At 38.3% G+C, this 69,649-nt stretch overlaps 6 protein-coding genes, 2 long non-coding RNA genes, 4 other non-coding genes and 1 pseudogene across 15 annotated transcripts in view; 6 read left to right on the forward strand and 7 right to left on the reverse strand.

Moving 5' to 3' along the window:
* LOC18791026 (nucleobase-ascorbate transporter 6) lies at window positions 409-5,048 on the forward strand. Its single transcript, XM_007221740.2, has 15 exons — window positions 409-781; window positions 1,072-1,215; window positions 1,568-1,665; window positions 1,793-1,969; window positions 2,063-2,163; window positions 2,504-2,579; window positions 2,692-2,751; window positions 2,883-3,067; window positions 3,346-3,442; window positions 3,580-3,666; window positions 3,853-3,911; window positions 4,021-4,112; window positions 4,189-4,266; window positions 4,357-4,517; window positions 4,625-5,048. The coding sequence occupies exons 2-15, from the start codon at window positions 1,104-1,106 to the stop codon at window positions 4,841-4,843; spliced, it is 1,602 nt and encodes a 533-aa protein (XP_007221802.1). The 5' UTR covers window positions 409-781; window positions 1,072-1,103; the 3' UTR covers window positions 4,844-5,048.
* Window positions 9,353-10,782, forward strand: LOC18788331. The gene is made up of 3 exons (XM_007223473.2): window positions 9,353-9,921; window positions 10,019-10,170; window positions 10,362-10,782. The coding sequence occupies exons 1-3, from the start codon at window positions 9,642-9,644 to the stop codon at window positions 10,482-10,484; spliced, it is 555 nt and encodes a 184-aa protein (XP_007223535.1). The 5' UTR covers window positions 9,353-9,641; the 3' UTR covers window positions 10,485-10,782.
* On the reverse strand, window positions 10,720-12,769 carry LOC18789968 (protein PLASTID REDOX INSENSITIVE 2). The gene is made up of 3 exons (XM_007223907.2): window positions 12,399-12,769; window positions 12,189-12,287; window positions 10,720-11,087 (listed from the first exon to the last, which is right to left on the reverse strand). Exons 1-3 carry the CDS (start codon window positions 12,627-12,629, stop codon window positions 10,893-10,895), a joined length of 525 nt encoding a protein of 174 aa, XP_007223969.2. The 5' UTR covers window positions 12,630-12,769; the 3' UTR covers window positions 10,720-10,892.
* On the reverse strand, window positions 16,061-17,689 carry LOC18790378 (annotated as a pseudogene).
* LOC18793298 (cyclin-D1-1) lies at window positions 22,905-26,737 on the reverse strand. Its single transcript, XM_007222478.2, has 6 exons — window positions 25,804-26,737; window positions 25,437-25,523; window positions 24,847-24,945; window positions 24,546-24,747; window positions 24,269-24,399; window positions 22,905-24,186 (listed from the first exon to the last, which is right to left on the reverse strand). The coding sequence occupies exons 1-6, from the start codon at window positions 26,053-26,055 to the stop codon at window positions 23,947-23,949; spliced, it is 1,011 nt and encodes a 336-aa protein (XP_007222540.1). The 5' UTR covers window positions 26,056-26,737; the 3' UTR covers window positions 22,905-23,946.
* Window positions 31,556-31,629, reverse strand: TRNAV-AAC. The gene has a single exon. It is a non-coding gene; the product is annotated as a tRNA-Val (tRNA).
* Window positions 31,732-31,805, reverse strand: TRNAV-AAC. Its single transcript has one exon. It is a non-coding gene; the product is annotated as a tRNA-Val (tRNA).
* TRNAV-AAC lies at window positions 31,910-31,983 on the reverse strand. The gene has a single exon. It is a non-coding gene; the product is annotated as a tRNA-Val (tRNA).
* Window positions 38,081-39,356, forward strand: LOC109946694. Of its 2 annotated transcripts, none has more exons than XR_002269786.1 (3): window positions 38,081-38,174; window positions 38,315-38,764; window positions 38,886-39,356. It is a non-coding gene; the product is annotated as an uncharacterized LOC109946694 (long non-coding RNA). The 2 variants fall into 2 exon arrangements; XR_002269787.1 differs by having other exon boundaries at window positions 38,402-38,764.
* On the forward strand, window positions 52,847-54,421 carry LOC109946664. 3 transcript variants are annotated; one of them, XR_002269759.1, is made up of 3 exons: window positions 52,847-52,932; window positions 53,160-53,522; window positions 53,644-54,421. It is a non-coding gene; the product is annotated as an uncharacterized LOC109946664 (long non-coding RNA). The 3 variants fall into 3 exon arrangements; XR_002269758.1 differs by having other exon boundaries at window positions 52,878-52,932; window positions 53,073-53,522; XR_002269760.1 differs by lacking the exon at window positions 52,847-52,932 and having other exon boundaries at window positions 52,968-53,238; window positions 53,397-53,522.
* Window positions 62,910-62,983, reverse strand: TRNAV-AAC. Its single transcript has one exon. It is a non-coding gene; the product is annotated as a tRNA-Val (tRNA).
* On the forward strand, window positions 63,021-65,289 carry LOC18793535. The gene is made up of 4 exons (XM_007222655.2): window positions 63,021-63,702; window positions 63,798-64,005; window positions 64,319-64,978; window positions 65,069-65,289. Exons 1-4 carry the CDS (start codon window positions 63,117-63,119, stop codon window positions 65,154-65,156), a joined length of 1,542 nt encoding a protein of 513 aa, XP_007222717.2. The 5' UTR covers window positions 63,021-63,116; the 3' UTR covers window positions 65,157-65,289.
* The window catches only part of LOC18789198, a 6,606-nt gene continuing 2,952 nt past the window's right edge, over window positions 65,996-69,649 (forward strand). Inside the window, exons 1-8 of the mRNA XM_020555669.1 lie at window positions 65,996-66,673; window positions 66,764-66,922; window positions 67,400-67,483; window positions 67,844-67,933; window positions 68,171-68,263; window positions 68,341-68,484; window positions 68,897-69,004; window positions 69,157-69,208. Coding sequence (XP_020411258.1) covers window positions 66,326-66,673; window positions 66,764-66,922; window positions 67,400-67,483; window positions 67,844-67,933; window positions 68,171-68,263; window positions 68,341-68,484; window positions 68,897-69,004; window positions 69,157-69,208 — 1,078 coding nt within the window. The 5' untranslated portion in view covers window positions 65,996-66,325. The remainder of the gene's footprint in view (window positions 66,674-66,763; window positions 66,923-67,399; window positions 67,484-67,843; window positions 67,934-68,170; window positions 68,264-68,340; window positions 68,485-68,896; window positions 69,005-69,156; window positions 69,209-69,649) is intronic.

The raw sequence follows: 69,649 nt of genomic DNA on the forward strand, positions 1-69,649 counted from the left end.
AGACAGACAGCTCAGTGCCCAAGTGTCATGCAAAGCTCTGAATCAAAAAGATCACTGAGACAAAACGGAGATACATTGTGTATACGGTTTGACACCATACTTGAAAAGAAAGGGACTGATTGCTTCATCAGTCTTAGGAGCCCTGCAAACAAGGTATGAAAATGGCCTCTTCTCTGCAATTTTTAATATTGTAGTCTCTGCTCTCTGCAAAAAAGAGGCTTCTTTTACTTGCTAAATAAATAAATGACAAAAGAAAAGAGACTTCTTTTACTTCCAAAGAGCTTCAAAGTTTACACCTTTGAATTTTTTTTACTATTAACGAAACTGTAGTTGGTCATAATAAGATTAGTAAAGGTGGTGGCGGTGGAGCTGCTTTTATACAAAGCTTCATCCTTACGTGATTGAGGAAAAGCAGGACGACCCACATTGCAAAAATTAAAGATATGCATTTGATAATGATAAAGATATGGAGTAGGAGATTCCTTTGGGTCAGAGAGGTGTTTTGGTTTAATTTCTTTCTCGCTTTAGGAGGGGAAGGGTCTCAGTTTCTTTCCTCCTTTTGCTTTTTCTCCACATCTTCACACTCACTTTACGTTCCTTGGGCTCCAAGTGGGTTTTGGGTTGTAAATCTTTCTATATGCCACATTTTCATTACAATGCACACTCACCCCTGACCCTGAGTTTTAGCTTGAGCAAACTTTTCGAGACCAGAGTAAGAGAGTTTTCTCACTGCAAGAGCTTGCCTTCTGAAGTTGCTACCTTAGCTTCTTCAAAATCAAAAGTAAGAATCTTTGCTGTCATCCTTGTTTTTTGATTTCCTTTCTTTGTAAATTATCAATCTTTGTAGGTGATTTATTTGAGTGGGACTCTGGGATTCAAGCTGGTCGTTTGGGTGTTAGATTAGGATGGTGGCAGAGTTGTTTGTTGAGGATTGAGACCTCTTGTTTTTATTACACTTATTTTTATTTCTTTTTCTTTTGGGTGCTTTGAGTATATGGGTATTATCAGGAAGTTCGGTTATTATGCTGAGTAAATAAAACGATAGTTAACTGAACTCTGGATGTCTTACAGAGAGAAGGAGAAGAAGAAAACAGGAAAGGAAAATGGCAGGAGGCGGACATGCACCACCGCCAAAACAGGAGGAGCTACAGCCTCATCCAGTCAAAGATCAGCTACCAAACGTTTCCTACTGCATTACCAGTCCTCCTCCTTGGCGTGAGTGCATAATTCCCTTTCCTCGCTGTTCGCATTTTCACTGCTATACCATATAAAGATTTACACTGCAATTCGGAGTCGTTTGGTTCAGACTTGTGTAACCGATTTGACCACCTTCATTACTTTTTGTTTTGTTGATACGTTGTTATGCCAATAGTGATGTTAGTCCTTGTTGAGTTTTAAAACCCCAGTTAGTTACTATTATTTTTTCTAATCTGTGGAAACTTTAAATCTTTCCAAATGACAAATGAAACTATTTCACCTTCCTCGGTATTTATCTATTTTCACTTACATCAGCATTTGTTTCTCAATGTGATTTTGTGTGTAAGTGTGAAATTTTTTCTCTATGCAGCTGAAGCTATCCTACTTGGCTTCCAACATTACTTGGTGATGCTTGGCACAACAGTTCTCATTCCTACCTTTCTCGTTCCCCAGATGGGAGGAGGACATGTAAGTCTTTACAAGTATAGTAGCAAGCAATTAACAATTCTTGATCATCTTCTCTCTGATATGCTGATCTTTTCACAAGTTATATGACTCTTTTGCTATCTTAGTAAGTTTTCCACCATCCTTTTAGGGGGAGAAAGCAAAAATGATTCAGACTATCCTGTTTGTTGCTGGATTAAACACCTTGCTTCAAACATTCTTTGGGACTCGTTTACCAGCAGTGATTGGAGCATCTTATACCTATGTGCCAACAACCATTTCAATCATCTTGGCTGGTCGATATAGTGATGTTTTGAACCCCGAGGAGGTTGTTTAATTGTAATCTCACTTACGTTTTCGGTTACTATTATCTTTAATGTAAACATAACAGTGTCTGTCATGTTCTACAATGGGTATGCAGAAATTCGAGAAGATAATGCGCGGAACCCAGGGTGCACTTATTGTTGCATCAACTCTGCAGATTGTTGTTGGCTTCAGTGGTCTTTGGCGCAATGTGGCGAGGTTTGTTAAAACTCTGCCATATGATTAGACTTAATAAATTCTTTTCAGTTGCATTCTGGTATTTTGGCCTGGTTAAGCTTTTCTTTATGAGGTTTTTAATACATGTTTTGGTTAGCACCTGGCATTTATTGGGTCTTTTTGAAGTTTTCACTGCAAATGCCAACCTACTCTATAATTAAATTTTGTCTCCCAGAAGCATTCAAAATTATATGCATTGGGACTTAAATGGTTTCCAACTGAAAGTTCATGCTGAGTTGGAACTTTCATTTGTGTTTTAAAATATGTTAAGCCTCATGAACCTATGTTGTTGGTTAACCATGATTTCTTTTTGCTTGTCCAGGTTCATAAGTCCACTTTCTGCTGTTCCTTTGGTTGCTTTGTCAGGCTTTGGGCTGTATGAGTTTGGTTTTCCTGTGGTATGTGTATACACGTTCGTTTGTTGAGATGAGATTGCCTAATAAATTGTTCCTTCCCACCCCACCCTTCTTTTATTTTACTAGGTTATTAACTTTGTCTTTGGATGTGTAGTTTGCAAAATGTGTGGAGATTGGGCTACCACAACTCATCATTCTACTGATATTTTCACAGGTAATCTTCAATCATTTGATATTTTGCTCCTTCCTTGGTACGGCATTCACAACAGTATTAAACAATATCAACTGTATCCCCTCAGTTGAAACATTTGTATGGAAGTGTGTTAATCTAATGAATTTCTCCAGTACATACCTCATTTGATGCGCAGTGAGACGCTCTTCTTTGATCGCTTTGCGGTTTTATTTTCGGTGGCGATTGTGTGGGTTTATGCTCATCTGCTCACTGTGGGTGGGGCCTATAAGAACACAGGACCCACAACTCAATTGACCTGTCGAACTGATCGTGCTGGCATTATAGGTGCTGCTCCATGGTAATTCTCTTGTGGTGCTTCCTTCTTATAGGGTTATGATAATTCATATATTCATTTTAGTGTACTAAATACCAGCAACTCTAGAAGGAATGCTCTCATGTGGTGTTAGATGTTAGTCTCAATTGTCTTCTATTCAAATAAGAATGACATGACAGAGAGGCGAGTTAGTTTGGTCCATACTGCTTCTCATTGTTTAACACTTCACTGGATAAGAGATCAATATCCTGTTAAAATATGAAGCTCCCACTTTGGATGCTAATTGTTTAACACTTTATCAGGATAAGAGTTCCATATCCTTTTCAATGGGGAGCTCCCACTTTTGATGCTGGAGAAGCTTTTGCAATGATGGCTGCTTCATTTGTTGCTCTTGTGGAGGTTTGCGTACTCCTCTTGTTCTCATTCTTAAGTTTTTATAACTTAATGCAGTATCTGTTTTGGATTCTATTAAATATATGGCAGATCAAATTGATGTTTGATTTAATTATTCTAATGCAAGTTTTATGGTTGAACAGTCCACTGGCGGCTTTATTGCTGTGTCAAGGTATGCAAGTGCAACTCCGCTGCCACCTTCTATTTTAAGCCGTGGTGTTGGTTGGCAGGTAATTACATATGATTGCATCTTTTATACTTTTCCCTTATGTGGATCAATTTCAAGTCCCTATGAACAATCTTCTACAGACAAACTGAAAGCAAAAACACATTTTCAAGCCTAAAACAGAAAAGACTTCAGTTTATTCTTTATAAACCTAGCTTAACATTATTTATTCTTTGTATTCTGATTCTAGGGAGTTGGCATTCTTTTTTGTGGTATATTCGGCACTGGGAGTGGCTCATCAGTATCTGTGTAAGATTCTTTTGCAGCTAACGTATATCTAGAAATAACATTTCAAGTTATTATATTACTACCTATTTTCACCAATTGGCCTGATAACCATTCTTGAATTTATCTCCAGTGAAAATGCTGGTTTGTTAGCATTAACACGGGTTGGCAGCCGAAGAGTTGTTCAGATTTCAGCCAGTTTCATGATATTCTTTTCCATACTCGGTAAGTGATTTATGTTAGGATTTTTGTTGTGATCTGTCGTCTTATAGGTGTGCTTAAACAAAACATGGATTTTCAGGAAAATTTGGAGCTGTCTTTGCCTCAATTCCTGCACCAATCATTGCAGCATTGTATTGCTTTTTCTTCGCTTATGTTGGTATGTTGTCAACTGATGAGTCAGGTTTTGATTATAAACCTCAGTTGAAGGTCAATTAATGCATTTCTCCATAATTGTGTGCACGAGCAGGTTCAGCAGGTCTTACCTTGCTTCAGTATTGCAATCTGAACAGTTTTAGGACGAAATTTATTTTAGGCTTCTCTATTTACATGGGCTTGTCAATACCACAATACTTCAATGAATACACCCTTGTTAAAGGCTACGGCCCGGTGCACACTGGGGCAAGATGGGTATTCCTATGCTCTTTTAAACTTCTTAACACTATTATATTTTCTTGTTTCAGTCCCATGTCTCATGCAAGAGACTTAATCACTCATTTTTCCTTATGTTTTTGCAGTTCAATGATATGGTGAATGTTCCCTTCTCATCGGAAGCATTTGTTGCTGGTTTCCTGGGCCTATTCCTGGACATCACGCTGCATCGCAATGACAATGCAACGAGGAAAGATCGCGGCATGCATTGGTGGGATAGATTCCGATCATTTAAGACGGATACAAGAAGTGAGGAATTCTATTCCCTGCCTTTCAACCTCAACAAGTTCTTCCCCTCGGTGTGATTGTCAAATTGGGGTGCTTCAGTGAACAGAGTCAAATGGTCACACAGTATCTCAAAAATGTGTGCATCACACTAGTGAACATGAATGTTTTGTTTCCTCCTAATCTTTTTATTAACTCCAAGGAAGAACACAATAGTACTTTAAACGAAAAATCTTTGTTCTAGCAAGTCCCCTTTCTCCAAATACCAACTGGGAGTTTTGCTTTCCTGCATTTGCATGTGACTGGATTGTGCATGAGAAACTTCATTTGTTGCGCCGCATGGCTCCTACCACCTTCCAATTAGGACCTCACAGACACTTCAGATTAGCAACAACTAAAATTTGAAAACGACAAGCCGTCCTGGATTGGTTCCATTTCCACCTTTATTTTGGGAAAGTTAGGCAGCAAATAAGGTAAAGGGACACACCACAGCAAATAAGGATGAGAGGCCTTCAGCATTGCAGCATTGGCCATACCAACAACCCCTCTCTTCTGTAACCTCTTTGATCACTTTCTTTTATTATCTCCAACAGCTCTCTCATGAGCCAGCGACGGTGTGTGGTTTTTGACCGCAATTTTTTTGCCACGTTTCTCAATCAAGTGTAAGAACTAAGAAAACCCAGCTGTATCTTGGGCTCTAAGCTTTCTAGAAAAAGCTCAGCTGGGTACAGACAGAGGCCCATTTTGCAAAAGCAAAAGAAAATAGGTTTTGGCCCCCTAATTGCTCTATTTACTTAAAAAGCATAGATTAGAAGAAAAAAGAAAACACCACCAAGATTTATTAGGTAGAACAGATTCCTATTAAGGCAAGGAATTAACCTATTATGTTGTTAATGTGTCTCTAAAAACCAAGGCAGGCCAATTTTGATGTGATTTAACGAAGAATCATAGGGGTGACATGGTGACCACCACAAATGCTCGTGTCCATTTCAGATTTCTTCAAGGCCATGGACGGATTAGGGTATCTTTCTGCCTAATCAATAATTCAACTCTCAAGTCCCATTTGTTCTGTCTGATGCGCAGATTATGCCAAGGAACCATTGCAATCATAAATCATAAAAGTTTTATAAAGTGTTAAATAACTTTTATCATGCATGAATTTGCCGGTAAACATCAAAGAAAGATGTATACAGCAAGACTGTTCCTGATAAGTCAGAAAACATAAATTTGTTTAGAGACAAATTATCTAATGTTCTCTGACAGAGAAAATAAAGTAAACATTTTGATAGTTTTTTTTTTTTTTTTTTGGGGGGGGCCTAAACAATCATCACTGTTCAATCTTTTCTTCTGTTGAATATGAAGTTCTATAATCTGTTAATAATTAGGACATATTATTACCTCGAGCTGATCAACCATTGTTGTTGACCCATTATGATTTTAGAAAGTTGTCAAAATGATAATACAAAATCATATCCTGAGTGTGGTTCTAACATATCAAAAGAAAAAGGCTTAATCTCTGAAGAAAAGAGATTTCCTTTTAACTTAAGATATTAGTGAAGATCCTGGTGCCTAATTAACATTAGTGCTACATCTTTGATGGTGTTTTGATATGTATGACCACCTTTATAACAAAAATCTCATCCTCAGTGCTAAAGATTGATGATCTCAAGTTCGAATAAGAAGAAAAAGGCCGTGACTTGTAGACAAGAGGTCTTAGGTTCGAAATCCCATGACATCTTAATTGTATGTGTGTGTGAGAAATTCTCCTCCCCTTTAGTTTAAACTATCGCTTGTAAGCAAAAAAAAAATTCATGATCTTTTGTTGTTAAAAGTTATTTCCACTATGAATTAAATAAAACCCTTATTTTAGAAAGAAAAAAAAAAGGGGTTCTTCCACTAACTGTAGTGCAATGGAGATGCCGCAATGTCTAGTTAAGAACCATTAGATGCTTTATTTGAAATAAAGAATATACGATTATTGATTATGATATCATGCTTTTCAATAATGTGTTCTTGAAGAGTACCCTTGGGAAACAATGACAAAGAAGCACTAAAATTTGGTTTTATGAGGGAGAAGATTAGCATAAAAAGAAGCATCTTCTAAGGTTTTATATATACATGTTGGCTTGGCTGGCACTTCTCAAAGCAGGGCAAATTACAATAACCTCCCTCTGAATCTAAACTGTAGTAAAAAATTACAAACAGAATAACAGGCTAGTTTAGCCTAAAAGATCAAATTTCAAGTCTAGTTTACTGTAAAATTTTGTTACCATTTACCGTACGAGGAAAAATGCAGTGTGACCAGCCAACTTTTTTGACCTCTAAATTGAAGGGCTCCCCAGTAAGAAAAAGACCTCACAGTTGTCCTAAAAATCTCAACTGTCCTTGTATAACACTCACATGGTTCCCCATGTGAACTTTATATGCCTCACTTACAAGTCACGCAGAGTTTATTATATTCCAACATGTCCTAAAATACCATTAAGCTAGTTCTGTACCAATTGTACTGAAACCTAAATTCGAAGTAGATCTTCAAGACTAATGCATGAACATCATTAACAGCAAATGACATCAGTAACAGTTTCCTCTTGTTTCCTAAATTTTATTTTTGCTCTTATGTCGTCGGGATCTTCGACAATGATTCATTCCATTGTTTAAAGAAAAGAAGAAAATAAAATTTTAAACTGAGAATGGATAGTTTGTGTTTAGTATCATGGGGTTGGGGGGGAAGAATGTGGAGAAAGACACATTGAAAACCATGTGTCCAAAACAAGAAGAAAAGAACAATAAGAACAACCCCACTAATTAAACAAGACCCTTTCAGAGAGTCAATTGGTTGTTGGCAAAGGTTTTAATTAGATTTCAAGAATGTTTAAAAGGCCAGAGGAAGCAAGGAACAGACATTCAAGACCTAATCTTGCCGCCCCCACAGGCTGCAATCTATGAACAATTATTATTATTATTATTATTATTATTATTATTATTATTATCTGAAATTGAATCCCCATCCACTTCTTATATTTAAAGCTGTCCTAATATTAATAAAAGTGATAGGCTTATAATAATTTTATTAAATATTAATGACTGTCACAACCAATGCCATAAGGGCCGTTTGGTGTATATAAAATTATTGGGTGTTTGAACAAGAAATAGTCCATTCTCATTAAATATGTGAGCCAGAAAATCTGCAACACCTCACATGGCTTACACACACTGACATTAACCATGGGATGTTTACATGTTTAGATGGTGTTTAATTAAACTCAGATATATATATATATATATATAATTAGTTTAAGTTAAACCAGATTTACAGTAGTCAAAGATTGTCAGCAAGATTTCCACCTCTCTCTTAACTTGGTCAGGCTTTTGCTCATTATCCAATGATAAATATTTTTTTAAGGATAGAACAGAAAATTTTAACATTTTCATTCTTCATTTGGTCAATTTTTATGTTCACCTTGTCTAAAATCTGGGGTTCGAAAATCGACTGTGTGACCAGAGATGTTGAAGAGTCAGCAGGGTTTGCTCCCAAAAATTTATACAAGATTGATTCTGGCGGTCCACTTCAGTGATTTTCTCACTTTTTTCCTTTTTTGGGGGGTAAGATGTGATATTCTCATCCTCAGTCCTTAAAAAAAAAAATTTATATATAAGTGGATTAAAACGATTGTTTTTGTTGAATGTGCTTGTCCACATCTTAAATTCTCTCTTTTTTTTTTTTTTAAAGAATAGTGAAACCTAAACTTATTGATAAGGATGGCAACTAGCCGGTTCGACAAAAATTTAATATCATTAATGACATGATGAAACAAATACACAGATAATTAGATTGAAAGCACCGAAATATCGTAGTTAAATACTTTGAGATATCCTTGGATCCTACTCAAATTGCATTGCATTGGACTCTGAAGCTTGTACGAAAAGTTGTGCATGGAGTGTTAAATATTCCACACAAAGAAAAGACATATTAGTGGGTTGCTTTGCTTTAGATGCATATTAGCTTCCCATCTCCAATGAGTAGTACTATCTATACTATACTCATAGATAAATTCAAAAACTAGAGAATATGAACTGGCGAATGCGTATAAAGCTGAAGTTCCGACTGTATCCTATATTCACATTTGGAACTTGTCTTTTTCTCACCACTTTCTCATCAACCAAACAGTACAAAAAGCTAGAGCCTAGCAAAGGAACCAAAGTGTGTGTGATGAGATGAGGGGGTAGGATGTCGTTGTCCATGGTGTCTGATCAACGCAAAAGAATCTTCACCACACGTACACACGCACGCTCGCTGTGCCCGTCTTGCCGTTTTGGTCAGAAATAGTTGGTCACATAATTTAATCATTTTTACATTAATTAGGAACTTCGATTTTTCCCAAGTCTGAAAACCTTGACCCCGTCGACAGCGCCGAGCATGTCCGTCCAAATCACTATCATCTGACATCTCTCCACGTGGCACCAAATCCCATGCCGGTGATTGTCAATGTGTCATATATAAATACATTACTAATAATAATCCTTGTTATCCTTGCTTAATCTCACAGTCATTAGTACTCGTGCTAATCTAAAAAAGTATTGGGAATTTTATTTTGGACATGATGTTTTAATGTCAATTTGGTTTAAATTGATGCACGTAGCATGAGTTAGTTGGGGAAGGACGGCCTTTGCTTGAATTTTTAGACACTTTTAAGCTTAACCCATTTTTACTTAAATCATTGGGTGTGGGGTTTGGGCTGAGACGAGCTGTATAGAAAGTGACTTCTGCTTCTTCCACCTCTCCTATTCATTCTTCTTCTTCCTTATCTCTACCTTCGTCGTCGTCTTCTTCTTCTTCTTCTTCATCTTTCATTGGTTTCTAGAGAGAGAGACAGAGAGATGGGAAACTGTCAGGCTATTGATGCTGCAGCTCTGGTGGTACAGCATCCAAGTGGGAAGATAGAGAGGATGTATTGGCCTATCAGTGCAAGCGAGGTGATGAGATTGAACCCTGGTCACTATGTTTCTTTGATCATTCCATTGCCGGTTTCTGATCAACATCAGGAAGAGGTAGAGAGCCAGGAGCACAACAAGACTGTGCGTTTCACTCGTGTTAAGCTTCTTAGACCCAACGAAACTCTTGCTCTTGGCCATGCCTATCGGCTGGTCACAACTCAAGGTATACTTCTGTTTTGTGTGTAAATATATTTTAGAGTATGAGGCTGTTGGGTTTGAAGAGTCTTTAATTGATGTTTGGTTTTTGTTTGTGGTTGTAGAGGTTGTAAAGGTGCTGAGGGCAAAGAAGTACGCAAAAACAAAGAAGCAGCAGCTGGAAACACTTGAGAAGTTGCAAGCAGGGCAAGAGAAACAGAGTTCAGGTTGTGATGAGGCAGAAGAAGGGAAGTCTGAGAAGGAGAATATCAACCATGTATGTCGTTTCATTTCATCAAGCAATTGTCATCTTAGTTTGTTTTTTGTGCTTTCTTTTTGGTCATCTTCATCTGTGATGAGAAATTGAACAAGAGCAATCACCCAAAACAACCCTTTTAATCTTTGTTTCTGAAACTACTGGTTATAAGTCAGAAATACTAATGCTTTCACCATGTCAAAAAATTTCAGGCAACAAAACACGAAAGGCACCGACCCAGGACAGCGAATGCTGCTGCCGCAACTGCTGCTGCTGCACTGAGGTCAAAGTCTTGGCGCCCCTCATTGCAGAGCATCTCTGAGGGTGTGAGCTGACCAATGGTTCAACGTTTCAGTAGCAAAATGCAGAGTAGGCAGTAGAGTGAATGTAAAATGGACTGGCTCCTTCAGTTTCATCATATCCAGGTGCACGCAATCCTGGAGCGTGGAAAAATAGATTGAAAACCCAAAATTCATGGAGTTTGGGAACCAAATTTTCTAATCCAATGTCAACCACAACAGAGCCCCAATTCGACCCATGTTCAAAGCAATAAGACATCATCATCATGTATAGCAACACAAAAACCACTGAATCTGACATTGTATTAGAAGTGCGAGTTTTGGGTCTTTACAACTTTTTGTGTTTGATATATATATATATATATATATATATAAATAATCTGGAGAAATACAACACCAAATGAAAAATTCAGACTTGTGTGGATTGTAAATGAAGAAACAACATTAGTTTGGTGATTTTGAGTTCCAAATTTCCCAGTCTTGATCTAAATAGCTTTGAGCCCATAACAGAGATGCCCTTGCAGCCAAAGGTGCTCCTGGTAATTCCTTCTCCTTGAGAGCAACCAGCATATCAGTGAAAGGCTCCACCAATAATGTCCCAGGTCCTCCATACTCCTTGAGCAAGAACTCACTGAATATCTGGTTTGATTAAACCAACATGTTAAATGAGTTGATTCTGAATAGTTCAAATAGTTATGCAGATCTAACTTTAGCTTCATGCACCGCATATAGGTCGTAATAAGTCAAAACATTGCCAGCGTGAAGGTAAACGTGCACAGAAAGTTAGAACAATTTGATGGAAGCTGTCTGGAAAATAGTACAATGGAGTCGGGTCAGATATTTGTCTAGGGGCTCAATTATTGTACGGTTTACAGGTCAGGGCAAACTCAAACCTCACCACAGAAAAGAAAGGAAACAAATCTTTGCTGATTCAAATAAGGGTGGCTCGCACCAAAAAAGTTGCACCCTAAGACCCCAATTATTAATTCTTTCAATGACTTTATAACCTCAATCTTAATCTTTATAATATAAATGGAAAAAAGAAATTAAAACTTTGAAAAAGGAAGCAAACATGGGCTTAACTAAGTTGGTTAGAGTCGGTGTGCTCTCCACTGTGCACCCAAGTTTGAATCTCCCTCCCCGTAGTTTAGTTAAAAAATTGAAAAGGAAATTCTCATATCCCTTTACCCCTCCGGTGTGCTTGAACTTGGAATTAAAAAGTGAGGAAGGTCTAGATCAACATTTTGGGTGCCAATAGAATCAATCACCCTTCCGAAAGAAATCACAGATTCAAACCTGGAGGTTTAGTGTTTAAGCAAATTGTCCTTTCACATAGTATTTTTAAACCTGATTTTTCCAGGGTTGGCAAATAAATGAGTCCGAAATAAAATCCAACACACAGAGATACCATGAATGAATGCTAGGACCACATGTCACATTGGCAACCAATTCTGAGCCACCACAAGTTTAGAATAATAAATGTAAACCAAACAACCGACTTGCACCAGCTCTTTATTATGGTACCTTCTTCTTAGGCAGAACTTGAATGTTCTCATTACCTTGGGAAGTTGGAAAATAAACAAAAATGTCTACAAGCCCAAGCCCATTACTTTTGATGGGGCAGCTTGTAATCTGTTCATTCTTCATAATTCTTATATCTCTGAACTTGTGAAAACACAGAGCATCATTTTCTAATTTTGTCATCTTCACCATTTATAGGAAGAAAGGAGAGAAACATACCTGTGAACAAACATCTATGACGCTATGGAGGTCATCCCCAAAAGTCTCCTTGTCCTTCAACAGCTTCCTGGAAAGCTCAGCCCTGAACTTCTGGGCCTCCTGCAACCACAAGGCCACAACAAACAAGTCAAGCTAATTACACAAACATGCACTCAATTTCAGACTTTTTTTTTTTTTTTTTGAAGTGTACTAATTTTGAAAGGTACTTACAGATTCTGCAAATTGGGGGATTGGGTCAGGGTACACGTACTTCTGGGGTGTCTTCGTGGCTCTTAATGGCTTTGCGGTGGTGTTTTTGAATATGGGTTTTGAGGAAATTGTTGGGAAATGTTGAAGATGAATGGTTGACATTGGTGTTTTGGAGGGACCGAGTGCTAGGCTCGAAATGAGAGCGCCACAGGACCTGTAGAGCGCCATCGAGGGTCTAGGATAAGATTGCATACGCTCTCTGTGGAAAATCAGAATCCTAACGAAATTCAACGACAGCAGTAATATCGTTTCAATTGGGCGAGTTCAGTATCTAAGGGCCGTCGAGTGAGCCAACTATTTGATTGGGCCTCAAGCCGATCCTCTGTAATTTGCCTTTCTTTTGTTTTTGGGGAGCGCGTAAAAGTTCTGAAATTTTTTCAAAAGAAAATAACGTTGAAAAATTAAAGTGAGTTTTAGTTTTAAAACACAATATAGTTTACTAATTTGAAAGATATGAATATAATTTCATTTAATTAGTATAAGGTCAAAGACCAAAATGTAGTATCTAATTTTACAAAAATACCATTAAAAAATATCAAAATTACACACAATGACACTCTTTCTAAAGCAAGCATACTATGTCACATGTCCATATCCAGCCAACCGCCGCCAGCCACCTCCGTCGGGCAAGGGACCAACTTTGTTGCCCTTTATTCACCTTTAAACAAAAAAACAAAAAAATAGATTTTGTGTCATTGAATGGACTCAAACCTTAACCCTCAAAGTAGAAAGGCTCACCCACAAACCACTACACCAAACTTGATTTTGTAATATTTATTCAGTTATGCAATATTTATATAGACAATCAACGGTTTTTTAAATTAAAAAAATATTCATTTCAACACATATTCACACAAGAATTGCAAATAAAAACATAAACTACAACAAAAATACAATGTAGATATCAATTATGTTATAAAAACAAAAAAACAAAAAAAACAAAAAAAAACGAAAACGAAAACAGCTACAAAAGCAAAAATTAATTTTATAGAAGCAAAATGGAGGAACCAAGATGAAAGTACTAAAATGGAAACTGCGATGTAGATGCGGAAACTGCAATGCATAAACGGAAACCGCAATACAAAAATGGAACTTGCAATGCTGAGTTTGGGCAAAAATGCTCATTTCTAGAGTTAAACAAAACAAAACTATATTTTTGTTTTATTCAAGACATGTTGGTAAAATACTCTGTTTCTGGCAATGCAGTTTCCAAAAGTCCAATTTTGAGTTCCCTTGCTCTTGGGTAGTTCTACTCTTCTCTTACCCACCCAATTCCTCATATGGGTAGCTCATACTCTTCAAATTGGTGAGGTTGAAGGCCAAGGAGAGAGAAAAAATCCAATTGTAATTAAATGAAAAGTGTAATGCAGTTTTCAAAATTGCAATGCAGCTTCCGAAAGTCCAATTTTGAGTTCCCTGGCTCTTGGATAGTTCTACTCTTCTCTTGCCCACCCAATTCCTCATCTGGGTAGCCTCTACTCTTCAAATTTGTGAGGTTGAAGGCCAAGGAAAAAGCAAAAATTCAATTGTAATTACCAAAACTGCAATGCAAAGTCTGTATAAAATTTCACTGAACTAAAGCTTAAATGGCATTGCAAATATCATATGATAGTGATGGCATCAACCATTTCCAAATCAAGACAAATGCATAGTAAGTGAGCTTTATAATAAGAAGTTGCAGCTAAATAAGATCATTGCCTGACATACATGCGTACATATATTGAATCACAAACTCTCACACACCAAAGAACCCTAAGATTAAAGTCATCCTTTCACTTTAGAATTTTTAAAATTAAATTAAATTAAATTTCGGGATAGGATGTTACAACATACATGAATTCGATGGTCCAACAAAAGTATTTATGATTACAATTCATATTAGACAATTTTTTATTCTTCCCTTATGAAAGAAATGCTACAGCAATAGGAAGCAGCTCCATAACTAAGAAATAAGTCAATAGTTACCTACATACTATAAGAGTACAGACTAATGAATAAAAAGGATTTTGAAAAGCAAAATACCTCTTTGGCAATACCCCATACTTTTTCCATATATAGAACTCAAGGTGTAATGAATTTGCAGCTGCAACGGCAAGATCATATCCAAATAACTACAAACAAACACAAAAAACCTAATTTATTAACAAAAAGAAATATACAGTAACAAAAGGAAAACTAATTTATTAAGCTGCACTAGAGGTTATAGAGATGTAAAACAAGCCTCTTTCAAGCTATTCTATGCTAAAATTAGCTTATTACACAAATAATGTGGTGGCTTCTTTTAACTCTTATAACACAGCATTTCACCCCACACTAATGACAAGGCTCGCCTAACGGATCTATTGTTAGATCCATATAGCCTTAATAAATCAATAGATACATAAACTGAACTTCGCGTGAGAAGAATCTGATCTAGAAAATTGAAATAACGGATCTATTGTTAGATCCATATAGGTTGGCCTAACGAATCTACAAAATTGAAATAAGAATCTGATCTAGAAAACACATACCTCAACAGATGAAAAATAGAGCTTCGCGTGAGAATAAGGAAGATAAGAAAAAGGGTGTCGTTGTTAATGGAGCAAATAAGGAAGAGGAGAGAAAGCGAGTGTCGTCGTCGTTGATTGAGCGAAGAATGAAGAGGAGAAAGAAAGGGCGTTGTATCGTCGATGGAGAGAAGAGAGAAGATGAGAGAGAGGGGCTGAGATCTGATTTTAAACAAAAGGGTAAAATTATATTTTACCTTTATAATTTAGATAAGCCCAACAAATATGAGCCTCCTCTTTGGCCTAATCCAAAATAACAATTCTTTCCTAGGTATTAAAACCCAAATAAAAATGCTCAAAGTCTCAAATACTGATTAGTAAAGTAAATTATGTCTAATACCTAATTTTTCTAAAATTAAACGATAGTACTTTCATTCCTAAATCAACTAATCAAAACAAAAATAGGTGTAAAAGTCAATGTTCATTCTTCTTTAGTTTTCATGATGATGATTATAATCGTTGGTAAGCATATTTTATGTTCCCCTGCCCAATAAAGATTATCGTGGTTTCATCTTAAAAGCTCTTGCAAGGAACAAGCCTATAGATTCCAGTGTAGATCTTAGTGAGATAATATTCTGGAATTGAGGTTTTGGGGTGGGGTGGTGCTGCTGGAGTCGGGTAAACATGGGGGTGGGTTTCTGTTTTTTGTCTTTAAAGCCTGGCTCAAAACGATGCCAGGTCATTAAAAGTAATTTGAATGCACCTGGACCAACACAACGTCGTTTTGCCCAAGCGCTTTAAAGGAAAAAAAAAAAAAAAAAAAAACCTCGCACTGCATAGCAGGTGCGTGCAAGGCCTTTGGACCAAATCATCGAGCACCTTCTGTGCATTCATGGGGTTTCGTTGCTGCTGTCCATAAGGTCGTATCAGACCTTCACAATCATATTTCAAACCTCCCATGGGGTCGTGCAACCCATCTTGTCCCTTAATGTGTCCGCCACTGGTTGATTCTAGCTTAATAATAATTGCTAATATTGTTAATGTTGATCAATATAAAATACCACATCGGAAAACTTGGTACAATAATATCATGTGGACGTGATTTCACTCCGGTCAGAAGCATTTCATAAACCATAGCTACTTCATATAATACTTGGATCCACCGGACAGATTAATCTTTCCCCTCCTCTTCTCGAGTATTGATTCAATTGAACATTCAAAATACCTACGTCTCTTGAACCAATCCACAGCTCTAGTTGTCAGCAAGAAGAGCTTGTCCAATCCGAGACAAGATGCCTTCTTCTCAATGTAATCAAGAAGCTTATGTCTCTACCCCTGTCGACGACATTCACTAGAAACTGCAGAAGAAGCAACCTCCCCACATTTTTCTTTCGAGAAAGAAACTAAAGCAGCACACGCAACGATTTGACCTTCTCTTTCAACAACAGCGAAGCAATCCATCAATATCATCTCAAGTAGCTCCTCATCACTTCTCCTGACCAGTTCTCCAGAAGCTTGTATAAGTTCTCTCACTCGAGAGAAATCTGACTCTGTGGCCATTCGGGTTCCTTGATAAACGTCGCTTACAACTATCGTCCCCACCTCATCTCTTTTTAACAACTCCAACAACAAAACCCCACCTTTAGTTCCATCTAAGAGATGAACTCTCTCAACCCTTCCCCTGCAAACAAAGGCTGCAGCGGCTAGTTCTGGAATGTAGCCATTTAACCGATGGTTTAGTTGCTGCCTCTCATAACCCCCAATAGCAAAACCTAACCCTTGGTGTTGCTCTTGCTTTTGCTTCCGAATCAACATGTATGTCTCTGCCTCCGCCTCTTTAAGAGTGAGGAACTGAACGAGATGCTTGTCGTCGAGAATTGGGCCGTCCATTATGCAGATAGCAAGGGAGTGAGTCATTCCAACCTCATAAGTGTTGCAATTCATAGCCTCGCCGGAACTGGAATCGCCAATGTTGCGCAACAACACAATGCAATCGCCACCGTCGAGCCTCTCGCGGATTCGACGGACGTCCACTTTCTTAACCTCGCCGATTTCCCCATAATCAACACCGGTAACAACTCCTCCTCTTTTCGCCGCAACAAAGTTGCCGCTCGCAGCGCTCACGTCGACGTCATGAAGACGGCTGTTGTCGCTGCCATGCCGTCGTCGAATGTTGGATATGGAGGGCCCTGCGGAAAGAACTGCCTCTATGTTAGAACAAATCCGCCCGGTCGCCTCTTTTGCAACGTCTAGGGTTTTCGAGTCGGTGACTATGTAAGAACTAACGAACCGTGTTTTCTTTCCTCTGCCTGCCAGAGGTTTATGGATCTCTACGTTGGTGGCTGGAACAAGAACAAACTTGATCCCCAAGTGATGGAGAAAGGCAATGTCCTTGAGAAAAGGGTTTAAGTAATTAGGGTTTGACTCAACTTCGCCGGATATGATGATGACGAAAGTGCAGCCGCGGTGAGCCCACAAGTAGGGCCAAGCCTCTCGAAACCACCGCACGAATTGCTCGTGCTTTGCCTCATCCTCCTCCTCCTTCGCAGAATCATAGATCTCCATGTGGCTGTGATCTCTATTGTTGCACTTGAATAATGTGGAATACCCTCCCATCTTGCCCTTGGCTCTTCCGTTATTTACCATTGGCAGCAAGCGTGAGGGTTTTAGGGTTCTAGTTAGAGAACAATGGTGAGTAGGAGAGTGCAATTTGGTTGCTATGGAAATAATTGTTAAATGGGTACCTAGAAAGCTCGCTGCGGCCATGGGCTACACATGGAGATGAGAATAAACCCTAATTCAAAGAGCTATGACTTTACTTTGTGAGTGGTGGCAAGGGGCAAGTTTTAATTTCTTAAATTTAGTGAACTAATTATAATACGTAGAATAATACTCGAATTGGAAATAATTGGAACAAAATTCTTCCCTATAATTTGAGTCTAGCCTCTCCACACGAGAAAAATAGGACCTATTATCTAATTTTGTTTTAAATTTTAATATTTTTAATATGAAAAAATTATGAATTTATTATATTATCCTCATTTAATTAATAATTTCAATTATTAATATTTGAATTAACCAAGGGCATTTTTTGGTATTTTGAATGTTTCACCATTCTCTGCCTTTTGCTTTATATATAGAAGAAGAAGATAACCCACTTCTTTAAACTATAAAACAGACCTATTTTAAATGGGCCTAAACATTAAAACAAGAAATCGAAATTTGGGTTGTTTTGCTTTTTGATAATAAATTTGGGGGTATGTCAACCAAGACATACATGATGGATCAGGCTGGAAGAAGGAAAAGTAGAGAGATTGGGCTGTAAACAATATCCAATTGATGGATCAGGCTGCTGGGCTCGAAATGAGATTGGGCCTTGGATACTATACCAGATTGATCCTTGTTGGTTGGGTGTTGGGTCTTGTTTAGAAGAAAATGACATCAATGAAAGTGTTTATGAGTGGTGCCATAGGATTCATCTGAATAGTTCACTTAAGTTTAATGAAATGATTTTATGAAAAATATAAAGGTTCACATAAGGGGTCCATATATGACACCCTCGTTATAAAATTTCGCAAGTATTTATGCTATTGGGTGGAATTATACTGTTGTGACGAAAATTAAGATATGTGTGAGTTTTGGGTAAAGTGACAAATAGTATGGATGGCAAATAGAAACTCCAAAATCTTAAACATAAATAAAACTAAAAAGTGGAAGTGAGATTTGATCGTTTGAGCATGCATAGATAATATTTTGGATAACCCCAAAGATCCTACATGTTTTTGTACTTTGCCTATATCATAATTAAATTACTATTTTACTTTACTACCACAAGGGGAAGGGGAGGGAGGGGGAAAGTTAATTGGAAAAAGGCAAAACGAAAGAAAAGTGCTAAATCTTCACCCAAAATAAAAAGAGAAAGAAAAGTGCTAAATTTGTACTAATTTCTAAAGTTAAGTGAAAAGTGTGTCTCCTATCCTAATTAATTAAACATTATTCTTCCTCAACCAATGTTTAATAAATCAAGATTAAGGACGAAGCTTTTTGCTAAACAAAAGCATTATCAGGCATCAGCCCAGCCCCTACTTTTCGGTTAAAATCTTCTGTTACATATGTTCAATTGACGGTTTGAAGATGTTATTTTTATTGTTTCTCTCAATTGTGGGTTATTGATGTGGAATGCACTTAGATGGAATCAATTGTTTCCTTTTTCTTTTTGGCATAGCAGTTCTCACATGCAAAGACAGACACACACACAGGGGAGAACTGCTATACCACTTAGGAACTAGACATGTTCATCACAAAAACAAACTCATACATACATACATACTATTCATGGATGGATTTCTCTTTGAATAAAGGAATTGCACTTGAATGAGTGCAAGATATAATTGTCCTAAATCAACACCATTTATTGGGTTAGGAAATGTTTTGAGGCCAAAAAAGGGGATTTGCACCCCAGATATAGGGGTGTATGCCTCACCACATATTAAGGGTATTTTTCTAATCATTTTCTTTGTCCTGATTATTCTTTTAATGCAGTCTCAGTTGGAGCTTTCGGCTGAGTAAAACTTCCTTTTCGGCTAAGTCATACGACTTAGTAAAATCAAGTCCCATTCATCAATTGTTGGTGCAAGCTACTTGTCGGCCTAATTTATTTACCATGATCATAGGATCTAATTTCGTATGTTATATTGTCAAATTATTACTAAAACATGTTTGATTGGAAATATGACAATAATCGGATAACACATTTAGGTGATTCTTGCTAGCAAAAGACATTTTGTTTGCATTTGAAGAAATTATTATGACAAGAAAACAAACAAATATAGTTAACATTGACATGCAATGTATGATATGATCTAAATGAAGAGATGGTGGCTGTTGAATATTGATGATTAAACAGACGACTCTTTTGTCTCCACTCTTGGGAATGGAGGTCCAGATCCAGGCACTATCAAAAAAGCAAATAAAGAAGATCACGACGCTCCCTCGAGAATAGCCAACCGACCCTCCTCATGTCATCTGCACTTTCAATTCATCTTCTTTTCATGGCATCCAAAGACACTCAATTTGAGTTGTAAAATTAAAGCCAACACATGCACTACCTATAGCTATACCTAGGCTTAAGCTAGCTAGGCCTCCTCATATGAATTTATGATTATGATCAAATTTTATTTTTCTGATGATTTAATGTAAATTTTGTACAGGAGATGGGGACAATGAGTAGTTGAAGGACTTGAGAGTGGTGCTGTCTTGCATTCAGCATAAAATCAAAACCCATATCTGGTATCTGAAATATTCAGCATCATTCTAGCTTTTGAACCCTTTAGTCCAAGGGGCCTATGGACTTTCGCAGCAACCCCACGAGCATATGGTTTTACAACGAAAAATCATCTTTAAAAGCTGAATGTTAGGGTCCTCTATCTTTGTCATTGGCCTCTAAAAGTTGAAATTTCCGCAGGAAAAGGAGTAGGTAAAGAGCTAGATTCTGTTCCCTACACTCCCAAACCCCTACTTTTCTTCACTATTGAGGGCAAAAAGAAATTTTGGCTTTTGGGTTTATACTTAGGATTCCTCACTTTAAAACCAAAATTTGTTTATATAAAAAGGAAGTGTGTGTGCGAGTGTGTGAACAAGTTTTTATCACTGAAAAATAAGAGGGTTGGGCCCTCGCAATTCTATGAAGGTTGGTAGAGTACTTCTGCTCGTATACTCACATTTTAAATGAATGTTTGATCTAGCTCAGCAAATATTAGATATGATCAATTTATAACTTCAATGGTAAAGCACTAATTACTTTCATATACTCTCGAACTTAAAATGAATCGAGCACAACTCATCATGTTCCGCCTTAAGATATTTGTGCATAAAGAAGAAGTAATTATTGAAAATTGAATCTTGTAATTATTGAAGTTAATTATATATCTCAACTTCTCAACACTTAATGACCAAAAAACTTCTCAACACTTACTCATTTTATGCATAATTGTCAATTACCATTCAATCTTTGAACATACATAAACAGGGGAATGATAGCAACATTTTAATCCTCAACAACCCTCGCTCTCACACTTTACTGCTTGGCCTTCGTGGGTGGAGGGGGATTAATAATGGGGGGAGGAAATTGCCTACAAAATCCAAATTCGCATAGGTACCACCTTCCTATTTCTATTCAAAAAAAGAAAGTATAAAGATAAAAACAAAACGATCCACCTTTTAATATCCAATGGGATGGCGTCACGTTACCATCCTGCCCCAATTTGCGGGCTCGATATACTGCCATCAAATTATACTCAAGGGACCCTGAACTCTTTTCTCATGTGACAAGGGCCAATAAATAAATAAATAAATAAAAAAGCATATAATAAATCTTTGTGTAAACAGCACCATGTATGGCTGCTATGGAAAAAATATGATCTTTGGATAAAGTAAAAAGATGATCGAATTGTGCTGATGGCAATGTCATTGCGCTCCACATTTTGTCCTATTTCCTGTCCCTTTTATTTTATTTTATTTAACCTAATCTTTTGTCACATATGATCCATAGGGCTAGGAGGTGGGCTATGGTGATTAAATTAAATTCATCAGTTGATGATCACCAAACCTGCGGACCTGCATTTTGTCTAATGGGTTCACCTTTTTAGTGGGGGTGGATCCGATTGCCATTTGGTGATGGATGGATCGATATCGATGTGGTCCAGGTTAAACTTTCATGGCTCCCACCAAGGCCATAGCTGGCCTAATCAGGCAATTCCAGGTTGCATTAAGTGATTAGCAAGCTGAGATCATAATTAAATCAGAGTTTCATTTAATTCAGTTTAATTTAATTAATTACCAAGTGGATTCCGACAGCATCGATCATGGGATCCACATTGTTGGAAATCCTTCATAAAGCAGAAACTAGTTAATTAGTTTTTTTTTTTTTAAAATTATAAACAAAATAATATTTTAATTACTCTAACGTACGAATAGAGAAATTCGAACTCAATACAAAGAGAATTGATGAACTAACCTAATTCACATGTGCGGAAAAGTAATTAATTCGTAGAAGTTAGCTGGTGTTTTTATGTGAATGTCGTTGGTGGAAGGCATGGCATGAGTTCTACTGTAAAAGGCAGAGCCCAGCCAAGAGAGAAATTAGAGAAAAAGGGTACTTTCTTTCCAACAATTGTCGCTGTAGGGTGGTCCATTTGATATTAAATCAGACGTGTGAGTAAAAGTAAAATGAGATGATGGATGCTGGACAGGTTTCTGTAATGCCACCTGTGAAATGAAGGAGGAGTTGATAAGATTTGCATGACCTGTTGTTGTGCATGCAATGAAATGCAGGTGGTGTTTTAAATGCATGGTTGCCTTTAGCACTAAGCTACATGCAAAAATAATATACCCCATGTCGGGGATCGGTGGCTAAATGACAGGCTCGTAGTTGGCGTTTTTCTATTTGTAGTGTAATAAGCTGGTAAGTACTTCTACTAAAAGCAACTTTTCCAGGCATTGGCTTTTTCCCACCGTATCTCACACTCACTGTGCCAGTTGTTAAATTTTCATAAGAAAAAGACTAAATCCCTGCTCGTTTGGCTGATCAATACAACACAATAATTAAGGTGATATATCGCTATGTCCGGCAGAGCTGTCTGATATCTGGGGGAGCTGATACAACAGCCATGGGGTTGGTCACGAGAGGCCCCCAGAGAGATAAGACTTAAGAGGAGATAATTATTATCACTCACAAACTTCCACACAGTAATATAATAAAACAAAGCACCAAGCTACAAAGTTTGTAATGTCAATCATGTGCTATTTCATCTCCGTTGTATTGTCCTTTACTTTCTATATTTCTTCTTTTTTGTAATATTTCTTCTTTTTTGTAAGTGACATGATGAGAAATCAGAAGAATTTTATAAGTGACATGATGACAGAGGGCAATGCAACCGGGAGTGAAGCTTTTTCTCCATGCACAGAGAAAGAGAGAGAGAGATGAAAGAAACCTGTCTTTATATTATTTTATTGATGATGAATCAAATACAACAAACACGCATGAAAGGCCCCAAAGACCTTTTTTTTTTTCTTTTTTCTTTTTTCTTTTTTCACGCCATATGATAGGAGGTTTCTCCTCCTCATCATCTTGAGTTTTTTTTTTTTTTTTTTTTCTTCTCCCCTTTAACAATAAAAAAATCAACCAAAAAACAGTGTAAGCACACGTGTGACCGTGCACACCCGAGCGAAACACGCAAATAAAAAAGAGTTACAGTATGGTTAGGCCCACCTCATGGCCAATAAAAGAGGCAATTCCCGCCAAAAATGCACTCGCATACACAGATGTGTGCCACCAAGCAGTGCTAAGAGAGCACACAAACCACTCAAAAAGTCTAAAATGGGGGTGGAGCCACCGATCGCATTCACCACGCTGGTTTTTCCCGTCAAACTCAAAAGAGGCAGAGAAGTCTTGACTTGTAAATTGATCCCCGTGAAGCTCAAACTTCAAAGCTCACTCCCCTAATTTTGCCAACCCTAATCTCTCTTTTCTCTTCATCTTTTTTCTTTTGATGCCCCACCAGCTTCATCGTTTTCTTCATTCAACAATCAATGCGGCCTTTGAATTCAATTCCCCACTTCTCTCACGCTTCCATGACTCCACTACATTTAAAAACATATATATATATATATATATATATCTATTTTTCCCCTTCGCTTTCTCATCACACACCAAAACATTACCAAACAAATCCCCTTCTGCCTTGGGAATCTGCAAAGCCATTATTAATAATGAAATAATGGCATTGCCCACCAACAAAACAAATAATAAAATCTGCAAACTCACCAAACTCTCTCTCATACATACATACACTTATATATAGACACTATAATCTACACAAAACCCATGATCAGGTCAATTTTAATCCCAAAACCCTCCTAAAAAAATATTGAGGTTTCTAGACAACTTTTTGGACCACCATTTTCCTTTCTTTTATTTATAGTTTCCCTTTCCCCCATCTCTCTCTCGCTATCTCTCTCTCCTCTTACTCGGAGTTTCCCTTGTCATCGTCTACCCATAAGCAGTTATTCAATTTCCTCCTTTTATATGACATTGGTGATGATGATGATAAGGAGACTGACGAGGACGATGACTCAGAACTGGACCTCACTCTGCCCCGAACCGTAACTCGAAGCTGTGGCAAAACATCGGGTGATGACTTTTTTATCCCACTATTTTCAACCACCACTTCTTGCATTAATCGATAGCATCCGATGATTTTCTCCTGCAAATTCATTGAAAATGAATACATATATAATAATTATTTTAAAATCCCAATTGAAATCATCAGAGTCCCATGTGCTTACTTTGCTCAGTCCACCACACCATGATTCAGCATGTTCCGGATTTTCAAGCGACAAATTAGGGATTTCATTGGCTGCGGAAAGTATGGCTGCCGCAGCAATGCATGATGGCCAATATTCAAGAAAGCTAGCTTCTGTTGACATAATCAATCAACAAGAACAAGTCAAGAACCACTAGTTATATATTATAATAATATGTACTCTAGTGTAGTGTAAAGCAGCCTTTTCTACGTAGACGTACTGCATGTATATGTATTTCGTTAAGTACATGTACACGTACCTTTGATATTCGATAATATGATTTCTGTGGCCCGTGAAACCAGAAATCCGATGAAAGTTGCCGCTGGGTCGAGCTTGCATGCAAAGAAAGCGACGAAGCTGAAGGGTGTTATGGATCGTAGCCTCCAATCCAAAACACCCAGCACAAGGAGCTCCATCCTACGGATTGTTCTCGGTTCGAAGATAAATTGCGTACCTTCCACCTGCGACACATATTATTATGTCCTAAACCTTTAAACAAATTGATAAAATATTAGATTAAGAAGAAATTAGCGTTGGTTGTGTGTGTATTATATATGTACCTGTAAATCTAACAGAGAAGGAACTAGAGGTTCCTCCATCTTAGCAGCTAAGGACAAGCAAGCAACACTTAAAAGTTGCATTGGCCACCCATTTGCTTGCTGAAACAAACAAACAAACAAACAAAACGAATACTATTAGCAAAAGCTTTTATCGTCATCACATATATATAATAATTAAACACATTAGATTATTGCTCTGTGATAGAGTTTATTACTCGAGATTTTATGCTACAAGTATTTTTCACGTGCAATGCACGTGACAAGAAAAAAGCAAATTATGATAAATAAAAGGCATGTAATAATTAGTATAATTGTACTTTTATACTGTAGTTATTATAAAGTCCAATTAAAGATAATCACTATGTTGGGAGCTTAGAGGATCGTAATTGCCTCGTCATCCCATGAACTTTATAATGAAACAGTACGTACGCCCAATCACCTACTGTACAGATTTCCACATACGTTTGAAAAGTCAAATATAATTACTAATACATAATTAAAGGTTTTCACCAATAATTAAGATAATTAATCTTCAACATTATCCAGCTTCATCACATAATCATCCAAGCGTTAACGGAGACTGAGTTTACCGGCAACCGGCGGGAGTACAAGAACCGATCCAAGTAGTTAACGGAGAGATACGCCGTCAGCGGGTGAAACCCGTAGTAACTCTGGACCTGCAAAACCATCCATACATGACGTAATATTAATTAAACTAATAATCATAAGTGAAACGATCTAATGTGAACCGCCAGCGAGCTTTGTAGTTAGATCCGGCGGCTGATAAAGAAAATCTTCACTTCAGCCAAACAGTACGCAACCCCGGCGCACATTAGAAAAGCCGGAGACAATACGGTCAATAGATCTAACGAGCGCACGCGCATGCCATGGCAATCATGTAATAAGTGCAAAGTTAGTGTCCGATTATGAAAATCTGGAATTTGATTGGTTAATTACCTTCAGAATCCATGCAACGGAGTCGGCTCGGGCGGAGATGTCGAGGGAATGATCGGAGTTGAAGCGAGACAAGTAGTCGAAGCCGGGGACGTAGTTGCGCTCGTCCTCTATGAATCCGGCGATGGATTCTTCGCTACACGCCGGAGATTCCAAGTCCGACGAGCATTCCGGCGACTCTCCGGACAGAATTCCGGAGTAGTCCTCGCAGCACAGTAGGTCGGAGAAGCAGTCGGAGCTCCAAACCGATGACATGATGGTGGTGATGATGATGATGATCGCTGCCGTCTCCGATCGATAATCTCCTTCATTCTCTCGCCATCGCTTGGTGACCGTCGGATTTGATCCGAGAAGTCGCCGGAATGCTTGTCTCTGTGTGTGTTTAGAGAGAGGGGGGGAGAGTGTGTGTGTTTGTGTGCGTGTGTGTGCGTGTGTGAGGGAGATGAGTAGACAGTCTTTAGACTTTGAGATTTTGATTTGGCGATTCTATCTGTTTCGTTGGATATAAATAAATATGAGGTGCTGTATTTAATTTAATTTATGGGTTTTTTTTTTTTTTTTTTTTTTTTTGTTGGAGGTGAAATTTCTAGACTGGAAAAGGAAATTTGATTTTCCCGGGAAAATATAATGTTCCGTTTTTTGGGGGGAAATATTACGTAAACAATGCGTGATGGCTACTGGAGTTCCATCACGTCAACTTACACAATAGCATGGTGATGCCACGTGGCCCATAGGATTTACTGATTTTATCTTTTTCAATTTTTTGGTAAGATGTCTATTTTTTTCTTTTCAAATTCAAGATAACGAGTCATTCAAACTTAGGAATTGTATAATTTTTGAAAAAAACTGATAGTTAGTTGTGCGCAAAGGACTCGTTAGTATTGTAGTTGGAATAATTGTTCTTCTATAAAAGGTTATGAATTTCAGTTTTAATATCTGTATGTGTGAATTTAATATATTATTATTTATTTAATTTAATAGATAATGTATTTAAAACAAAAGTAAATTTAGTTGTTGGTCTCCTCTTATTTTGTTTTATTCCATTTCAAAATCATCATTTTGTAGTTTCTTAATAAATAATGTCATGTCATGTCATAATTAAATTTATTTGATCAAAATATAATAAAGTATGGCAATTCTTTTCGCACTTAAAAACAAAACTGTTGATGTGCGTGCCTAACATGGTTCTTTTCTCTAGTTGTTGTCAATGGTTTTTCTAAACAGATTTTATATTTTAGAGGTCAACATTTTGCTAATTCTGGCTCTTAACAATGTTGTCCACCTTTTTAAATCATCCAGATACTCATTGATTGGTGTTAATTGTTTGTTTTTAAGAGTAAAATTAGTAAATAAATTCCATGAAAACATTTTGTTTGTTTGTTTGTTTACAAAATTGGTTTGGAGGGAAACAAATGGAGACATTAGAAAAGTCCCCAACCAGTAGATTTGTATATGCATCTGCCCTCATTATCGACCTTAGGGCAATATACTTTTGAATATAAATATATATATATATTTATTTATTTATTTATCCCCCTCCATTAATTTGAGGTTTGAACAATGCGTAGACCTACAACGTGTAGTCTTGTATGGATGCATATGAGATGACATGACATATAATTTACATTGGTGGACCTTGTTTGGATGTCACAGTTAACTTAATACCATTTCACACAGTCACGGCATGCACCAACATATATATGAATGGCTTTATCGTTTGATTTTGGGGCTTTGCTTTTGTTTGTGGACATGACATCATTGATTATGAATATGGGGGCACTCTCATTTCCTGCTTAATCTAATCAAATAATTATAAGAAATTTTGATACAAAGAAAAAAGAGGCAAAATGGGTCGGGTGGCACTACCAAAAGTAAAAGGAGAAGACCACACCAAGTAGACTTTGGATCAAGCTTAAACTTTTACCTTCTATATAACACATTGGATACTTAAATAATACATTGATTGTAGACCTGTTCGGATAAGTCTGTTTGTCGAAATAGTGAATTTGTCTCTTTACACTTAAATTTGAATTCTCAATCTTTTAAAATAGTTTAAACTATTTATTCTATAAAAAGAATATAAGTACATAAATTCGAATAAATATATAAAGTAGCACAAACAAATTTTTGTTTTGCTTTAGAAGGGAAAGTGTAGTGATCTAATTGTTAACTTTTGTGGAGCTTGACGATTTAACATCGAAAAGATTGTGGGATTTTTCGTTTTATTGGTACAGAGAAAAGAAAAAAAAAAAAAAAGTGGAAAGTAAGCTATCTCTTTCTCTGTGACATGATGATTTAACATTTTGAACTCTTAAAAGTTAATAGAATGTGAATAATTAAAGTAGCCAATCTCGTACTGCCATGACACCAAAAAAAAAAAAAAAAGGACTATAATTTTCCAATTAGAGGTGAAATTATTAAACAACCTTTTCATCTTGATGATGACAAAGCTGTCCCATTCAAATCCGTGTATGTGAATAACAGAGGCTACTTTTTCCAGTAAACATAAATAAATAAATAAAACAAAGGCTGCTTTCTGGTAAAATCTAATCGAATTAAATTGCTGGGCCGGGTATCTGTTGTCAGCCCAGTTCTGTGGTTATTGACTGGTCAATGGATCAATTGGTGGGAAGTAATGACAGTCAAAAAAATATAATGTACGATCATCGACCCTACTTGCCAGTTGCAAACCAACAAGAAGAACAAGAAAATAAAAGGGACTGAAACGTTAGCCTGCGGGTTGGCACATGAATGTGAAATGCTTGAAATAAAATGTCCTTGACCTTCAGTATAGGGAAGGTCCTGAATTGTTGATGTATATTTGTGAATGCATCAACGATTTGATTAGGGACTGTTTACTTTTATGCGAGCGACAAGTTCTTAATTATTGATGTATATGAGCATAACCGAAGAAAGATCACTCGTCATGTGAACCCGTGTCATTAATGCTGCAAATATTTGGTGGGAAATGACTATAGCATAAGAGGACATAAACTGCGTGGGAGTGGTTGTAGTGTAATGTGTTCCTCAACAGCACATTATGAGTGATTTGACTCCCTGCACATCCAACATAGGGTGGTAGCTCGGAACATTTACTTGATTCATATGACATATATATATAGTACTAGTTTGTGTTCCTCATGTCCTGTATTTCCACGTTCAGATTTGGGGAGACATTGGCGCTTCAAGTTGGGATTTGAATTTTGATGTTGTGTGGAGGGAATTTTGTTGGTTGTTCCATTATTCAGAAGAAAATTCAAGGGACATTAAATTCAATAAAATCCCAACATACTTTGGATTTAATTTATTCATATTTTAATTGAACATCGCATCCAAATTCAAAGCAATCATTTTCCACTTTTATTTTTGGATAGAAGAGATGAAATTTAGTACGTGGACTGTTAGGTGGTCAGTCTCAGTATACTACATGCTTTTGAATGACAGGTAGAATTTTCATCCCTAAACTAAAGTGGCACGGTTCGTAAAAGGGTGATGTCAGGCTTATTACATTTTTATACCGTATTATGTATCGCTTTTTTAATAAAGGTGAAGCCCACTCAACCCAATTCAGCATTTGCTTACAAAATTATACTTGTATATTATATGATCCAACATGTCAGAAGACTTTACTCTGAAAGTAAAACTATGACTTGCTATATAAATTTGTCTATGTGTTAATTAAGAAGAAATTTTATAAAATTTTAAATTTAAAAAAAAAACAATGTGTGGAGGAGATGGGCTAGCCGTGTCTGTCCAGCTCTGCCCCATGACATGAATCATGATAATTTAATTGCTAGTTTTCGTAAAAGATGATGTGGGATCAGCACTGTTTTTTTAGCTTTTGATAATTTGCTCTCCTTGTATTATCTGCCACTCTCAGACAAGACAATTGGAGAGAGTTGCTTTTAATTTTCTTTCTTTTTGTCAGGCAGAGTGAAGAAGAAGCTAGAGTTTTTTCATCAATAATAGACTCCCTTCCCTTTGATGCTGAAATGAATTCTGGTATCAGTTCCTATCCATATGCTTTTAGTATTATTAGACTCTCAAAAACTCTAATGTATAAATAATAGGACCCATAACGTAGCTCCCCTTTTGCATTTTGGTCAATGCGTAGATTGAGATTGAGCTTTTGAATATTAGGTTGTGCCGCTGATCATGATTTTGGGGAAAATATGCATTTTCAATCAGTAAATCATTTTATAATGACTCTCAAAATTAATTAATTGCTCATTCCCATCCTATCAAGTTAATTAAGCAGTGTTTAATTAAGTTTAACTTATATAATTCCAAATTTACAACCCAAAAAGAAAAATGACAAAATAATGGATTTTCAGAATTTGCATATTTTTGTTATGCAACTGACAAAACCGGCTTGTCTCTGGTTTGAGTTCTTCTCATGTTTGATAGCAGACAATTAGACAATAAATAATTATTATTATTAAAACCAGTTGCTAACTTGTTCGGTGGATATATGGGATAAGGAAGACCGAACCGAGATCTGTACAAGAAGAAGAAAAGAAAATCAAAACAGAAGAACAGGAATCTGGGACTGAAGCCAAATAAGTAGTTAGTATTTGGTATTTTGGAGTGTCAATCATATTCATATATATATAAAAATATAAATATGGTTTTCATAATTATATGTTGAACTGAAATGCCAATCAAATGATAACTATAGATTATAGACTTGATGGATAGCTCTCACTCACCTAATGCCTAATGCCAACAAACATGCTTGGAATTGGAAACCATGCACTGATTGCTTGCCCCCTCTGTTCTGGAGTCTGTTGCTCTATTTTTCTATTCCCAGGTCCATGAGTTGATGCTGACTTTTGTGCTGTTTAAAATAATGCATTATTAGTATTATTTTTTTATACAAGCGTTAAGTTAAATTATAAGAGCGCACATGTAAAAGTTTTGCAAGTGAAGATATTATTTTAAGAGTGCTGCTAAACGAATCCTAAAATTTATTGAGTACACTCTATTATCAAACTATTTATTGAATTATTAATTTATTCTAATATAAAATGATCCAAAAGGACATATTGAATTGTGAAACAATAAAATTTTAATAAGTACACCTTACTCACTATATTCAACTCTTATCAGATATAGAAAAGTCTTCGTATTGCTTAGTGCTCACGAATAACACAGTGAGTATTAGTTTATGATTGATATTACGAAATTAAAGATTTTGATGAAACCCAAAATCTGAAAAGAGGGCACAGATTCATGTAAAAAGAGAAATCTGGTTTATGATTGGTATTAGAGTGTTGTATTAGGGCTATTTTTGGTAGTTAAATAGGATGTACTTAGTTAATTTTATATTTTGATTAAAATATTAAGGTTAACTTAAATTATAGAATGTACTCAATTAATTTTAAGGTTCATTTAACAACATTTTTTTTTTAATGAGCTAGATTCCGTCGGCACATTTTTTTAAGATATGATCTTTAATAACCTGTCAAACAAGGATGAATCTGGGCTCGGATGGATTGAGAAATGACAAACCTAGAAAAGGAGCTGGGCCTTTAGTGAATGGTTGTAGAAAAATCTGACCAAAAATATAGAACAAGAAGTGCACCTTGATGGGATTTATGTATAAAAAAGGATAAACTTTTCAAAGCAGCAAAAGTGAATGGGGCTTGAATTTCAATTGGTTGGTTAGGAAGGTAAGACCAACCAAACCAAGCCCAGTGAAAAATCATTGCCTCCGCTGTATTTCTTCAGCTCCAAAAACAAAAAATTCAACAAATGGCTTCGCCCAGGCTCGAACTGGGGACCTTCAGTGTGTTAGACTGACGTGATAACCAACTACACCACGAAACCATGTTGTTAAGTTCCCGCAATATGTTATTTTTAAAGATGAACTAAACTGAAGAGAATCCATAAAACAAAAGTGAAATCTGAAAAAGGGTTGGTCCTTCAAAATGGCTTCGCCCAGGTTCGAACTGGGGACCTTCAGTGTGTTAGACTGACGTGATAACCAACTACACCACGAAACCGTATTGTTAGGTTCACGCAATATTTTGATTTTAAAGCCTAACTCCATTGAAGAGAATCCACAAAAACCAAAGTGAAATCTCATAAACAGTTTGTCCCACAGAAATGGCTTCGCCCAGGTTCGAACTGGGGACCTTCAGTGTGTTAGACTGACGTGATAACCAACTACACCACGAAACCATGTTGCCGAGTTCACGCAATATTTCGGTTTTAAAGCCTAACTCAATTCAAGAGAATCCATAAAACCAAAGTGAAATTTCAAAAACAGTTTGTCCTACGAAAATGGCTTCGCCCAGGTTCGAACTGGGGACCTTCAGGGGTCGTTTGGTACGGCGGACTGTCATGGACTCTACTAAATCTTAGGACTGTCTTGGATTAGCTCGGATTGGCCTAAGCTGGATTAAGTACTGGCCTGCGTTTGGTGATGCGTCGGACTAAGAAGCTGGATTGTAAAAATAGTGAAAACCTATGTTTGGTACTGTGTTGGACTAAAAAAATTATTTAAATATTTAAAATTAATTTGGGATTTTGACCTAAAACTAAATAAATACTACAAAGAAACCAATGAGATATGTATAATTTATTATATATAAAAAAATTTAAAATATTTTTTAAAGACAAACTATCTTTATCTTTTATCTTTTATCTGTTTTCTATTTTTTCTTTCTTTCTTCCTTTTCTCTCCTTCTCTTTTCTTCTTCCTTCCCAGCCCTGTTTCTTTTTTCTCTTTTCTTTCTCCCTCCCGATCTCTCTCTGGTTCTCTCTATTTTTTTCTCAAATATTGACACAACATTGGTATCCCTTTTTTTATTTTTTATTTTTTATATTCCCCTCCCAAACCTTTCTCTGCTTCCCTCTCATTTTCTCTCTATTCTTCCCCCTTCTTCCCCCCGCCCCCCCTTCCTTTTTTGTTGTTGTTGTTACAGAGGGGGTAAACGCCCCAAAACAAAAACAATTAAATATGACAAGGGGAGGTCTGGCAGGACCTTGAGCATCAACATCTAAAATGGCTCTAAGGAAGGCAGGAGTTTCTTCAAAAACATCGAGGCCATGATTAAACTTGTGATTGGCAGCCAAGGTCTCTTGTTCCCTTTGAAGTCACAGATCCTCATCTTCTTCGAAGTCACAAATCTCCATTTGGTTTCACTGAGCCACGGCCAATGGTTGGTAATTTTTCGAAAGGTTCAATTGGGTTGTGGTTCCACTGGGTTTGATTTGGTGGTGGTTGATTCAAGTGGTTGAGTTTGAATTGGTGGTGGTTGGTTGGTGTGACTGGGTTTATGGTGGTGATAATTCTAGGTGAAGAAGAAGAAGAAATTGATTCTTGAAGCTTGGATATGGATTTGGTCTTGCGATTGGATTAGTCGGACTTGCGCGTCAAAATAGCACGCTCGCTATTTTGCGAACTGCATTTCAGCCTCTCTGTATAAGGAGAGCGAGTGAGGAGGTTTTTTAACTGTTGGACTCCACAATCCCATTTAACTTAGTCCCCCATTTTACCAAACATGGGTTTCAAGGCTTATTTAGCATAGTCCTGTCTAGTGAGGCATACCAAACACACCCTCAGTGTGTTAGACTGACGTGATAACCAACTACACCACGAAACCTTGATGTCAATAGTTCGACTTACATAGCAACAATTCAACTAAAGAAATTCATAACACCAAATATTGCTCACCTCCTTTGATGGAAGGTGACATTCCTCGTTCATATAAATGATAGTTTGACACATGTGTAAAAATAATTTATTAAAAATAAAAAAAAACTCTTACAAGTCAAATTATTATCGACAAAAATGTGGAAATTCATATTTACAAATCAAAATTTAGACACATACAAAAACAATTCACACAAAATATAAAAAGAAAAACTTTAACACACATGAAATTATTATTAGCAAAAATACAGGAATTTCTAGTTATAAGAGCATCTCCAGCGCGCAACCCAAATCGGGAGAAAGGGCCCCCTCGCGAGCCCAAGCGCCTTCCAGCGCGAGAGAAGAAGCCCGAAACAAGAGCTGGGTCCCACCAGCCCGGGTAGGCCCAAGGCAACTTTCGACTGGGCTTTAGCCTGAGGGCTGTGACGTCAGCACGGTAATTCAAATTTTTTTTTACCTCTGACGCGTGAATTACACGCGCCAACGGTAAAAAAATTTGACTTCCGCGCACTGACATCAGCCATGACAGAATCCGACGGGCATGTGCCACGTGTCGCAACAGAGACGCTCCGATCGTTTTTTTCAGAAATCCGACGGTCCTCCTTTTTTGGCTAAAAATATTGCAAAAAAAATCGAAAAAATTCTGAATTTTTTTAAAAAAAATACCAAAAAATTATGTATTTTTTTTCCTATAAATACCTAACCATTTTATTTACTTTTTACACCAAATCTTCATATAATTTCTTCTCCATCCAATATTTTGTACTCTCCACTCACATTATTCACTTTCCACACCAATTCTCCATACAAACTATTCTCCTTCCAATATTTTTTACTCACATTTTTCACTTTCCACACCAATTCTCCATACAAACTCTTCTCCTTCCAATATTTTTTACTCTCCACTCACATTTTTGTACTACTTTCCATTTGTATATATATATAAAAAAAAATGGCATCTTCTGTCGAAACCGGAGGGTCGTGGTCAACTCAGGAAGATATTGCGTTGTGTCAGTCTTGGGTGAACGTTAGTCATGACCCTATAACGGGCAATGAGATGAAGTTCCATCATATGTTGAACAAAATTCATGGAGAATTTTGTCAAAGATTGGGTTTCATTCGGACCGAAATTGCCTTGTCAAGTAGATAGAAACTTCTAAACAAAGAGTTAGGGAAATGGAGAAATGTCTTGACAAAAGCAAGGGAGAACATTCGAAGCGGTCAAAATCTATCCGATGAGGTAAAATATTTATAATTGCCATTTTAATCAATTTAATGTAACTTTTTTTTTTATTGCATATTCTATTTCTTTTTCTTGCATAATCTTTTTTTTTCTTTTTGCATTTCCAATTTGTCTATAATTTCTTGCATAATCAATTTTATTCTTGCATAATTTTTTTTTTCTTGCACTTCCAATTATTTATTTTTAATAGATCATACAAGCACAAATATGGTTCGGTGCCACGGGGCAAGGCAAAAAAAGTTTCGTGCATTTCTAACGTTGGGAAGTTGTGAAGGATTGTTCGAGATTCAAAATTATTCCTACCGGTCCGCTGGTTGTGTTGAATGAGACACTGCTCCACGATTCACCATTAACCGATTCGCCATTGGACTCCCCAATGGAAACGGAGTCACCACTCCCACGTCCGCCGAGACCTATTGGGAGAAAGGCGGCACAGGCCAAGAGAGGGGGCACTTCGAACAATGAATGTGTACAATTATTGGAGCAAATAGCTAAGAACACCTAATTAAGAATTGAGAGAGACTTGAAAAGAGATGAAGCGGACAAGGCACGAGAGGAAGCATTTGCAATACAACAACAGCAATCACAGGAAAAAGACATGGATGATAGAGAGATGAAAATCATGGCCATGGATACGAGCCATATGTCTCCTGAAACAAAGGCCTATTGGAAGCGTAGAAGAAGGGATGTGATGAGAAGAAAACTTTTCCATGACGACGAACCTAGCAATACGAATTGGTTAAATGTTGAAAACCATTAGGTTGTATTGAAACACCTTTGCCATATGTTGTATTGTTGTATTGTTGTATTATCCTTTAATTTGTTGTATTGTTTCCTTTCTATTCAATAAAAAAAGCATTAAATAATATGACTATTTATTAAAAACATTTGAGCATCAAAACAAAGATTAATTAAAAACAAACTTTAATTTATTGCAAACAACACACAAAACAAACCATACATAAAAGCATAATAAAATAAAAAAACATAATTTCAAAAATCACCACACACAAAATAAAGCATAATTAAAAACAAAGCATAATTCCAAACAAAGCACTAATCTTGACTTCATCCATTGTGATTGCCTCTCATCTCCCACAAGTGCTCGATCAAGTCAACTTGACGTCTCTCGTGAACATATGAAGATTGCATTTCTTGATAACGATCAATCATGAGGTTGTTGAATCGACCATCCCGAACTAACGGTTCGGGCTTCATTGGTAGTCTATTTGGTCCCATCGGCCTTTCATATATTCTTGTCAACGCTGTGTTCATGGGACCGGGTTCAAACACCTCTGGAGCATCGTAGTCATACTCATTCTCCACAATCATGTTGTGGAGGATGATGCAAGTCATCATAATACTCTACAGCACCTCCTCATCTAGCATCTGAGTAGCACCCTTAATAATTGCCCAACAAGCTTGCAAAATACCGAAACACCTTTCCACGTCTTTCCTGTAACCTTCTTGAAAGGAAGCAAAGCTTCTTTCCTTCTCGAATTGGGGATTCAGAATTGTTTTCAAGAATGTCGTCCACCTAGGATAAATTCTGTTGGCAAGGTAGTTGTTAGATAAAAAGTGTAATAAAGAAATTAAAAATTCACCCAACATAATCTCACTCTTATTTACAAATAGGAGTTTTTATTTTTAATTGAATATGACCCACTCAAGATAAAAAATATCTCTTAATTATAATCTCTTTATAAAGAGAAAACCCTTTGATTCCAATATGAAAAATGAAATAAATAATGGAATTTGATTTGATGTTACAGCTGCATCCAGGGAATCCTAGACTGCCTACATACCCCATTTTGGGGATCAAGCCTTTTGTAGTTCTCACATAATTTGATTGGACTTTCAAGGAATGAATGACCCCTTGAAAGAATTTGTGGTATGAGAAATATTTTATGGAATTTGGATGAATGTGGTTGGATCAGGGATTCAATTTGATTTTGTGGTTGGAAAAGTGTTTGGGGCGAATTTGGTTAAGGACACCAGGGATTCTGTTTGGACTTGCGGTCGTATCTGGATTGAATTTCCAAATTGCCTACGTATCCTTGGCGGAATCAAACCAGACGTAGTTCAGAAATTTTGATTGGATTTTCAAAGAATGAATGACCCCTTGAAAGAATTTGTTGTTTCAGAGATTTGAATTTGATCTCACTGAAATTTGCATGGGTAGATAACTCATAATGAAATTTGAAATGATTTTGTACCATTTGAGAAATTTGGGATCTTCGTATCAATTATTTGCTCATTGATACGTTTTTATTTTGAAGGGAATTTTGGACGGACCAATTTCGATTTGAGGAAAAGGTCCATCCAACTTTATTTGATGGTTGTTAACTGGTATTTTCTAGCACTTGAGAATTGTCAATGGTTGGCTCCATTAAACATGTGAGAGTTGTTATACTGTTCGAACACTTGAATTTGGAAGATGACCCACTTGCCCTTCATCCTTTCTTTGACGATTTTTGGATATTTGGCTGGGAACATGCGAGTCTCTGCATGTCCAGCAAAACCAATTAGTTGGGCTTTGGGTTTGCTATTATCACATCTTCACTAAACAACAAACTCTTCACCCCACTTTCTTCCTTTACTTTTTCACTAAACAACGGCAGTCCATTCCTTCTTTGATTTGTAACTGGAGCTTTTGCTGGGGCAAAGTCCCATTTAGCTTGGCCTGCAGGACGCCAGAGAAAGGCTTGTTGCCCACTTGTGCCTTCATTTTCTTCTTTATTTGTTAAAGACTCCAAGGCTCCAGGGAAATTGAGGGGTGCAAATTAATTCTCTTGTGCTTGACTTGGAGAAGTTTTGGTCTGACAAGAAAACAGTTTTCTTTTTGAACATAAACCTCTTGAATATCTTTGTCTATCTGTTTGTTACTCAAAAGCACCTGCATTATTTTCATTGAGTATGTCTAAAGAAAATTAATAGGCATTTTAATGAGCCCATTAATTTACTCACATATGGTTTTGAGGATTTAAAAATTAATCAATTAACCACATAAATTATTTGGACCACCCATTAAATATTTTGGGCTTTTGAGAGTTAATGGGTAATTTGTTTTGTCGACCCATCAATTTGTTTTTCGGGCCTTTTAGTTGGTCCATAAATAGAAGGTCCATGTCAGAAAAAAACTTTGAGAGCTAGTTGCATTTGAAATCGATATCTATTTGGAGTAGTAGAGATCGATCCAAACTGAGCCACTCCCATCCTTATCTGGATCAATTCAAACTGAACCCAATTATATATCTCTTCAGCCACTCATCTGCCACAATCAATACGGAGCCTAGAGTCTTAGACGCCAAAACCAAGGCAAGACCTTTGCTTTGCTCCTATCTGTCAGACTACATAAACCATTAAAATATTAATTTGAGGTCTTGGGAACTTGAAGGCAGACTTGGACTACATAACCCATTGGAAATATGGGAGCTTAAAGGCAACACGTCAGTTTGTCAAAGTACAAAGGTACTTTTCCTTTGCTTTGTCCCTTTTTGGCTTTTTCTTCCTTGTTTTGTTTCTTTTTCCGTTCTTTGCTTCTTTCTTCTTGCGAGCTTTCTCCCTAAGCTCTTGTTGTTTGGCTTTCAATTGCTCTGATGGGAGAGAAGGTTTTGGAGCCTCAACTTTGGTGTTGACTAGTACTGATGGCATTATGTTTGGATGATTTTCATGTTCCACCACCCAACTGGCTGTAGCCTCCAAGCTAGCATAGTGAAGTGTACGAGTTGGATTTCATAGAGAGGAGAATTTTCAAGGACATATGGCCTCAAAGTGGTGCAGTGTATTCAGACGAGCCTTTACATGGCTCCTTTGCTTATTTTTTATTATTCGTCTTGACAGAGCAACAGAGCCTTTCTTGTTGGCTATGACCTCCATCCTTTCCTTTTTGTTTGCTGATGCTTTGGTGCGTTCTTTTCTTCATTTGATTGCAGACTGAGATCTTTTGGGAAGGGCTATCATAGTGCCAGTGACAGAGTGAGAACCCTTTGTGGTTTCTGCAAATTGTTGCAGAGGAATGCTGCTTTGGTGACCTTCGTGGGTGTGAATCATCAGTCTCTGTAAGCTTTCTGGCAATCATTAATTTTTGTCTGTCTTTTAATATCTTCTTTTATATTTTCTTCTGTTTATGCCAAACTATGAGACTAAAACAAGATTGTTGATTTTTTTCTCCATTTGCAGCAAGTTTTGGCCCCTGTTCTTTCTCCAATTTGCAGAATTTTTGCTCTGCTGAAGGTGGGTTGGGCAAGTAACAAAGCATCTGGTCTGTTGATGTTTTCTATTTTTTTGGTACTCAAGAACACTCGCAAGGTCTTCTCTGAGTACCACAATGTGCCTATGGACACTCACAAGGTGTTCACAGCACTTGTACAGTGGGGTTCTTGCAGAAGCCCATCTGTAATTCACAACAGAGAGGTCCTTGTGAGAGCTCTCTTTGTGTGAGTAGCACAGCTATTGCCAATTTGGGAGGATTTGTTTGCATTTTTCCACTGCTGAAGTCTCTGTTGATATGATACATTTCTTGATATCAAACATAGAGGAAGTTCAAACTTCTGTACGGTGGCCTCACATACATGTTTTTTTGCCTGCAAGTCAGTTGTACATAAAAGGATACTCAAATGAATTTGTTTATACCTTCTGAATGGTATTATGACAGAGCTTCGTATCTTTTTTGCTTGCTTCTCTTCTTTGGATTTCTGTAGCAGTTTTTTTCCTTTCTGTGTATTTCTGCAGCAATTTGGTGCTTTTTTTTCTCCTCCGTCTCTTTGCCTCCTTTAGTCCCTTTTTATAGACTTAGAGGAACTGACAGAGTGGAGCCAGTTATGGCCTCACGTATTGTGTGGGTGGGAGTAACTTCCCATTTCCAGTCACTCCTCAACGTACATGTTCTGTTACTGCTTAATATTTTCTTGTAAAAATATTAATATTAATTCATTTGGGCCTAAACCAATTTAGCAACAAGTCCACAACACCATTTTATCTATGGGCTCAACTTCTTTAAACTTGGGCCAAAATTTAATTTGCTGTCAATGAACTTTTTTATTTCAACAGATGCCCCCTCAAGCATCGTTCGTGTAACTTCCTTTATGCGTACGAGGCTTGATAAAAATTTATAACCTTGGACTAACACATATTGCAAAATTTTCAGGTATGGATGCAAATGGTCAATTATACGTCCAACGAGTGCTTGATAAGAAAGGGCTTCCAATTGGTCAAGAATATGATAGGTCTATGCCTTTGAATTCAGTTCAAATTGATGTACCTCCTGAGGATAGAGTCACTTGGTTTACCACTGAGAATGTGAACTCTGGATATTGCGAGTTTATTCCTGATGATGGAATTCTTAAAGTTTGTCGAGTTCACGGTTCAAAGTTTGAAGCCTGCACTTTGATGGAGGTCAACAATAATACCGATGGTGACACTGAAGTTGGCCATAAAAATGATTTTCCTCCTATTTTATGTAAAATGCTCAAGAACAAAACAGATTGGGGGCGTGAGCTAAGTATTCGCGGTTTAGCAGAGTTTCGTCCTGGCATCCTAGAATGGACTGAGGCCATTTTACGAGACTTCAAAGAGGAATTATTACGTGCTGAAATCTATGGTGCTGTAGCTGTTTCCCGCTACCCTTATATGTATTCGCTAAATGTCTGGAAAGCCTTTCTGGAGTTGTGGGGTCCTTTGACCAACACTTTGCACCAAGGAAATGGCGAAATGGGAATATCGTTGTACGACCTAAAGATTATTGGGGGTCTACCCATTTTAGGAGTTCCTTATGAGGAATTTATACCTCCAAATCGGGATTTGCAGCGTGAAGCGATGTATCCGTTGACCATTCGGGAACTTCTTTTAATTTATTCTCAGCTCTGCTCAGTTTATGATCAAAAATGTGTATTCTGGGACCAGTGGGTTGCACATTTTTTCAGAGGGAAAATACTTTATGGAAGTTTTGGTGAAGGAAACATCTTGAAACCAAGAGAAAATCTGATGGCTCGAAAATTAAATCTGGAGATATCAACTGAAGGAAAATTAACTGCCTTCCTAGCATTCTTTCTTAGCAGATTTGCTCTGCCGTCAAGAGGCTCTCGGATAAGGCCGGAAACTTTTTACATGGCCAGTTTGATGGCTCGAGGAATAAAAGTTTCAATTGCACCGACTGTGTTAGGCTATATATATCATGGCCTTGGGGAAACTGTCACTTGTCCGAGAGGTCCTGGTACTTCTTTAGCTTGTTTTCCGGTTCATTACGTCATTGGGTGGATGGGTGAGTATTTCCCCTGTTTGTATAGATGCCATAATGATATTGAATTTCCAGCTAGTTACCCTCATTTAATTAGGTATGCTGGTATTGCTGCTAACGATATGGACATTTCAAAGGCTAGAGTTGTTTTTAGAAGTGACATCTCCATGCGATATCGTCCCAGCGCTTTTGATGAGCAGGATGGCCTTACCTTTATGGATGATGAAAAACTGTCAGATGACCGGTTTGAGATGTTAGTTTGTATGCGTACATCCAAACTTCCTATAAGGGTTGATAACAAACTTTGGCTGGAGCCCTATCACCCAAATAGATTTGCTTGCCAATTTGGCTTTGATCAGGGTGTTCCTTCTGATAAACTTAGCTTTGGTATCTCCAAGAGAAGTCATTGTAATGTTGAGGATTTGTTCAGAGCCCAAACTTCACTTCTAAGAAGAAACACTTCAGCGCTTTTCTTCATTCCGCGTTCTACTCGTATGGGGCAATGTACTTATTGGTACTGCCGGTGGTGGATGGGTTATACCGCGTCATACTTAGGTTTGTCTGTGTCGACTGTTTATGTAAACCTGTCCAAACGTCCTCTCAAGGAAAAACCGATTTATGTAATATCCAATTTGAAAGAAGTTTCCACTGGCTTACAAAAGGAAGTCTTAATTTCCGAGGTGGAAGCAAGAAACTCATCCATCAATGTGAAGCGACAAAAGGAAACTTCCTGTCCTGGGAAGAGGCGGAAGGAAAGGGCAGGTAGAAAAAATGAAGACACTTTCTCTTCATCTGGAAGCAGTCAAGATGTAAACTTTAAGCGGATTCGTTATCCAAAATCCGATGGTTCTTTGGGCACAGGTCCTGAGAGAGCCAAAGTTACAAAGGATGTGGTTCTTGACAACTGCAATTTTGAAGCAAATTCAGGCTTACTGAATCCTCCGGACGACAATTCTATGGCGCAAGAATTGGCTAAGTCTTCACCTTGTGATGTTAACGTCATATCTCTATTAGCTAATGACATGTCATCATTGGAAGGCTGCAAAAAATCAATCTTTGATATTTTTGGCTCAGAGGCGAAAAATTTTAGGCACGTATATATCATTGGTGAAGTGCAAGGTATTTTTGATAAACTTCATTCTTCTAAGTCATCTGCAGAGATACTTGCTCATCATGAAGGAATGAAGTCAGTGTTCAATGTCTTGCGGTCAATGTTGGACATTCTTGATTTTGGCAAAACTGAACTTGAATGGTTTGTTAACACAATTGACCAAATTTTCTGCCGTGCCTTGCAAATTTCTGAGAACGCCAGAATTGTTGAACAAGGTACTCGGGTTCGCGATCTCATTCGTCGTCATGATGATTGTTTAAACTCCAAAAGGGTAGTTGACTCAGACTTATCGAATTTTACTCGAGAGCTCGAAGACTTAGATGCTCAGGAGTTTGTTGTTAAAGAGGCAGAGGAACGAGCTCGTATACTTCGAGAACAACATGATTCACGAAAGCTTTCTCTTAATTGTCAGATCAAAGATGCCAAAACTTCCCTGGAGAAACTAAACAAGTTGGATGAAGAGCTTCGCCAGTCACGTATCGGTGAAAAAGAGCTTCTCGAAATTGAGCATATCGAAGCCTCTTGTAAGTCACAGGAAGTGGAAATCCAAAAAATGATTGCTTCATTGGTTCCTTTTTGTAATAAGTCCTAATAGAGCATCATCTCTTTGTAATTGACATCTTTTGGACTTTGTTATTTTCTCCATCATTTTCTTCATGAATAATAATGCTGACGAATCATTTATTTAATTTTGACAAGCTGCGCATAATATTTTATTTTGGCAACTCAATTTCACCTCATGCCAATACAATTAGAGGAATGTTTTGGTGATTTATGGCTGCATCTAGCTATGAAACTAGATTGCCTACGTACCCCGTGAAGGGATCAAGCCAAACGTAGTTCACTCCCGGATTTTGAGGGAGGAAGTGTGTTTCATGGCTGCATCTAGCTGTGAAACTAGATTGCCTACGTACCCCGTGAAGGGATCAAGCCAAACGTAGTTCACTCCCGGATTTTGAGGGAGGATTTGTGTTTTATGGCTGCATCTAGCTGTGAAACTAGATTGCCTACGTACCCCGTGAAGGGATCAAGCCACACGTAGTTCACTCCCGGATTTTGAGGGAGGATTTTTTGGTTATGTGATCCTTGTGGCTGCATCTAGTGTTAAAACTAGACTGCCTACGTACCCCTTTTGAGGGATCAAGCCGCACGTAGTTCAATCTTTTTTTTTTTTTTTTTTTTGCCCTAATTTCTGCTTGAACTGCCCTTTCGGGTTTTCAGTCCAACGGGCTATTGTTTAAGCATAGAACCTCTTTACAAACTTCCCATTTACACATGGGTAGATGCATGTTCCTTCAGGATTTGACAGTTCATAAGCACCTTTAGCAAAAACCCTAGTGACGACGTAGGGTCCCTCCCATTTTGATGCAAATTTTCCATGCATCTTTCGAGTAATGACAATAGGTCTTCGTATGGTAAGAACTAAATCTCCCACGGAAAATGACCTGAATTTGACCTTTCTATTGAAAGCACCTGCCATTTGAGCTTGGTAAACTTCGAGTTTTTGTTGCACATAGAGGCGGTTTTCATCCAATGCTTCTAGCTCAGCTAGTCTGACCTTCATATTTTCATCGGGGTTGACTAAATGTGTGGCTACCCTCAAAGAAGGTAATTGGATTTCCAATGGTAATATTGCTTCTGACCCATAGACCAAACTATATGGAGTGCATCCAGTTGCTGTGCGGACAGTCGTCCGGTAAGCCCATAACGCCTCCGGGAGACGTTCGTGCCAATCTTTCTTGGTTCCTGAAACCATCTTTTTGAGAATGTTGCAAAGTACCTTGTTAAATGCCTCAGCTTGACCATTGGACTGTGGATTATAACTTGCAGAAAATGAATGTCGGATTTTGTACTTATCACAGAGCTTGACCATAGTCTTGCATTTGAAGTACAAGGCATTATCTGAAATGATTTTGGAAGGTACGCCATAACGATGAATTATGTGTGTCCTTATGAAATTTGCGACATCTTCTGCTTTCACTACTTTTAAAGGCACTGCTTCTGCCCATTTTGAAAAGTAGTCTGTTGCAGCTAAGATATACTGGTGTTGGCGAGAAGATTTAGGCTTTATGATGCCTATGACATCTAATCCCCAAGTATCGAATGGCCAAGATAAAATGGTTGGATGAAGAGGCAAAGGTGGTTGGTGTATGAAATCTCCGTGTAGTTGACATGCCTTGCAATTACTTGAAAACTTCATCGCATCTTGAACCATGGTTGGCCAGTAATATCCTAATCTTTTTAGCTGGGCTGCAAGCTTGGGTCCAGATTGATGGGCACCACAGACACCTCCATGAGTTTCCAAAAGGGCAGTAGTTGCTTCTTGTTTTGATAAACACCGAAGGAGTATTCCATCAAAGGATCTCTTGTATAAAGTGTCATTTAGATATATGAAACGGTTGGCTCTACGCCTGACATCAACTCTTTTCCTTGGGTCAGTTGGTAATTTTCCATGTTGAAGAAAATCTATCATGGACTGGCGCCAATCTGGGCCCTCTTCAATTTCGTAAACTGTAACAATATTGACCTCATGCTTTTCCCTCAACCGATCGAAAGCTGAAGGAAGTAGATGACGTTCTCCAATAGTAACTTGTATGTCTCTTTCTTCAGGGAGAGATAAAGATGCTGCTAGATTTGCTAATGCATCAGCTTTGTCATTTTTTGACCTTGGGATGTGGGCAATTTGAACGTCTTGAAATTGGGTCATTAAATATTTAGCTCTGTCATTGTACGGAACCAAGTTTTCATTTTTTACTGCATACTGGCCATTCAATTGTTTGACAATTAGTTGTGAATCTCCAAATGCATGCAGACAGTTGATGTTCATTTCAAGTGCAATTTCGAGGCCAATGATGAGTGCCTCATATTCTGCTATATTATTTGAGCAGAGTGTCATTAGAGAAAAAGAGTAGGGGATCAAGCCCCCTGATGGTGTGATGAACACCACGCCTACCCCCGCTCCCTTCTTTCTAGCTGCTCCATCAAAATAAAGTTGCCATGGTGAGATTTCTATAGAAAATACCTCTTCATCTGGTAAATCATTTGGCAACTCCATATTATCTGGCACGGGGTGTGCAGCCAGGAAATCAGCTAGTGCCTGTCCTTTGATTGCCTTTTGGGATACATATTTAATTTCAAACTCTGATAACAAAAGAGACCATTTTGCTAAACGCCCAGAAGGCACTGGCTTTGCCATGAGATATCTGAGAGGATCTGCTTTGGAGATTAAAGTAATGCCATGTGATAATATATAATGTCGTAATTTCTGCACAGCAAAAATCAAAGCCAAACAAACCTTTTCAATGGGGGTGTAGTTTCGTTCTGCCCCCACTAATGTTCGACTTAAATAGTAAAGTGCATTCTCCTTTCCGTCTTCATTCTCTTGAGCGAGCATTGCCCCCAGTGAGCGTTCAAGTGCGGCGATGTATAATATTAAGGGTTTTCCCTTAATTGGTGCCATTAGCACTGGGGGTTTTAGAAGATATGCTTTGATGCTGTCAAAAGCATTCTGGCATGCTTGATCCCATATGAATGGTGTGTCCTTTTTCATCAACCTTGTGAATGGCTGGCACCTCCCAGACAGATTCGAAATGAACCTCCGTATGTAAGCTAGTCTTCCTTGCAAACCTCTTAACTGTCTCAAGGTTCGAGGAGGAGGCATTTCTAGGATTGCCTTGATTTTGGAAGGGTCAATTTCGATCCCACGGTGTCTCACTACAAAACCCAAGAATTTCCCTGACGTCACCCCAAATGCGCATTTCAAAGGGTTCATTTTTAACTGATGTTTTCGGAGCCTATCAAACACCCGTTTCAGGTCATTTAAATGATGCTCTCTCTTTTTGGTTTTTACAACCAGATCATCCACATAACATTCGATGGTGTTATGTAGCATGTCGCTAAAAATGATTGTCATGGCTCTTTGGTATGTCGCACCAGCATTTTTCAAACCGAACGGCATCACAGTATAACAATAAACCCCTTTTGGGGTTCGAAACGCAGTAACCTCTTCATCTTCAGGTGCCATTTTGATTTGGTTATATCCTGAAAACCCATCCATGAAGGATAAAGCCCCAAATCCAGTCGTTGCATCTACCAATAATTCAGTGATTGGGAGGGGGAATTCATCTTTAGGACAGGCATTATTAAGATCTCTGAAATCTATGCAGATACGTATTTGACCATTCTTCTTTTTTACAGGGACAATGCTTGCGAGCCAAGTAGGATATTGGACTTCTCGAATGAACCCAGCATTTATTAACTTGTCAATTTCAGCATTTATTTGTACCTGTAGCTCTGGTCGAAAACGTCGTGGAGCTTGCTTCACACAACGACATTGACTTGATACTGCTAGTCTATGTACTGCTACATTAGGATCCAGGCCAGGCATGTCTTGATAACCCCATGCAAACACATCTCGGTACTCTTGAAGAAGGCACTTATAATTTTCCAATTCATTTGGAGTTAGTAAGGCACTCACAAAAATGGGTTTAGGCTCTTCATTTGTACCAAGATTAATTTCTTGTAGTTCATCCACAGTAGCTTGACCTCCATCTTCAATTTGGGATGGTGCTAACTGAACATTATCAATAAACTCCACAGGCTCATTATCAGGAGTTTGGATTTCATGCTCTTCATTTTTTGTTGGGTTATCATCTGCAATTGAGACACAGTTAACTTGAGCAGCCTCAAAATCTCTGGATTGCTCTGAACTTGTCATCACGCTGTTCTTGACTCTCCATTTCTTACTCTTTTGAAGTTTTTGTGAGGTATCAATGCCTCCAAGTCTTTCAAAAACTGAGATGCGAGTGGGATAATTATTTGCTTTGTTCCCAAGCCGTTCAAAAACTGAAATACGGGGTGGTTTATTGCTTGGCTCAGTTTCAGCAAACAAAGATTTTTCAAAGTCAGTCAAAACTACTAACTCGTCTCTTCCTGTTTCTGGACCTTTTACCTTGAGCATGCCATTTTCTTGTTTTACTGAGACGTCAATGCAGTTTTTTTTGACTTTGCCCTTTTTGGATTTTATCTTCAATGGAGTTGAAGATGATGTCCTCATAGACTTATTTCCTTCAAAGAAAACAACACGGTTACGTCGGCTATTGTTCTTCTTCGAAACAGTCGGATTTCCATTAAAGACAATGTGGTTATGCCGACTGTTGTTCTTCTTTAAAACAGTTGAGACTATCATACTGCCCCCTGGGATTGAACAGTTAATCCTGCGTAGTGGCTGAGTGTATGTCGTCATAAGCGTCTCAATTGTATTTTGGACTGACATCAGTGCTTTTTGACTTGTCCTTTTTTGGTCATTTGGTGAATATTTGAAAGCCATCCTTGAAGTCTTTTCTTTATTTGGGAAAACACCAGAAGGCATTGTGATCTTTATTTTGATCGGTTTTGTTGACCCTGATACTCCTCCCGTTTTTATGTTCAGCTCTTGCCTGGCTTTTTCTGTATTTTGCGGCTGTAGAAAGGTAAGGCTTGGTGATTTATAGAACTTTGCATCTGAATAATTAACTTCTTCACCACCAAACGGATCAGCATCTGCAGAGACCCTTTTGACTTCCCCATTTGATAAGAACTTAAAACACTGATGTAATGTAGAAGGAACAATGCCATATGTGTGGAGCCATGGGCGCCCCAATAGGACATTGTAAGATGTGTCAGCGTCAATGACATGAAAAAGGGCATCGGAATAGAGTTCCCCTATTTCCATTTGCAATGCTATAGTACCCATGGCTCTTTGTCCGACTTGATTGAAACCCTGAATCGTCAGCATGGATGGAGACAACTGTCGTGCACTCATTCCAATCATATGAAGTGTCTTTAAAGGAAGAAGATTTACTGCTGAGCCACAATCAAGCAAAATTCGGTTGATCAATGTATTTCCAACCTCTCCGCTAACATAAAGTGGTCGGTTGTGGAACTCAGATCCAAGCATCATATCATTTTCATCAAATGTGATGCTTGCTAAACAACAAGCACAATATTTTGGTGATGTAATAGCCGCGTTTGCTGGTTCGAAATTGGTTCTGAACATCTCGGGGCTCATTAAAGCCACAGTGAGTGCTTCTCTAATTTCCTTTGACATTTGCATAGCATCATAAATATTAAGAAAAGCTGGGATACTTTTCAAATGAGCCAACATATCAAGCTGTGATTGGTCCCCGGCACAAGTTTGTCTTTCCTGAGATCTAGAGCTACTTGCTTTAACTGGTATTTCTACTGCAAAACTTTTTGAAGAAATTGGACTTTCTGTCATTTTTAACTTATCAGGAATGACTGGTGCTGTATGCAGCGTGGTTTGATCTGCTTCTTCAGAGGTTTTATACGAAGTCATGAAACAAGTAAGGCATTCTTCCTTTCCTTCGTAATTTTTCTTGAGGAGACTAGCAAGTAAAAATTCAGCGAGGGTAACTGATGCCCTTGGTTGTTGTTCATACTCTTTCTCTTGTATGGTCTTCGGTTTCTCTGAAATCTTCTTTTTCAATTTCTTGTTTTTCGAAGATGACCTACTCGTAATTTTTACACAATGGCGAGTGGATGAATTTAGCACCGAGGAATGTTTGACAATTTTTTTAGCCCTTCTTTTGACAACTGTTTGCCATTCACTTTGGGACTCATCGGAAAAGTCTGACGAATCTTCCCAAACATCTAGGCTAGGTGCGGTCATAAGATCATACAAGGTAGGAACATTAGGATTTCTAGAACGAGGCATATCAGGGTATGCATGAACGACTGTAACCTCATTGTCGACATGGAATCCTACAGGTATAGCTCCTTCTGGCAAGGAAACATGAGGAATAAGTTCACCCTCAATCATGTTAGATGTTGCGGTTTGCTGCTTTGAAGATGAATCCACCTCTATCTCATGATTGTTGATTTTTTCTTGAATTATGTTTTTAAGTACGTAGCAATCTCTTAATGGATGACTCACGATCCGGTGGTACCTGCAATATTTAGAATCATTAGTCTTATCAACTTCTGCAGGGCGCTTTGGTTCTGGAAGTTTGATTGCTTTTGCTGCGAGGAGCTCATCCAAGATAGTTTCAACATCCTCATCATCAAATGTATACTTGACTTCCTTCCTTTCTTTAAGAGTGAGTCTCCTCGTTTCTTCTTTCCCTTTTCCTCTGTCATTTTTCTTGTCCATTTTGACGAAAGTAGCCATTGACTCCCCTTTCTTGAATGTTTTCTTGCCTTCATTCTTCTTTTCCCCAATTTGGACTTTTGTTATTGTCTTCTGACGAGCAATTTGTATTTCAACGTTACTCGCCTTTGATACCAATGCGTCGAACGATTGAGGCTCTGCTGTTGCAACAAAGGTTGCAATTTCTGGCAGGAGATTGTTATAACACATCTGCACTGCAGATTGCTCGGTGATCTTTTCAGTACATTGGAGATTAAGACTCCTCCATCTCATAATAAAATCATTTGCACTCTCCCCAGGTTTTTGTGTGGTTTTGGCCAGATCTATGAGTGAGACTTTTTTCTTTGAGCTGACAAATTGTGAAAGAAAAACCTTCTGCATGTCGTCCCACGTTACAATGGAACCCGGAGGTAATTGAGTATACCATGTGAAAGCAGACCCTTTAAGGGATTGAACAAACTGCCTTATTAACAAAGCATCTGATTGTGAAGTTTCTCCACATGCAGAGGAAAAGTGAGCTAAATGTTCATGTGGAGAGCCGCTCATCCCATCAAACTTATCGAAAGTCGGCTTCTGATAACCCTTGGGGAAAGGCAACGCGTCATAATGAGCTGGATAAGGCTTCCGGTATCCGAGGATAGGTGGTGATATAGACATTTGGAATTCGCGGATTCCTTCTGCAATCAAAGTCTTTATATCTTGATGAGTTATTTGGCTATTAGAACTCTCTCCTACCTCTTCCTCCTTTCTTTCTTCATCTTTCTTTCCGCTATCTACGATAAGTTTGGCGGCTAATTGAGCTGTTAGCGCTGCCACTTCTGCTTCCCTTTCAGCAAGCTTTCTTTGAATATCAAGAAGTTGTTCATCTACACTTGTTGTACCGGTCACCATGACAGGCATATTTTCGAAACTTTCACTTTCTTCATTTATATATAACCCTTGGAATTTGGTTATTAATTGCTCTTGACAATCCGACTTGTTCCTTTGGAGAGGTATCGCCTCAGGAGACTGAAGTGATAAAGCCCGAGCCCTTGCGCGAGTGACTGGCCCTGTGTATGATCTTGAAATAATTAAAGACTTGGGACTTGCCCCCTGTATCAAGTGATCTTGGGCCTCCAAAGTTTGCTTCTTGGAGTCTTCTTTAAACTTGCTTGGGTCGGACAATTCTGACTGTTTATGATCAGAGTGTGGAAGCCTTATTGATTCCTCTGCAACCTTCAAATGAGACTCAGAATCTTGGTCCTTTGGGGTTTTGGGTGAAACTTCCTCATCTTCCTAGGTAGTGATTACCATTACGGACTCGATGGTAGTTAAGGTGATTGGAATTGAACCAATCATAATTTGAGTAATAATCGGAGTTGCGATTGAACCATTGACTTTGCATCGAATGCTTTTGGCGGTCTTGGATACATGTGTCTCAACAGCTACAACCGGGATAGTTTCAATGAGCTCAAATGCGTTGGCTTGTGCAGTTTTCTTCTTGAAAGCTCGTGCAACCCTTTTCCTTGCATTCCTTATGGAATTTTTGGATGGGGATTTCGTCAGTTGAGTCTTAGTGACTTTCACGAAAGCCTTGCTGGTCCAGATCTTTGGGCTAGCCTTTGGAACATCGTTGACAACCGGTGCATGATCCACAGTGAAGGTGACTCGATGACCGACACGTTTTGGTGATCCAGCAGGAAGCTTATGAAAGTATACAGTTACTTGTGGTGCCATGTCGTTTTCCTGTTACATAAAGAAAAGACATAACAAAAACATTATCAGTTCATTTCATCAATAATTGGAGATGAAAGGGAGAATGGGTCCCACCGGGCGTGCCAAAAATTATGTTAGATAAAAAGTGTAATAAAGAAATTAAAAATTCACCCAACATAATCTCACTCTTATTTACAAATAGGAGTTTTTATTTTTAATTGAATATGACCCACTCAAGATAAAAAATATCTCTTAATTATAATCTCTTTATAAAGAGAAAACCCTTTGATTCCAATATGAAAAATGAAATAAATAATGGAATTTGATTTGATGTTACAGCTGCATCCAGGGAATCCTAGACTGCCTACATACCCCATTTTGGGGATCAAGCCTTTTGTAGTTCTCACATAATTTGATTGGACTTTCAAGGAATGAATGACCCCTTGAAAGAATTTGTGGTATGAGAAATATTTTATGGAATTTGGATGAATGTGGTTGGACCAGGGATTCAATTTGATTTTGTGGTTGGAAAAGTGTTTGGGGCGAATTTGGTTAAGGACACCAGGGATTCTGTTTGGACTTGCGGTCGTATCTGGATTGAATTTCCAAATTGCCTACGTATCCTTGGCGGAATCAAACCAGACGTAGTTCAGAAATTTTGATTGGATTTTCAAAGAATGAATGACCCCTTGAAAGAATTTGTTGTTTCAGAGATTTGAATTTGATCTCACTGAAATTTGCATGGGTAGATAACTCATAATGAAATTTGAAATGATTTTGTACCATTTGAGAAATTTGGGATCTTCGTATCAATTATTTGCTCATTGATACGTTTTTATTTTGAAGGGAATTTTGGACGGACCAATTTCGATTTGAGGAAAAGGTCCATCCAACTTTATTTGATGGTTGTTAACTGGTATTTTCTAGCACTTGAGAATTGTCAATGGTTGGCTCCATTAAACATGTGAGAGTTGTTATACTGTTCGAACACTTGAATTTGGAAGATGACCCACTTGCCCTTCATCCTTTCTTTGACGATTTTTGGATATTTGGCTGGGAACATGCGAGTCTCTGCATGTCCAGCAAAACCAATTAGTTGGGCTTTGGGTTTGCTATTATCACATCTTCACTAAACAACAAACTTTTCACCCCACTTTCTTCCTTTACTTTTTCACTAAACAACGGCAGTCCATTCCTTCTTTGATTTGTAACTGGAGCTTTTGCTGGGGCAAAGTCCCATTTAGCTTGGCCTGCAGGACGCCAGAGAAAGGCTTGTTGCCCACTTGTGCCTTCATTTTCTTCTTTATTTGTTAAAGACTCCAAGGCTCCAGGGAAATTGAGGGGTGCAAATTAATTCTCTTGTGCTTGACTTGGAGAAGTTTTGGTCTGACAAGAAAACAGTTTTCTTTTTGAACATAAACCTCTTGAATATCTTTGTCTATCTGTTTGTTACTCAAAAGCACCTGCATTATTTTCATTGAGTATGTCTAAAGAAAATTAATAGGCATTTTAATGAGCCCATTAATTTACTCACATATGGTTTTGAGGATTTAAAAATTAATCAATTAACCACATAAATTATTTGGACCACCCATTAAATATTTTGGGCTTTTGAGAGTTAATGGGTAATTTGTTTTGTCGACCCATCAATTTGTTTTTCGGGCCTTTTAGTTGGTCCATAAATAGAAGGTCCATGTCAGAAAAAAACTTTGAGAGCTAGTTGCATTTGAAATCGATATCTATTTGGAGTAGTAGAGATCGATCCAAACTGAGCCACTCCCATCCTTATCTGGATCAATTCAAACTGAACCCAATTATATATCTCTTCAGCCACTCATCTGCCACAATCAATACGGAGCCTAGAGTCTTAGACGCCAAAACCAAGGCAAGACCTTTGCTTTGCTCCTATCTGTCAGACTACATAAACCATTAAAATATTAATTTGAGGTCTTGGGAACTTGAAGGCAGACTTGGACTACATAACCCATTGGAAATATGGGAGCTTAAAGGCAACACGTCAGTTTGTCAAAGTACAAAGGTACTTTTCCTTTGCTTTGTCCCTTTTTGGCTTTTTCTTCCTTGTTTTGTTTCTTTTTCCGTTCTTTGCTTCTTTCTTCTTGCGAGCTTTCTCCCTAAGCTCTTGTTGTTTGGCTTTCAATTGCTCTGATGGGAGAGAAGGTTTTGGAGCCTCAACTTTGGTGTTGACTAGTACTGATGGCATTATGTTTGGATGATTTTCATGTTCCACCACCCAACTGGCTGTAGCCTCCAAGCTAGCATAGTGAAGTGTACGAGTTGGATTTCATAGAGAGGAGAATTTTCAAGGACATATGGCCTCAAAGTGGTGCAGTGTATTCAGACGAGCCTTTACATGGCTCCTTTGCTTATTTTTTATTATTCGTCTTGACAGAGCAACAGAGCCTTTCTTGTTGGCTATGACCTCCATCCTTTCCTTTTTGTTTGCTGATGCTTTGGTGCGTTCTTTTCTTCATTTGATTGCAGACTGAGATCTTTTGGGAAGGGCTATCATAGTGCCAGTGACAGAGTGAGAACCCTTTGTGGTTTCTGCAAATTGTTGCAGAGGAATGCTGCTTTGGTGACCTTCGTGGGTGTGAATCATCAGTCTCTGTAAGCTTTCTGGCAATCATTAATTTTTGTCTGTCTTTTAATATCTTCTTTTATATTTTCTTCTGTTTATGCCAAACTATGAGACTAAAACAAGATTGTTGATTTTTTTCTCCATTTGCAGCAAGTTTTGGCCCCTGTTCTTTCTCCAATTTGCAGAATTTTTGCTCTGCTGAAGGTGGGTTGGGCAAGTAACAAAGCGTCTGGTCTGTTGATGTTTTCTATTTTTTTGGTACTCAAGAACACTCGCAAGGTCTTCTCTGAGTACCACAATGTGCCTATGGACACTCACAAGGTGTTCACAGCACTTGTACAGTGGGGTTCTTGCAGAAGCCCATCTGTAATTCACAACAGAGAGGTCCTTGTGAGAGCTCTCTTTGTGTGAGTAGCACAGCTATTGCCAATTTGGGAGGATTTGTTTGCATTTTTCCACTGCTGAAGTCTCTGTTGATATGATACATTTCTTGATATCAAACATGGAGGAAGTTCAAACTTCTGTACGGTGGCCTCACATACATGTTTTTTTGCCTGCAAGTCAGTTGTACATAAAAGGATACTCAAATGAATTTGTTTATACCTTCTGAATGGTATTATGACAGAGCTTCGTATCTCTTTTGCTTGCTTCTCTTCTTTGGATTTCTGTAGCAGTTTTTTTCCTTTCTGTGTATTTCTGCAGCAATTTGGTGCTTTTTTTTCTCCTCCGTCTCTTTGCCTCCTTTAGTCCCTTTTTATAGACTTAGAGGAACTGACAGAGTGGAGCCAGTTATGGCCTCACGTATTGTGTGGGTGGGAGTAACTTCCCATTTCCAGTCACTCCTCAACGTACATGTTCTGTTACTGCTTAATATTTTCTTGTAAAAATATTAATATTAATTCATTTGGGCCTAAACCAATTTAGCAACAAGTCCACAACACCATTTTATCTATGGGCTCAACTTCTTTAAACTTGGGCCAAAATTTAATTTGCTGTCAATGAACTTTTTTATTTCAACAGTAGTACGCACCAGAGTATACGGTATTGTTGATTTGGTATATGACCTGGGGGGAATGACCTCACAATACCTCGTCGAACACCGGAGATTGACCAAGGACATTGAGGTCATTCTGAGATTCGGCAACCCCGAAGAAGGCATGCCAATCCCAACAGTCGAATGAAGCTACGGTCTCCAAAATTATACTTTTTTTGCCCTTTCGATTCCCGTACTCTCCTTGCCATGTAGTAGGACAATTCTTCCACTGCCAGTGCATGCAATCGATGCTTCCAATCATTCCTGGGAAACCTCGAGCCTCTCCTTTTTTGTAGAAGCCTTTGCAGGTCCCTCGGCGTGGGTTTGCGAAGGTACTCCCTCGTGTACAAATTTTCCACTGCATCACAGAATCTCACCAAGCACTCTAGGATAGTAGACTTTCCCATCCTTGCAATCTCATCCACCTACTCTACATATGCCCCATAAGCAAGCATCCGCAAAGCAGCTGTAAGTTTTTGCTCCAGGATAAGACCCAAAACTCCAACAACATCATGCTTTTGAATGAAGTATGTGTCGTAATTACAAATATCATGCATGATTTTTTGAAACAAATGTGGCTGCATTCTATATCTCTCTCGAAACTTAGAAACAGGATATAACGAATTTGAGATAAAGTAATCCTCCAAGATATTCTTACCCTGAGACTCCCTATGTCTGTTTACATTCGGGGTATGACGACGACGGTGTTGCCTTGATTGATTAAGCATACACACCGCTGCTACAAGCATTTGTTCCTCTTCTTTATCGCCGTCCCGATCTTCTTCAGCACGTTTACGCCTGATTTCTTCCATTTCTTTCTGTTGCCTCTCCAACACCCTCCTCAAGTTTGACATTGAGAGTAAAATATGTTTTGTAAAATCTGAGAAATGAAGGAATAGATAAGAGATAGTGTGAGAGGTATGAGTTGATGGTGTAGTTTTATAGAGGGATTCAGATGATAGAGATGACACGTGACACAATTTTAGAGGGTGAAAATCTTATATGAAATCTGAGAATATAATTTTTTAAAAATATCTGAAAATCTTATCTAACATGGGACACGTGACACAATTTTAGAGGGTGAAAATTTTATCTGAAATCTGAAATTATAATTTTTTTTAAAAATATCTGAAAATCTTTTCTGACATGGGAATTTTAAAGGGTGAAAATCTTATCTGAAATATGAGATTATAATTTTTTTTTAATGAATATCTGAAAATTTTATCTGGAATAAGACATGTGGCAATCGAGATTCTCATTCGAAAATTTTTTCTGAAAAATAACGGACACGTGACAACCAAAAATCTAATCCGAAAATTTAATTACAAAAGATTATCAAAATTAATAGTTTAAAGTATAAAAAAGAAAAGAAAATAAAGTACAATGAATAGTATTTGCCTTAGACTTGCCCTAGACTTAGCCCTCATAGGTGGAACCACAAATGGCAAGGCTGACACTATTCACGTGAATAGTGGCAGCCCTTGCTTGCCCTTACCCTAGACTTAGCCCTTATGGGTGGAGATGCTCTGAGGGAATGATGCAAGTATGTTCCTAAAAGCATCTCCAGCAGACTCTCTATCCTCTCATCTCTAGCTATTTTGATTAAAAAGAAGGAAAATTCTCATTCTAGCAGACTCTTTACTTGGCTCTCTATTTTGGAGAACCAACTTTTGGCTCTCTACATCTAGCAAAGAGGAGAGAGAAAGGGAGGCTCGCGAAATTGAAGAGAAAGATAAAAAGAGAAAATAATAATAAAATATTACAGATTAGCCAAAACAGAGAACATTGCCGAAGGAAACACCTTTTAAGAGCATTTCCAACGGACTCTCTATCCTCTCATCCCTAGCTACTTTGGCTAAAAAGAAGGAAAATCCTCCTCCAGCAGATTCCCTACTTGGCTCTCTATTAGGGACATTTGGGAGGTTTGTGGGGTTGGGTTTCTACTTTTTTTTGTTTAATATATTGAATTTACAAGAGAAAGAGGGAGAAAGAGAAAGAGAAAATAAAAGTAGTTTCAAAGTTACCAACACATCATTTCATCAAAAGAAAAAGCGATATGAGAGAGACTCTCTGGAGGGGAAAAGAGGACAAAGGAACTAGGGCACGATTAGGACTCAAAAATTTGGGGACTAGAAAACAAGAAAGAGAAAAAGGCTTAGAAAGGAGAAGAGGAAGAGTCGAAAGATTTGATTGGAGGACCATCTCAAAAGGTGCTAAATATCTCAAGTAGGTTTCGACTTGCTCAATGTTCTTCTTTCATAAAGGATACAATCATGGAAACGTGTATGGAAATGCAAAATTCTTGGATGGAAAAGGAAAGCAGGGCACATAATTGTGACGGTGAAGAACTCGATGGCGTCGGTTGCTCCCCTCGAGAATGTTTCTGATGGGTTCTATTGGGGAAGGATCCTAATCTCCTATTTTTATTATTGTGTAAAAGTGGTTAATTATTACTCTTGCATAATTAAGCTAATGGAAACTCAATCTAATGGCCAGGATTACACGGAGAACACCAATAGCCAGTTTTACATGATAAACCAGTTGAGTTATGATGCGTGCTCTGCTACAATGTGGAGATTTCAAGATTTGGGGGAAGTTCCTTCTTTCTCACTTGCAAGCATTTGCATGCATTGGTGGTTGATTGTTTGGGTTAATCATTACTTCATGCATTCGTTCCTTATTTATACTGTTATGTGGAGATGTTTTGTTATATGCTTCAAACACTTCCTTTGTTCCTACGACCTCTGCTTTAAGCTGTGTTTCTGTGTCAATATGAATCCCCAACTTGCTGTTAGCTCTTCTCGAACTAGGTCTCGTAGTACCAGTCCTAGATCCCCCCTTGATACTAGGATGACCCCTCCTCGTGAACCTTCCAGAATTCACAAGGGCCGTTTTACCTTCACCATGGAAAACAATGAAACTAGGGTATCTACTATTGCGCTGGCTTCTAAAGTGCAGAGTCATTACGAAGCTTTCTGTCTTGTTAGGAAAGTTTTTGGCGTTCCTATTCCTGGGAGGGCTATTAGGAATGGACTGAAAAATGACTAGAAAGACCAGCAAGAAGAAGTCTCTGTCAATCACATTGGTAGAGATTGGTATAAGATTGAATTTGGAGCTGTGGAGGATGTAGAGTTTGTTCTTAAACACAGACCTTGGTTTGTCCAAGGTCAATTTTTGCGTTGCAAAGGTGGAGACTTGACTTCACTCCTTTCCATGCAGCTGTTGAGTCCATTGTCTGTTGGGCGAGAATTCCTTTCTTGCCGTTACACTATAAGGACCCTGAAGTTTTAAGTGATTTGGTCTCCATCCTTGGGACCCCGATTTGCATTGACCACGCTTCCATGGTGGGAAAATAGAGTATGTTTGTTTGGGTTTGCTTGGAAGTGGATTTAACCAAGCCCTTGAAAAGGTGTCTCATTCTTGGAGATGAACCAAAAGAAACTTGTATTTATATCAGTTATGAAGTTCTGTTTACGATATGTTTTTATTGCAGCCAGAAAAAAGAGTCGGATCATGATTGCCCTGCCAAAATCTCTAACAAAAATTATCTCCAAGTGGAGAAACTAAACAATGAACCTAGTTTCTTCCCTAAGGATTTGGTGCTAGATGAGGATGTTTGTAGGAATCTGCAAGATGATGTAATCCTTGTGTTTCCTCAACCGATTACGGTTGACGATATCCATAAGAATGAGAATGGTGAAGAGGTTGAGGAAGACAATCTGCAGAATACTGAGGAAAAAGAGGTGGGCTGGACAGTGGTGTCGGGTCGCAAAGGGAAAGGTAAAGGAGCTATGAGGGATGGTAGAACCTTCAAGGAAGTGGCGAGAGGGATTAGAATTACTGATGATAGCTCTGCTCCGATTCCTAAAGTCTTTTTTAAGGATGACGGGCCTAGTAGGATGGATAAGGGTAAGATGGTGGTGTCGGATCCGAGCCTTTCTCTGGAGGAGCATAGCTCTTCTAATGCTAAGGTTTTTAAGAGCCCTAAGAAGAGAGCTAGAGAGATCTTTGAAGAAGCACCGGAGGATTCATAACCTAGTGTTGAAATTCTGGAGGTTTTTCACCCTTCTGACCACGAAGACTTCAACCCCAATCCATGAAGATTTTAGTCTGGAATAGCCGAGGCAGTGCCTGGCGTGGCTTTATTCTCCAAACTCTGTTTTATATCAATACTCTTTGCTTAGATGTTTTGTGCATTTTAGATTCCAGAGCCTCTCGTGATCAGGCTGATCACTTGGTCCAGAGGCTGGGTTTTAATTGTAGTTTTTGTATCCCCTCTGTTGGGCAATGTGGGGGGATTATTTTGATGTGGAATCCTGCTATCTTTAATATAAGTATTTTGAATTATCATGAGCGTTATATTAATTGTGTGTTACAAGATATAACTACTAATAAGAGTTGGACTACAACTTTCATCTATGTTTACCCTCAAAAAGCCAAACAGAGCAATCTTTGGAGAAAAATTGTGTCTTTAAAACCAACAAATAATCACCCTTGGCTCATGCTAGGTGATTTTAATAGTATTTGTTCTATGAATGAAAAGGTGGGTGGTTCTCTTGGAACCTCTCAGGCCATGAGAAATTTCAATAAGTTTATAGATGACTGTGAAGTTGTTTCATTGGCTGCTACTGGTGTCTCTTTTACTTGGTGTAATGGGCATCATGACAACACCATTATTTACGAAAGACTAGACCGTGCTCTTGCCAACCCGAATTGGATGAGACTTCTCCCTCATTATGAGCTCCAAAACTTGCCTATTGTGAGGTCGGACCATGGTCCAATTTTCCTTAAGTGTAATCAAATCTCTAGGAGAATCCCTAAAGCTTTTAAGTTTGAAGCCATGTGGCTTGCCCATAAGGATTTTCACCAAGTTGTTTCACAGGTTTGGAATTGCTCTTATGTTGGAAATGCTGCCCAATAGATCCAAACTTGCTGTAATACTTTCAAACACCAACTTAAAAATTGGAATAGAAGTGTGTTTGGAGACCTTTTTCATAAGCTCAGGATCACCCAAGAAAACTCAGTCTTAATTCAAGAGCAATTGGCTCAAAATCCCTATGATCCTTTTTTGTTAGACCAAGACTTCAAATTGAACATTGAGTTAAAAATTTTGCTTGAACATGAAGAGGTTTTCTATGCCCAAAAAGCTAGAGCCAACTGGCTCCAGTTGGGTGATAAAAATACTAAATACTTCCACACTCAAGCTCTTATTAGAAGAAAAAGAAATCAAATTCTTAGAGTAAGGGATCTTAATTGTCTGTGGGTTGAAGGTGATATCCTTCCGGAAGCTTTCGTTCAAGCTTTTAAGCTTAGATTTACGGCTGAGCAGCCCCCCCTAATCATCACTTGATGATGGACTTTCTCCGAGTAATTGAGCCTTGTGTCACTAGTTTAGATAATGAGAATATCTTGGCTCCTATCTCAGATTTAGCATTGGAGTGTGCTTTAAAGAGTATTGACCCGCTTAAGGTGCCTGGGCCGGATGGTTTACAAGCTATCTTCTACCAGAAGTTTTGGGACAAGACTAAACATTGAATTAAATGTTTAGTCAATGATTTTCTTTCCGACAATATTTCCCTCCCAAAGTGGCCTCTCCAGAGTCTGTTAACCACTTTAGACCGATAAGTCTTTGCAATGTTTCGTATAAGATTATCACTAAAATAATTGTTAGTCGGCTTAGGCCTATCCTTGCAAAGTGCATTTCCAAAAACCTGGGAGCCTTTGCCCCTGGTAGATCCATATTTGACAATATTTTTATTGCGCATGAACTATTCCATGACTTTAAACGTAAGAAAGGTTCTAGGGGTGCTATGGCTATTAAAATTAACCTTGAAAAAGCTTATGATTTACTTGATTAGAAGTACATTAGAGGTTGCTTGAATCAGTTTGGTTTTAGCAATGATTGGTGTGCTCGCATTATGAATTGTGTTTCAAGCACTTCTTTTTCCATGCTAATTAATGGTTCTCCTTATGGCCATTTTAAGGCTTCTAGAGGAATTCGTCAAGGAGATCCCCTATCCCCTTACATTTTTATTCTTTGCATGGAACTTTTTATAAGACATTTTAATTCACTTGCTCAGAATCCTAAAACTCATGTGGGTTTTCTCTCTTCCCAGGGAGGTGATCGGATCTCTAACCTGGTTTTTGCTGACGATTGTCTTATTTTTGCCAGGTCAACTGCTATGGCTGCCAGAAATATCAACTGCTTATTGGATAATTTTGCCAAAGTGTCAGGGCAGAGAATTAATCTTCATAAGTCCACTGTTTATTTTTCTGGTAATGTCCATTCTCAAGCTCGAAATGCTCTAAGCAACCTCTTGCAGATTCAGCATAAAACCACTCTTGGTCGCTACCTTGGCATACACAATATCAGTTTTTGGAAAGATCCTGCTAATGCCAAGATGATGATAGATAGAATTCGATCCAAATTTGCCGGCTGGAAGGCCCAAACTTTATCTAGGGTGGGGCGGCTCACTTTAATCAAGGCTAGTGTTACGGGTGTCCCCAACCACACTCTTTCGTGTTTCAAGTGCCCTAAAGAAGTCTGTAGGGAAATGAATTCCTGTTGTAGACGTTTCTTCTGGGGCAATAGCATTAAAGTTCCCCATGTGGCCTGGAAAGACATTTGCTTGCCTCAAAGTCTGGGAGGCCTTGGGGTCAGATCTGCGGCTCTTTTCAACAAAGTGGCTTTAGCAAAATTAGGTTGGATCTGTTTAACTGATTCTTCCAATTGGTGGGCTCAAATTATGTTGAAGAAGTACTTGAAGAATGCGGGTTTTCTTGTGACTGCTAAAAAGACTTCACATTCTTCGACTTGGAAAGCCATCCTTGAGGCGCGCTCTGTGCTTCACAAAGGTATAAGGTGGATTGTTGGTAATGGGCAATCCATTCCTTTCTGGACTGCTAATTGGGTCTTTCCTTTTCCTTTGTTAGATCTAATTCCTGTCTTCCTTAGAAATAATCTTAATTTAAATGCTAAAGTGTCTGACTTTATTCAAAATCAAGCTTGGAATTATGACAAGCTCTCTCAAGTGATTGATGATGATGTGATAGAAAAAATTCTGACCATTCCTTTGCCCTTTTATCCTCTTCAAGATAAGCTTATCTGGGGGCCTGCCCCTAATGGAAATTTTTCTATAAAGTCTGCTTACAATTTACAACTGCAGGATGAACAGAGTCACCCAAAAGCCCTCCTTTTGAAGAAAATGTGGAGTTTAATCCTCCCCCTAAAGTCAAACTTTTTTCGTGGCTTCTCATTTGGAAAAGACTGCAAGTTAGAAGCCATCTCTACAAATTTTTTACCTAATATCAATCCAGAATGCCCTCTGTGTAAGAATCATATGGAGACTATTAACCACTTATTCTTTGAGTGTCAGTTTGCAGTGAATATCTGGAGATGCACGTATTTTTTCCCTAACTATGCTCATCAGAATTTTGATGGCATTGAGTGGTTGGCTTCGCTACCTCATACCAAGGCTGTTGATGGCCCAAACGTTCTTTCCAAAGCTCTTCTTTTATGCTGGCAGATCTGGGAAGCCAAGAACAACTGCATTTTTAAAGACATCGATCTCCATCCAGTTAGAGTACTAAATGTGGCTGGTCGCATTGGGCTAGATTACTGGAAAATTAACTCTTGCCCGCCCCAGAAATCTACTGGAAAGGTTAACATCAAGTGAGAACCACCGCCGCTAGACTGGGTTAAAGTGAATTTTGATGGTTTGGTGCGTGGTAATCTGGCTGCAACTGGTTTTGTAATTCGTGATTGGAATGGTAATGTTCGTTTAGCTGGCACTAAAAACTCTGGTCAAGTTTCTATTACAGTCGCAAAGTGTTTGGCTCTTCAGGATGGCCTGGCTCATGCTATTCGTAAGGGTTGGCGAAAGATCCTGGTGGAAGGTGACTCAAAGCTTATCATTGATTGTGTTAATAATCTGGTTTCGGTTCCCTAGAGCATAAGTCTCTTTGTGCAAGACATTCGGTTGCTCAGTTCTTATTGCGAAGAGATTTCTTTTAAGCACATTTTTCGGGAGGCCAACTTTACTGCAGATGCTGTTGCTAGCTTAGGCCATAGTCTTACTCCGTCCCGGTTGTGGGATAGGGGTCTTCCGTTAAGCTGTTCTGTTCCTTTCTATTTTGACTTGGTTGGGCCTGCGTGCCCCCGTAGTTTCCGGTTGTAATTCTTTTTTTCCTATAAAAAAAAAAAAGAAAGAGAAAATAATAAAAAAAATATTTTAGATTAACTAAAATAGAGAGCATTGCTGGAGAAAACACCCTTAAGTGGTTTGTTATAATAGCTTTCTAACTATTTAAGCTAGAATTTGGAGACTCTTCTAAGATGTTCTAACACCAAAGTGAAAGTCTCAAAAAATAAAAAACAAAGGTATGGCTTCGCCCAGGCTCGAACTGGGGACCTTCAGTGTGTTAGACTGACGTGATAACCAACTACACCACGAAACCTTGTTGTTATGTCCTCAATGTTTGGGGTTTAATACTAAACATACAGCTGACTAATATCAAGGGGTAGGAACTGACTCATTTTGCTCAGTAGCACAGAAAGCACGGGGGAACAGGAAGAGCCTGGGCGACAAAGATGATAAGCACCGGTAGGTTTTCACCTTCCTGCAATTACAAGTCTCTTTCCACCACCGGCCTCTCATTCTCACCATACAAAACCCACTTGGGCTTGGCCTTCTTCCCACACGCATCTTCAACCTCTTCGCTCCTCACCACTATTTTCAAAACCAGCTTGTTCCTCTCTCCCATTCAACAAACCCAACGCACAATTCTCGGCTTTCGCGGCGTCCATGGCCAGAGAATTAGTGGTTCCGGAGTCTCTGCCCGAAAAAAGCAGCGAAAAGGCGGCGTTGAGATCTTAGAAATGGACGACTCTGATGATGAGGAGTTGGACTTGGACTTGGACGGCTCGGATGATGAGTTGGGTGGCGACGGTGACGACGAAGAAGATACGTTTGTGCCGTTTGGGAAGATGAAGAAGTGGCTGGAGAAGAAGCCCCTTGGGTTTGGCGAAGGCAAAGAGTACGACATTTCAATTGAAGAGAAGCTGCTCGAAGAAATGGAGAAGAGTAGACAAGCGCAGGCTGGGAATCTCACTAAGCTCTCAGACGACCCTGAAAACCTTAATTCCAAGCAAGACCAAAGCAAGAACAAGAACAAAGGTCTGCGTCTGTCTTCATTGGCTCTAAATCACACTCAGCCACCCACTCTCTAATTTACGATTGAATGTTTTACTTCAATTTTACTGCATTTGCAGCTGAAGAAGTGGTTCCAGCTGGAGTTAGAGTTCGTGTGCTGAACCTTCCAAAGAAGAAGAACATACATAGGGATTTGAGCGCAGCTTTCAAATTAGTCCCTGGTTTGCTTAGCATAAACCCTGCGGTTTCTGGAAACAAGAAAACTAAGGACCCCATTTGCAAGGGTTTTGCTTTTGTTCATTTTAAGTCTGAGCAGGATGCAACTAGGTATGTTTTATGTTTAAAGTTATGAAATGGAATTCAAATTTTAAAACTTTTGCTGGTAACAATTATAAGAATATGAAAAAAGGTAGTGATTGATGAGAAAGTGCAAAAGTTTGGGCTATGAATGTGGATAGGTGTGGTATATTAATGTAGAACAGGTTACAGGGCACACTTTCTAGTATGCATATTGAGATTTGAGAACACTATCAAGCATGCATATTAACATTTGCCTTTTGATCTTAGGCATAGTGGGATAAATCTTATTGTTTTGCTGGCATTCTATTATCTGAAATGATTGGCATTCCTCTCATGGCAGGTTTGTTGAAATGTTCTCTTCTCAGAGTGTTCAATTTGGTAAAATTCAGAAACAGATAAAATGCGAGTTTGTAGATTCGCAAGCCCTGAATTATGAGCAGAAAAAATCAACAGATAACCATACTGCTCCTCGACTAGCTGTTTCTGGACTGGGAGGAGGTCAGAAAGCTGTTGCTGAATTGGATGTTTCTTCCTTGGATGCATGGGAGGAGACCATACCTGATGAATATGACGGCTCTGATGTGGAGCTTGTTGGACCAGAACTGGATGATGCCATAGATAATATGCAGAGAGCTGATTGTGACTTTGATGATTCTTCCCTGGACACATGGGAGGAGACCATACTTGATGAATATGAAGGCTCTGATGTTGAGGTTGTGGGACCAGAACTGGAAGATGCCATAGAGAATCTGGACTCTACCAGTAGGTCAGACCTAAATGGTGGAGATAGAGATAGCATGGAATTAAGGACAGAATCTGAGTCCTTATTAGCACATTCATCTTCCTCAAAGCAGCTACTTTCCAAGAGTAAAGAAGAGAAGCTTCCTCACCGAAAGCCGGTTGTGAAAGGGAAAGCAGAAAGGTCTCCTAAGAAGAAACTAACTGTGAAAGAAAAAACAGTGAAGGTTCCAAAATTGACTGTGGGGGGATCTGCCAAGAGGTAATCAACTACTTTTTGCAGAAGTTTTCATTTGTTTTTATTTCTTCTTTTAATGGAAAAATTACATTAAGTTTGTTGATCATGTTGCAGGTTAAAGGTCAAGGAGAAGGCTGTGCTTAACGATGTGTTCTCAAAATATGGGCCCAAAGCTACTTTGGCTACGAAGGAAGATAGCTAACCAACCAGTAACCAGGCTATTGTAAATCTTTTTGATCGAGAAAAGGAAACCATAACTATGAGCATGATGTGTAACTGTAAACTGGAAAGTGCAAATTGATGAATGAAATATGCTCTTCTTCCCCTTCTTGCCATCGATGTTATGGTTGATTATCTTCTCTAGAAACCTTAGGTTACACTTCCGTTTACAGTCTTATAATATAACATGTCAAATTGTCTCACGAGTCACAACAAAATACGTCATTCAGTCGGTTCGAATCAGTACATAACGCTAATGGTTTTGCCTTATTTTCTTATCTTTCTATTTCTACGCAAAAGTTGGTTAGGCGGGGAGATGTTCTTTAAACGTTGACGTTGAGAACATAAATAAATGATGTGGTATTGTCATATGGGCCTTATTGACTTGCAGCTTGCTCTTCGGGTGAAGCCTAGATACGGCATGTCATTCAAGGGCAGAAGTAATAAGATTGGCATCCTCTGCAAGTTGTTGGTTCCTTTGACTACTTTTGGAACATCTATTGATGGCAATGGCGGCAAGTGTTTCAACACTACAAAGTGCTTCCCGAAACTTATTAACCTTTTGTGGCAATCTTCCTTATTTCATTCGGGATGTTCTCTTTTCAGCATTGTCATGGTGTTTAAGTTTTTATTATATAAATTCAATTTCCTCTAATGGTCATACTTAAACAAGGAATTACAAAAGCATAATTAAATTAAATTTGGCTCAATTAGATCCAGTATACAGACTTACAGTAGTTGTGCCGTGCCACTGTGAACATGGAAACCATCCTTCTTTTTTGCCAGACATAGCAGTTAGTTCAAACATTATATTATAGGCAAAACATCCTCCCTGCATAGCAGTTAATTCAAATATTATTAGTCTTAATATAATGCTAAATTCGCCTAATTCTTTCCTAAGCATAGCGGACACAAATTATAGAGGAGATTCCTTTATGTTCGATTCTCTCATCCCAATATTTATTGTATAAAAAAAGAAAAAGAAAGAAAAACGTTAAATGATGTCGTGTTGACATATGGGCCGTGGCCCACAACTGATAGTCAGCCGGCCCAGTCAAACCCAAATCCTTTTCTATCTCTGGTCCTCTGGTCCTCTGGCCCTCTGGCTCTGTTTCAGAAACCTGGACAATCCATCCTGACGCTGCGTGTGTGATGAACTGCTTGTCGTACGTTTCGTCATACACAACCGCCATTTTCAAAAGGAATGGTCGTTTCATGGCGACGAGTTTTCTGTACAGACCTTGTTCGTGGAAAAGAAAATTGGACCTTTCGTGTGGGGTTAAGTGCATCAACTTAGAATCAACGAGATTCCATGTTCAGCTCTACTCGTCTCGAAGCAAAGCCAGCAGCAGCAAGACGCCGTCGTCTCGTACACGGAGGAAGTCAGAAGCTGAACCGGTTGTGGAGCTGGAAAAAGATGCCTTCTATGTAGTGCGCAAAGGAGATATTGTTGGTGTTTATAAGAGTTTCAGCGATTGTCAGGCTCAGCTTAGTTCTTCGGTAATTTTACATTTTTCATTTTCTGGGTTAAATGGGTTAATGTGCTTGAACTTCACTTCACTCTTTCTTTTTTGTTTGGAATTGTGGTAGATATTTGATCCTCCGGTTAGTGTGTACAAAGGATACTCTTTGCCTAAGGAAACTGAAGAGTATCTTGGTTCATGTGGACTTACGAATGCCATTTACACAATCGCGGCTGCAGATTTGAAGGACGATATTTTTGGCAAGCTTATGCATTGCCCTTTTCAAGTAAGAGTTCACTTGCAACCCTCTGCAATTCGTTTTCCGATTTCGATTTCAAAAAGGCAAATTTTTTACTGTGTGCCCATTTGGAATTAAACTCCTAATTAGACTTCCAATGGAACAGTGAGATTTAGGCTTCCAATTTCAATTTCAAAAGTCCCCATTTGAAATTGAACTCCTAATTATGCTTCCAATGGACCAGTGAGATTTATCATTTATGGCATAGCAGTTGATTGTGCTTGTATCTTGTATTATATTTTATTTTTAGTAATTGTCAGCTCCTTTGCATGTTCTGGAGTAAGATAAAAAATGTACTATGCGCAACAGAGACACTTTTAACTTTGAGGTTGAAGAATGTAATAATTAGTCTGAGCTCAAGCTTTTTTGGACAGGTGTTTTTGAATTAATTTGAGTTGCTTCTCCATGCATCTCGTACTCATTATCTATAGGTTGGGAGTATAATTTATTTCGTTTTCACTTCAGGATCCAGCATCTTTGCAAGGTGGAGCATCTGTCATGGATGCACTCAAAAAGAGATCCCATGAAGTGCCAACATCAGATAATTTGGTGAGTTCATAATCATGGCTATCTCTGAAATACCCTCATTGGAGAAAATGAAGAACAATTGTTGTATTCTTATTTTTGACTATCTACCAGTAAAATTTGTTGTATTCTTGAGCGTTTCTATTTCTTTATAGACAATAAAGATACATTATCTCGTGTGTTTCTGGGCATTTTCTATTTTGTTTCTTGTTTTTCCCTATTCAAATGTTCAGCTTCTTCTGTATTGTTAATTGTTTTGGTTTGCGTATAATATGATATAACAACAACTTAAAGACGTTGTAGGTTGATTTTGTTCTGTGCCTTGTGCGTCAGATGCATTTTGATTTTGCTGCTTTAGTTTCTACTTGTTTCAATGCTTTGCAGGAAGTAATTGGTTCACCTTCCATAGCAGATGATCCATTGAGGAAGCATGTCAAGATAGATCATTCCACTCAATCATTACCCTTAGATTCTGTAAGTTGAATTCGTGGTAATGCCAATGATGTCTGATGATTGGAAAACAAGCTTTTATTTTTTATTTTTCATTCTATAAATATAAACCCCTTTGCCCACTTGTTGGTGTCTCTCTAGTGATCTTTCACAGTCTGGAGTTCTGTACATTATTATCATTTCTTTGCACTTGTGTTGTATAACCAAAAAAAAGAAAAAAAAGAAATGGAAAATCATTTGGTGGTCATCTTATATTTTTAGGGCTTCTGTACTCTTGAGTTTGATGGTGCATCAAAAGGAAATCCTGGACTAGCTGGTGCTGGAGCTGTGCTGCGAGCTGATGATGGAAGTTTGGTATGCATTTTAGCTTTGGAGTTTGCATACTTTAAAACACAAGAAGAGTCTTCTCTTTGACCATGCTTCTTCTGTAGATCTGTAAACTTCATGAAGGTCTGGGTGTTAGAACCAATAATGTTGCTGAGTACCGAGCTCTGATTCTAGGGCTAAAATATGCTCTTAAGAAAGGTTTTACTAAGATTCGTGTCAAAGGTGACTCCAAACTCGTCTGTATGCAGGTATGTTATTATTTTTGTTATCTTCTGCTAAGGGTGATTTATCTTTTATCTGTTTCTGTCATGGATTGTTATATTTTGTAATTCTTTTTCTGTTTAAAATGGTTTTAATCAAACTCCAGGGACCTCTGCTGCACTTTCAGTCTTTAGTTTGCATGTACTGGTTAATGTTTTTAGATGCCAATGCAACCATCTTTAAGTTGTCCTTATTGATTTTGAAAAAGAAAATTTGATTTGACATATGCTCTGTTAGGGTCTTTAAGCTTAAAACACTGTGTACAGTGTTGTAATTTCTCAAAGGGCCCTTCCTTACATCCAGTGTTTATGGTGTTTGATGCTTCAGGCGTTCTGTATTTGTTATTTCCTTTTGTATTTTTTTTTCTGCAACTGTATAACTGTGATGTTACTGGAACAGGTGCAGGGGTTATGGAAGGTCAGAAACCAGAACATGTCTGATTTGTGTGAAGAGGTGAAGGAACTGAAGGATAAATTTCTCTCCTTTGAGATCAGTCATGTTCTCAGGGTGGGTAAAGTCGATTCTGTTTATATTATGTGCTTTACGATGCTTTTGTGGGTTTGTATTACAATTCTTGTTAAATGCTCGTCCATCCCATTAATTCACCACCTCATTTGGGCTGCTTATAACATTCTGAGATTTTCTTGTATACCCAAAAGGAACTCAATTCTGAGGCAGATGCTCAAGCAAACTTGGCAGTCCGTCTTACGGGTGAGGCTGTCAAATCTGAGTTTGCGTTTATGCAGTTTCTGGATTCTGTATATGGTCAATCTAATTTATCAATGTATATGGGGCCTGTTCACTATGCAGATGGTCAAGTCCAGGAGGAGGAGTTTGGGAAGTAGGTTAAATGATAGTCTACTGCTGGGTATGTTTTGGGTTGGTATGAAACAGAAAGTTAAGACAATAATCACAAAGTTTTCTTATTCTTTGGCCTAAAGTTGAATGCTAATGCAGGTGACCTGAGTTTTTGAGGGTTAGACCCTGATAAATTCAGGATATTTGGGCTTCCAGCCGAGTGTACTATGAGCACTGTGGCTTGGTGATTTGCTGTTATGTGGTTCGTTGGGCATGAATTAACAGCACAGCCATGATTTCAGTTGCGAAACTGTCTGATTCGTAGCGTCTCTGTAAATCAATCTTTTGAGGGGC

This window comes from Prunus persica, chromosome G1, assembly GCF_000346465.2.
Source record: "Prunus persica cultivar Lovell chromosome G1, Prunus_persica_NCBIv2, whole genome shotgun sequence".
NCBI lineage: Eukaryota > Viridiplantae > Streptophyta > Magnoliopsida > Rosales > Rosaceae > Prunus > Prunus persica.

Coding starts and splice junctions, on each gene's coding strand:
- LOC18789968 (XM_007223907.2), bottom strand. CDS start 12,629: ATGCAATCTTATCCTAGACCCTCGATGGCGCTCTACAGGTCCTGTGGC. Junction 12,288..12,398: donor TCCCCCAATTTGCAGAATCT/GTAAGTACCTTT, acceptor TTGTGGTTGCAG/GAGGCCCAGAAGTTCAGGGC. Junction 11,088..12,188: donor TCATAGATGTTTGTTCACAG/GTATGTTTCTCT, acceptor TAATCAAACCAG/ATATTCAGTGAGTTCTTGCT.
- LOC18791026 (XM_007221740.2), top strand. CDS start 1,104: ATGGCAGGAGGCGGACATGCACCACCGCCAAAACAGGAGGAGCTACAG. Junction 2,580..2,691: donor ATGAGTTTGGTTTTCCTGTG/GTATGTGTATAC, acceptor TTGGATGTGTAG/TTTGCAAAATGTGTGGAGAT. Junction 4,518..4,624: donor TGCACACTGGGGCAAGATGG/GTATTCCTATGC, acceptor ATGTTTTTGCAG/TTCAATGATATGGTGAATGT.
- LOC18793535 (XM_007222655.2), top strand. CDS start 63,117: ATGATAAGCACCGGTAGGTTTTCACCTTCCTGCAATTACAAGTCTCTT. Junction 63,703..63,797: donor AAGCAAGAACAAGAACAAAG/GTCTGCGTCTGT, acceptor CTGCATTTGCAG/CTGAAGAAGTGGTTCCAGCT. Junction 64,006..64,318: donor TCTGAGCAGGATGCAACTAG/GTATGTTTTATG, acceptor CTCTCATGGCAG/GTTTGTTGAAATGTTCTCTT.
- LOC18788331 (XM_007223473.2), top strand. CDS start 9,642: ATGGGAAACTGTCAGGCTATTGATGCTGCAGCTCTGGTGGTACAGCAT. Junction 9,922..10,018: donor TCGGCTGGTCACAACTCAAG/GTATACTTCTGT, acceptor TTGTGGTTGTAG/AGGTTGTAAAGGTGCTGAGG. Junction 10,171..10,361: donor AGAAGGAGAATATCAACCAT/GTATGTCGTTTC, acceptor AAAAAATTTCAG/GCAACAAAACACGAAAGGCA.
- LOC18793298 (XM_007222478.2), bottom strand. CDS start 26,055: ATGTCATCGGTTTGGAGCTCCGACTGCTTCTCCGACCTACTGTGCTGC. Junction 25,524..25,803: donor CCGTTGCATGGATTCTGAAG/GTAATTAACCAA, acceptor ATGGTTTTGCAG/GTCCAGAGTTACTACGGGTT. Junction 24,946..25,436: donor TGTACTCCCGCCGGTTGCCG/GTAAACTCAGTC, acceptor TGTTTGTTTCAG/CAAGCAAATGGGTGGCCAAT.